The sequence below is a fragment of the Triticum dicoccoides genome, chromosome 3A (genome assembly GCF_002162155.2).
Source record: "Triticum dicoccoides isolate Atlit2015 ecotype Zavitan chromosome 3A, WEW_v2.0, whole genome shotgun sequence".
NCBI lineage: Eukaryota > Viridiplantae > Streptophyta > Magnoliopsida > Poales > Poaceae > Triticum > Triticum dicoccoides.
The window spans coordinates 2,070,640-2,137,631 of record NC_041384.1 but is presented as its reverse complement, the minus strand read 5'-3'; the positions used below and the strand labels follow the sequence as shown (position 1 = coordinate 2,137,631).

At 43.4% G+C, this 66,992-nt stretch overlaps 1 protein-coding gene, 1 long non-coding RNA gene and 2 pseudogenes across 2 annotated transcripts; 2 read left to right on the top strand and 2 right to left on the bottom strand.

The window, feature by feature from the left end:
• Positions 1–11,231: 11,231 nt before the first annotated feature.
• On the bottom strand, positions 11,232–12,540 carry LOC119270846. The gene is made up of 2 exons (XR_005134329.1): positions 12,116–12,540; positions 11,232–11,515 (listed from the first exon to the last, which is right to left on the bottom strand). It is a non-coding gene; the product is annotated as an uncharacterized LOC119270846 (long non-coding RNA).
• A 767-nt stretch (positions 12,541–13,307) lies between these two features.
• On the top strand, positions 13,308–27,252 carry LOC119270845. Its single transcript, XM_037552896.1, has 12 exons — positions 13,308–13,560; positions 13,767–13,995; positions 14,101–14,251; positions 14,343–14,549; positions 14,800–15,228; positions 15,361–15,425; positions 25,153–25,204; positions 25,331–25,699; positions 25,793–25,927; positions 26,039–26,196; positions 26,565–26,633; positions 27,171–27,252. Exons 1-12 carry the CDS (start codon positions 13,350–13,352, stop codon positions 27,250–27,252), a joined length of 2,157 nt encoding a protein of 718 aa, XP_037408793.1. The 5' UTR covers positions 13,308–13,349.
• Positions 27,253–34,408: 7,156 nt separating this feature from the next.
• Positions 34,409–39,872, top strand: LOC119270828 (annotated as a pseudogene).
• Positions 39,873–58,349: 18,477 nt separating this feature from the next.
• The window catches only part of LOC119270827, a 57,754-nt pseudogene continuing 49,111 nt past the window's right edge, over positions 58,350–66,992 (bottom strand).

Here is a 66,992-nt window from a genome sequence, read left to right as displayed (position 1 = left end):
CCAACATCACTTCCTCGGCACCGGCAGTTCACCGCCCACCTCCGCCCGTCCTCCCCGCCAGCAAGCAGGAGGACAAGCTTAACGACAAGCTGAAGCGGCAGACGAAGAAGGCCAAGGTGTGTTCCTTCTGCCCTCTGAACTCTGAGTTTTGTTCTAACTTTCAACGAGTTTTGTTCTAACTTCTTTGAATTCTGAACGCGTGCGGTAAAATCTGAACTTTGAGCCCCGCGTAGATGGCCTGGATTGCCACAGCCACCACGCAGTGGCAGAGCTTAGTGCATGGCTGAGGGGGCCGTTGCCTCCCAGCATTAGGCAAAATAGTGAAGAAAAATTACTGTGCAGAGATTAGATAAGGAAAAGATCAATCTTTACCCTCTTAATTTTTCATGTTTTGGCTTTTGGCCCCTCCTGAGATTCCTGCCTAGCTCCGCCACTGCCACCACGTACGGCTTCTTGCTCCAGTCGGCCATGCTGCCTGCCAACGTCGCCGGCGATGTCAATGTAGTAATGCCGGCCGGTACTTTAATGGGTTGCAATGTGTGTATGAGTAGGGTGTGTGTGTTTCACTTGCGGAAGATCTTTCTCTTCTGTGTTTGGAGTCCAGTGTCCTTATATATATGGATTCACTTGGTCACAGTGTACTACTACTAATCACACTACTAACCCAGCTCATTAGTAAAGACCAAAGGCCCAAGTTGGTGGCTGCCCGTGAAAAGAGTCGACAGAACCAGAGAGGTTGCACACGTACCTAGGGCAGCTCTCTCTTCCTCCTTTCTCGACCGACACCCGATGCGGCGTGACGCTTCATTTTCCTCCTCACTTCTTTTCCATACTTGGAACACCTCACATGCAATTTGTGGGCGCTTGTTGCAATTAAAGGACGATGACGCCTTATTCGGTGGATTTCTAAAGAATCCCTTGCTCTATTTGCAACCGTTAGTAGACTGGTACAGAGGAAATTGTCAATGATTATGCATCTTAATATGCTAGATGAATTTTTTTATGTGATTTACTGTTCATTTTGTGTATGTGTGTGTGTGCTGTTCGTGTTGGGGGTATTATTGTGAGAGCGTGTCATAATCCGTAATCAACAAAGTATTCTCAGCTACATTGACTTTGCAACAAAAAGTGACATGTTTATGTACATATTTTAAATGAATATAAGGCCCCTCTCTCTGGTCTTGCACAAGGGCCCTGACATGGCAAGGCCGGCCCTGGGCGGAATCATGGCAGGCCGATCTTAATGCTAGAAGGCATAAATCCCTAGGGCATGGCTTTGATAAGACAGTGCATAGCACATACGAAAATGCCTTACGGTGGACGAGCACTCTGAGGACCATATCCTGCCCGTCCGTTATCCTAAGGCCAACTCCACCGCGCGACCCCAAACGGACATCCGTTTTGTCCGGATTCTGTCCGTTTGGGTAGGGGGATGAGGTCGTGTCCGGGCCTGTCCTGGGATGCGGTGGCCGTGCGCCCAGCGCGTGGCCGCATCCTTTTGCCCCATCTCGTCCGCCAGGGCCTAAAAAATGCCCATATTTTCATATAAAAACAAGTTTGCACGTCCAAATATTAATTGTTTGAAAATTAAAATAATTTTACAACCCAATTGAATTTGTCTCTAATAAAGATAGTTTTACAACCAAATCGAAATTGTTTTGAATGAACATAAAACGAACCAATACATCTATCGGTTGCCAATATGCTCCCAGACGTGCTCAACCAAGTCATTTTAAAGAGCCTTATGAGTGTGCCAATCATGCATCTCACGATGGAACTGGCAGAACTGATCAAACGTGGCCGGTTCTTGATGCAAGGGCTCAACATTGTCACCTTGATAGTCAAATACTTGGTCGAAGATACTGTCACCACGCTCGTCCTCGACGATCATGTTGTGCATGATCACACAAGCAGTCATCACCTCCCAAAGTTTCCTTTCATCCCATGACAGTGCAGGGTATCGAACGATGCCCCATCGGGATTGAAGCACACCAAAAGCACGTTCCACATCCTTTCTAGCACTCTCTTGCATTTGAGCAAATCTCTTTCTCTTCTCACCTTGGGGCTTCGAGATTGTCTTCACAAAATTTGACCACTGAGGATATATACCATCAGCTAGACAGTATCCTTTGTTGTACTGGTGGCCGCTGACCTCAAAGTTGACAGGTGGGGTGCAGCCTTCTGCAAGCCTCGTGAAGACTGGAGAACGTTGCAGCACGTTGATATCATTGTGAGAACCTGCCATACCGAAGAAAGAATGCCATATCCAGAGATCCTGCGATGCCACAGCTTCTAATATGACAGTGCACTCGCTGACATGCCCCTTGTACTGGCCCTGCCAAGCAAATGGACAGTTCTTCCACTCCCAGTGCATACAATCTATGCTGCCAAGCATGCCTGGAAAGCCTCTAGCTGCGTTGATCGCCAACAATCTCTCTGTATTAGCGGCAGTTGGCTGCCTCAAGTACTCTGGGCCAAACACCTCGATCACAGCTTGGCAGAACTTGTACATTGACATCATACATGTTGTCTCGCTCATACGCACGTACTCATCCACCAGATCGCTAGGAATTCCATAGGCAAGCATGCGGATGGCCGCGGTGCATTTCTGGTAAGAGGAGAACCCAAGCTTGCCAAGGGTATCCGTCTTGCACTCAAAGTATGGGTCATGAGCAACCACTCCCTCTCGAATACGATTGAACACATGCCTTGCCATTCGAAAACAGTGACGGAATTTATCCGGCTTGAAGAGCGATTTGTTGGAAAAGTAATCGGCATAGAGCAGGGCATGGCCTCTCTCCCTATTGCGGTTCAGGTTGGGAGCATGGTCAGGGACTGACCCCCTGTACTGAGGAAGCTGCCGTTGAATGTGGTCGTGAACGACCAGTGCAGCCACCACAAGATCTTCATCATCCGACGACGAATCATCCGATGAACAAAGGAAGTAGTGGAAGAAGAATTCGTCTCCACTGTCCATACCTTTGTGGGCAAAATGTCGAACACCTTGCGGTCGTGGTGGCGAAGAGGCCACGAAGATCACCTGAACCCAGCAGGGGTGGTTGCCAGCCAGCTACTGGCCGCTCTGGAGCCGTCGGAAGCTGCTGCGGCCACCGTGCTACGTCGCCGGCGGCCGTGTCTCCTCTGCCACCAGCAAAGACGGCGACGGCCAAACCTCCTTCGATCGACGGCCAAAACTACGGTGAAAGCGCGGGCGTGGTGGCGGCCATGTCTACACGTGGTTTGGTATGGACGGCCGGGGGCTGCACGGTGCGGAGGCGGCCGGAGAATAGCGGCGGCGCCCTGCGGATCTGCTGGCTGCTGTTAGTCGGTTTCCCTGCGGATCTGCGCTGTATGAATGAGCTCAATAATGCAGTGTCTAGTTTTGGGAAATTGCTGTCTTGGGATAGAGTTAAAACCACAGATGCGGCAGTGGCAGTTAAAGTCAGAATCGATGCTCTATCAGATGTTCCGGTCAGTTTGGCGGTCACCGGGGACAGACATTTCCAAGGTGAATCTTGGACTTGCCCTGTAGTTATATTTCAGGACGAACTGCTGGGCGGTGGTCCCCCAGATGAGGAGCCCATTCCAGATGATGGCAACCCCCACCCAAGGCCTCCCGAGCAGCACCACCATCCCAATCAGCACAACCTATTCTTTGGTCCTGTACCGCAACATGACAACAATGAACAGCCTGAGAATGATCACAATGTTCAGGATGGAGGTGCTCAGAATGCAGACGATCTTGGTTGGGGCCACTGGGCGATGCCTCCACTCCCTGATAACGCTCCAGTTCAGAATCAAGCTGTTGTACAAGCTCATGAGATGGATCACAGTGGTCTCACCCTCTCTTTGGGAATTGACTCCAACAGTGTTCAAACTGCCAATTCAGTTCAAGGTGCTGATAATCTTATGTTGTTTGGAAATCTCCTAGTTCCACATGAGCTGCCCGCATTGATGCCAGAAATTCAACTTCCAGATCTCAATGTGCCACTTGAGGTGGAATTGCAGCAACCTGAGGTCCCTGTTGCATTGTTGCAGGCTGACCTACAGGAGGTGATGGAGCAGATGCCAGAAGCCCATGTTGATGTTGCAATGTTTGGGCCACCGGATGTGCAGGCTAATGATGACATGGCCTTATAGATGTCGCAGGACCAGCCACCTCCAGTTGAGACACTGCTGCACAACCAGGCAGATCCTCTCCCTGATAATGCTCTGCTTCCTCACCATTTGTTGCCAGCCCCTTTTGCTGCTCAAGAGGACAACCTACAGCAACACATTCTTGGTTCTGCTGCGGAGCCGGTGGAAGCTGCACCGGACAAATTTCAGGAGCCTGTGTTGGACACGGTCAACCAAGCTGTTAACACTGCAACCTCAGAGCTACCAAGTCCAGATTCAGGTAGTTCTAATCCTCCTCCAGGCTTCCCTTTGCCCATTTTTAAGGATCAAATTCATGTGGGTGCTTGTCAACTTTTACCTGATGCAGCAGACCCTGTCATGCAAAAAATGTTTCTGTCCCAAGCTCAGAAAGAGTTGCACAAGGCCTGCTCTGGTCAAGAAGAGGCGGAGCTTTGGAATAAGTACTTTGCTCCTGAAGGGCAACCCAAGGATGTGGTTCAGGTACCTAATGAGTGGGCTAATTTTATTGCCCTTGCACTGCTTACTCCAGATAAGTTTGAGTGGGTTAAGAAGTTGCTTTCTTCTCAATTATGGAAAATTATTTCTGAAGATTCAAATAGCTCCAACTTGAAACCTTTTGTCCTGCCTGAGAAATGTGAATCTGTTTTGCAGAACATTTGCCAAAATCAGATTGATGAAGAGGTGCTCCCCAATGCTGTGGTTTCCACCCCACTATCAAAGCCCTCATCAGTTGGAATGTCCTCCAGCACCTCTGCCATTCAGGTTTACAAAAAGAGGAAGGAAAAAGCTCCACTAGTTAAAACTCAGGTGAGAAGAAGTTGTAGAATTCAGTAGTTGAATCATGGTTACAGAAAGAAAACATGCATGGATAGAAACTGCTTGCCTTGCAATGTTAACCCTCCTTCACTACCCAGCAAAGTGGTTAAAAATCTTTCTATTACTTTTTGCAAGATTCCTAAGAAAGATTGCTCAGATGAGGCCCTGCACCAAGCCAAGAAGAAGAAAGGGAGCAAGGACAAAGAGGTGAAAGAGAAGAACAAGAAAAGCCCTCAGAAGGGAGGACTGCCCAGCCCGGCATAAGGACTTCTTAGAAGATCTGTCTAGTTTCATTTTGAGCTTTGGATGTAATGGTTATGTCATATCAGATGATTATGTGTAAACCTATGTTTTGGGGTGTGGTCGATATGGCACTGTTAGTTCTGTTGCAGACAGAGATTGTTAAGTTATGCAAAGTTACGCAGACTTGTCATATTCAGTTATTCCTCCTTATCTTCCATGAATAAGCAGTGGAAAATCTTGAACTGGAATATTAGAGGCATTAATGATAAAGAAAAGTGGTTAGCTATTCGAAACAAAATTGATGAGTCAGATTGCGACGTGATTTGCATCCAAGAAATGAAGAGGGAAACATTTGACAGCAGGTATCTTAAGTAGTTCTGCCCGAAACGTCTGAACAAGTTTGATTATCAACCATCTGTAGGTGCATCAGGAGGATTACTAGTGGTCTGGAATGATTCTCTTTTCACAGGAGAAACTATCTCTAAAAACTCCTTCTCCATCTCCATTCGATTCACCTCTAAGATCTCTTCAGATACCTGGACTTTATCAAATATTTATGGCCCTTGTCATTCTCCTGATAGAGCTATTTTTATGGACTGGTTTTCCAATATTCACATTCCAGATGATTGTAATTGGTTGATGTTGGGGGATTTCAATTATATTAGATATCCTTCAAATAGAAACAGAGAAGGGGGTAACCTCAATGATATGCTCTTATTCAATGAAGCAATTAGCAATTAGGGACTTCTAGAAATTCCATTGAAAGGGAGAGAATTTACCTGGAGCAACATGTAGACAGCCCCTTTGCTTGAGAAGCTTGACTGGGTTTTTTCATCTGAAGCCTGGACTTCAAATTTCCCTAACACCATGGTGTTGCCTCTCTCAAAGCCTATTTCTGACCATGTTCCATGCATCATCAATATTGGCATCAGGATTCCAAAGTCTAGAATTTTCAGGTTTGAAAATTACTGGATGCAGATTGATAGTTTCAAGGACACTGTGAAAAATATTTGGCAACAAGATGTCAATGAAACTGATAGTGCAAAGAGAATCACTGCTAAGTTTAAGAGATTAAGAAAAGGCCTGAAGATTTGGGCCAAAGAGCTCTCACAGCTATCTAAACTCATTCAAGCTTGTAATGATCTCATTATGCTCTATGACACTCTTGAAGATTTTAGATCTTTGTCCAATGTTGAATGGAATGGCAGAGAAATTGTTAAATATCATCTTCTTAACTTGTTGGAAATGCAAAGGGCATACTGGAAGCAAAGAGCAACAATTAGATGGATCTTACAAGGGGAGGCTAATACTAAATATCTGAAAGTTAAAGCAACCATTAATTACAGAAGAAACTACATTGCTAGCTTGCAGGATGAAGCTGGTAACATGCAAGATGATCATCAGACTAAAGCTGCAATTCTGTGGAAAGCCTTCAAGAAAAGGCTAAATGTTTCTGTGCCCACTTTTGATCTTCTCAACCTTGAATCCCTTGTCCCAAAGATGCCTGAACTAATTGAGCTGGACAAGCCTTTCACTAAGGAGGAAATTGATGCAGTGGTTAAAGATCTCCCATCTGATAAGGCACCAGGGCCAGATGGCTTCAATACAGACTTTATCAAGCATTGTTGGGACATCATTGCTCCAGATTTCTATGAGCTGATTGAAGACTTTTACAATGGCAAATTAAACTTGCAAAGTATCAACTCTTCCTTCATTACTCTGTTGCCAAAAAAAGATGCCCCTGTCAATGCTAATGATTTCAGACCAATATCTTTGCTCAACTGTTCCATCAAAATCATCACAAAACTTCTTGCCAACAGACTACAGGCTGTCATACTAAAGCTAGTTCATCAAAATCAATATGGGTTCCTTCAGAAAAGATCAATACAAGACTGTCTGGCCTGGTCATATGAATTCATTCATCAATGTCATCAATCTGGGCAAGAATTAATTATCTTAAAGCTAGACTTTGAGAAAGCTTTTTATATGATTGAGCATGAAGCTATCAGGAAAATCCTCATTGCTAGAGGCTTTGGACCTAAATGGATTATGTGGATGGATATGATTTTCTCTTCTGGATTGTCTTCTGTGCTGCTAAATGGGGTGCCTGGAAAGCAATTTCTCTGTAAAAGAGGAGTTAGACAGGGGGATCCTCTTTCACCTCTGCTGTTTGTCATAGCTGCTGATCTGCTTCAAACAATCTTAAATGAAGCTATGAGGAATGGACTGATCTCTGCTCCTATTAACAATAATTCTGGCCAAGATTTTCCTGTAATCCAGTATGCAGATGATACAGTCCTTGTCATGCAAGCCAATGCTGCACAGCTTCAACAGCTAAAAAATTTGCTCATGTATTTCAGTACCTTCACTGGCTTGAGAGTCAATTATGAAAAATCAGTGATTGTTCCCATTAACACTGCTAATGATAAAATGCTGGAATTGGCTAATATTATGGGTTGCAAAGTTGGCACTCTTCCTTTCACATATTTGGGTTTGCCTCTCTGTCTGTCCAAGCCAAAGATTGAGGATTTCATGCCTGTCATGCAAAGAATTGAAAGAAGACTGGCTGGTTGTTCATCACTATTATCTTATGGAGATAAATTGGTTCTGGTAAAGTCTGTGTTCTACAACCTGCCCATTTTCTTCATGTGTACACTTGCACTGCCAGCTGGTGTCATGGAGCAAATTAAGAAATATCTCAAACATTTCTTTTGGAGAAAATATGGAATGGAAGACAGGGGCACTGCATTGATTGCTTGGGACAAAGTTTGCAAACCTAAAGAGAAAGGAGGACTTGGGGTGTTGGATATTGCAACTCACAACAAATGTTTACTCATGAAGCATGTCCACAAGTTCTTAAATCAACAGAATATTCCTTGGGTCAAATTGATTTGGGAGACTTATTATCCTGACAGAATGCTTCACACTAATCCACAAGGATCCTTTTGGTGGAAAAGCATTCTCAAATTAGTGCCTGAGTTCAGACAAGCTGCTGTCCCCAAGATAGGCTCTGGCAACACTATCAGATTTTGGCTTGACAACTGGAATCAGGGCATCTTGAAAGACAGATATCCTCAGCTGTTCTCTTTCAGTAGGCAGGAGCAGATTTCTGTCCAGAAAATCAAAGACTTGGAGGATGTATCTGAACACTTCTTTACCCCACTATCAACTCAGGCCCATCAACAATTTCAAGAGCTATCTGCTCTCATGCAGGATACCCAATTAAATCATTCTCTGGACACCTGGAGTCTGCCATGGAACAAGCATAACAATGAATTTTCGGCCATCAAAATGTACTGCCACATGCAAGGAAAAGAAGTACATTCTCCACTCTTTAAAAGGATTTGGAAAAGTGCTGCCATGTTAAGATATAAAATTTTCCTATGGCTGCTGCTGCATGACAGAGTGAATGTCAGAAATCTTCTTGCCAGAAAGCACTTTCATTTGCCAAATTACAGCTGTGAGCTTTGTAACTGTTCCTGTGAAGAAACCAACCTCCATCTCATTTGGGATTGCCCTTTTGCTCTGCAATGCCGGGACTCAATTGTTCCTTCCAAAGTCAGAGGTATAAATGTTTTCGATGAAATCAACTTGCTGTCAACCCATCTGCCCAAACAGTTTGCCATGAGCATCATCACCATGGGTTGTTGGCACATTTGGATGCAGAGAAACTCCAAAATTTTCCAAGCACAAAACCCTTCGGTTCAAGTATGGAGAAAGCTACTCAAAGATGACCTAAAGTTGCTGATTTTGAGAACCAAAGAAAAATACAGGGAAGATTTTAGTGCATGGATTACAGATAATCTCTATTAATTGATCATGGATATTCCTAGAGCTGGTATTGGTTAGATGTACGAGGTTGTTTTTTTACTATACTTGTATGTAATTAACTTTGAATTGCTTTGAATGAAAATTACCGTAGAATGATTGTTCTACGGTTTTCGGTTAAAAAAAACGTTAATAACAATTTATTGGCCAGGCATGGCCGCGATGAAAACAGAGATCCTTAGCTAAAGGGAGGACACCTCGACGATGAACTTATAAGCTTGAAGAGGACAGAGACAACATCGGTGCCAGCGGCATATGAGGTGCAGCTGCGCACGACGGAGGAGAGCACAAGGGGGTTAAGAGACACCTAAGGAACATAGGGTAGAGATAGATGAACGAACAATGCGAACGATCGATAACACACAAAAGATTATAATTTCTAATTAGGTGACAAATCATTAGTAGCAAAATCCTGAAAGGTCGTGGATGCTCGGAAGGAGCTTCCTATTAGTAATTAAATTATTTGCATAGAAAAAATAGAAGCAGAAAACTTATTTGCCGCCGCGTGCCGCCCAACTGGCGACAAACGGCCAATGCAGCCGAAGACCATGCGGGCAGACATGCCGCCACCACCCTCCAAGACCACCAACCGACCCCCGATGCCATCAACCACTACCACCGAAAGGGATCGGGGCATTAAACCCCGAATCCGCAGCCAAGATGCCAACCTGTGCCCGGGCGGACAGCAGCGTGCCGCCATATGTGAAGTGTGGGTTCTATCTCGTCCCACCATACAATTTGGACAAGTATGCAACATGTTAGTAGCCATCTTCCCCTCCACTTGACCTTGGACCACAAACATTGAGAGTTTAGAAATTCGGACATTGTTAAACAACAGTGAGGTCGTTTAGCTTACCTAGGGTCTGTCTTTAGGTGCACTGCATTTTATTAACCATTGTTGTTTTTCGTTCGGCCTAGACTCTCACCTTGGATTCTTTGTTAGTCTTGGCCTTGATGCGAGAGCACTTGGTTTTTCTTAAGTTGTCCAAAAAGAAGCCTTGCAGCCACCCATTTTTTATGCTCAACCGGGGGGTGGGGAGGGGAATCTCCATATTCAGATCTTGTAGCTTTGGGTACCGATCGACTCACCAACCCAATTTGAAATACGTATGCAGTTGGCATATACAGGGGCTCGTTTCCCTTCCTTCCACTTGCATTGGTGAGCGCCGTATTTCCCCGCTGCAGGTTAGTTCTCTCCGTTGACTCTACGACTTATCATCGCAGATCTCGCCCTGTTCTCTGCTGCAAGTCCTCCCTGCAGGTTAGTGCTCTCTGTTTATTACTGCCAGATCTCGCCCTGTTCCTACTGTACATCTCCATATTCGTATCGCAGTGAAACTGTTCCTCTTTATATTGTTCCTTCGATCTGCTTTGTGCGCAGCTCAATTAGTTTACTGCCGGAGAACCAAGAAACAGCCGAGCAATTATACTGCCCACAAATCTGTACTAGCGCTTGTTATCTTATCTGTATAACATGCAGGTGGTTCTTTTACTTTTACATCCGGGGAGACAATAACATGGCGGATGGGCCAAGCCGTGTACCACTCCATTCACTGGAAAGTATGACAAACAATTTCTCTGAAGACCGGTACTTGGCAGCGGTGCATATGGAAAAGTTTATCTGGTATGACTGATCATTCTCAATTTCATATATGATTAGAAACGGTGAAAAAAATCATCATTCATTGCAAGGATTTGGATCCCAAGTGCACATTTTTTCTCGCGGGCCACCGAAATTCTCGGTTACCGCGGTAACCGTGAAATCCCGGAAAAAATTCGGACGAAATTTGAATTTGAATTTTGAATTCAATTTTTTTAATATTGTATAGATTAGTTCTGGACTCAATTTTGTCACCAGCAGCATCCTGGTGCAGTGGTTAGGTCATGTATGTATAACTATTTCCTCGAGGTTGCAAGATCGAATCGCCACAGCAACAATTATTTTCACAGTTTCTTTCTTTTTATCATAAAAATTGTTTAAAAAAACGAGCAGCAATGGGACTCGAGCTCAAGACCTCAAAAAAGCTAGGAAGGACACACTGACCACTAGCCCTGGGCGTTCGGTCTTTTCGGTTTGTTCGGTTCGGTCTTTTCGGTCTTCCAAAAATTCGGTCTTCTGGAATTGAAGACCAAATTAATTTCAGTCTTTTCGGTTCTTCACTATTTGGTCTTCGGTCTTTACTATTCGGTCTTCGGTCCCGACCAAACAGACCAAATTAATTGCTACAACGAGTTACTCCCAGTAGCAATACATGTTTATATTTGACAGCAAGTAAACAAAATACCAATACATGTTTATACTTGACAGCAAGTGACAAGATTCATAAGTAAGAAGATTCGTAATTCATGGTCCAACAATAAGATTTCATGACGCCATTTGCTTCTGTTCTTTTGGCTTGTCATCTTGAGCAGCTTCTAGATTGGCACCTTTTGCTTCGGCATCTTTCTCATTCAACTCCTCATCATATTTAGAATCCGGTACAGGAAACATCTACAAAAAAGAGGACAATGGTCTGTCAAACAACATTGACATGAGCAAATCAGAACATAAAGTGCATATAACCCATCTTTGTGTATCTCGTATCAGCTACCAAAATGATATATACCATGTATATATCTAGTTTTAGGAAACAAGCACAAATGCTTTACTATGTACATAAGAATTCTGTACTCAGGATTTAACTTGCAATAACAAAGAGGATTATAGATATTTATTCTCTACTCCTACTAGTAGTACTAAAGTATTGAAGCTGCTAAAGTGTGTGATTCTTCTCAGTTATCTTGCCCAAATCCGCACTCTGAATGTTCCATTTTAAAGTGTTGCTTTACAAGGCTGCATGGATAGAAGTTGAAGTGCAGAAATAAGTAGAAACAAATTACTATGTTTGCAAAACAACCCAAATGACCACACAAATAACCTTGTGGTAACATTTGACACTCCTCTAGTTAAGTGTAGTACAGAGTTCTATTTGTTGTCTGCAAGTGCTAACATTTGACACAAAGCAAGGCATGTATTGCCTACAAAATACCAGCTGGAGTGCTGATTTCATGGGAATCACATATATGTACATAGAGAGATGAAGTAAGTCACCATCAGCTGCGATGTGGAGAACCGAAAGATGGCAGCAGGCGGCGAGCCAGCGAATAGTGTGGAAGAGGACGGGTGGTGGTGATGGACTGCATCTGTTGAACCGGCCGTCAGGAGGTGCAGCACCGGTGGCGGACGGCCGCGTCGCGGGAAGTGGAGCGACCGACGGGGGGTCGGGGTTGTTGACGCGGGGCGCCGGTCTTCCCTGGTCAGGACTGCCGCTCGGGGCACCGCTCTTCACCGGTCAGGGTCGCCGCTGTGGGCGCCAGTCTTCATCGGTCAGGGCGCGCGGCGCGCGGCGCGCCTCGTTGCCGCAGTCGTCAATCGTCACGGGCTCACGTCTCACGGGGCATCGGGCCACAGCGGCGGGCGTCGGGCGGCGGCTAGGGTTAGTAGTGGGAGAGAAAAAGAGGAACGGAAGTGAATCAGGTGCCGGCTGGTTCCTGTGAATCGTGAAGTGAGGACGTGAGGTCGTGTAGTTGTGTGTGACCGTTGGGCTGGCTAGATGGGCCTTAGGAATTAGGATGGGCTTTTAGTAATTCGGTCTATACGGGCTATTCGGTCCTCAGAACAACATGACCGAACAGACTATACATAGTTCGGTCTTCTATTTTTGCAGACCGTTTTTTATTCGGTCTTTTCTAGTTCGGTCTTTTCGGGTTCGGTCTCGGTCTTTTCGGTTTCGGTCTTCGGTCTTCGGTTTTTATGCCCGGGGTGACTGACCACTACGCCACAGCTCGCTGTCTGTTTGGAACGAGTTCCTAAAGTATCTAACCTAAGTACCAGAGTTTAAATTCAAAAAATTCGAAAAAATTCAAAAGAATTCGCTCGGTATGTAGGTTTCTCGTGGGGTGGCGAGAAACGCGGTAACCGGGCGGTATCCGAATATTCCGCCCGGTACCCAAAACCATGATTCATTGCACTCTTTATTTCATATACTATGGTGGGATTTAGGCTCACGCCCAATATCGATGGCACCGTTTTCTCATATTTGATTTACTATATACACTTCTCAAGTTAATTCACAAGCTACAATACTTCTTCTTCCAATCTTGTTAAGGAGCAACATGCATATGATTTTACAGAAATCTATGCATATTCAAGGATGAGTATTTGGGTAATATTTTCTTCTTTATAGGTGCCACATATATCCCTATAAACAGAAAACTAAACCATATATTTGCAACAGGGGAAGCGGGAAGATGGGCAAAAAATTGCTGTGAAGATTCTTCACGGCATGCCAGAACATGGCAATGGGCATTTTGAAAAGGAGTTTTACAATCTTGCAAATCTGCAACACCAGAACATTGTGCGGTTAGTTGGTTATTGCCATGAAAGCCGACTAGAATTCTTGCCGCACAATGAAACAAGGGTTCTTGCTGAGGTGACGAAGAGTGCGCTTTGCTTTGAGTTTATGGAAAATGGAAGCCTTAACAGCTATCTTTTTGGTAAATCTATGATGATGCTTCACTTGTATAGGTAGCATGTCAACTGTTCATTATACATATATATATATATATATATATATATATATATATATATATGTGTGTGTGTGTGTGTGTGTGTGTGTGTGTGTGTGTGTGTGTGTGTGTGTGTGTGTGTGTGTGTGTGTGTGTGTGTTTCAAGAATTCTAATATTGTGTTTGTTTTTATAGATGAATTTAATGGACATGATTGGCATATGCGCTACACTATAATCAAGGGTATATGCAATGGTTTGAAGTACCTTCATGAGGAACTGAAGCCTCCTATTTTTCATTTGGATCTAAAACCAGCAAACATATTGCTGGATAAGAATATGATCCCGAAAATTGCAGATTTCGGATTGTCCAGATTCTTCAACGAAGAAAAATCCCACATCACCAATAGTCCTATAGGAACATTGTAAGCTTGTTGTTCATGTGAACTGTTTTATTTTTCTAAGCAGAGGACTCCTATTTGCAATGGGCACATGGTGTCAGTAACATATGCGTTGTGTCGTGCTTGTAGTGGGTACTTACCACCGGAGTTTATAAATCAGAACATAATCTCAAATAAGCTGGATATATTCAGCTTAGGTGTTGTAATCATAAAGATAATGGCAGGACCCGAAGGCTACTCCAAAACTGCTGAAATGCTGTCCGAGCAATTTATTGATATCGTAAGAAGTGCCTTTTATTCATATCAGTTGAACATTCTCAGTATTAGTGCTCTGTTTTTACACTACCGTTCATTATGTTCTCAATATCCAGGTACATGGGAATTGGAGGAATAGGCTACAATCAGCGGCATCCGAGGATTTGTTGGAGTCGTATTCTGAACAAGTTAAGAGATGCATCGTGGTTGCTTTGAGTTGTGTGGAGGATGATCGACAGAAAAGGCCAACTATAGGGGATATTGTTAATATGCTAACTGAGACAGAGACACTAGAAAACTATCATGGGGCATTAATTGACCAGGTATGATCAACAATACCACAATCTATTTTTTTCGTATGATTGTAATCGTTTTTCTTGTTTTCCATCCTACAAAAACAAATGCCAACCTTTGTTGAACTGATACTTCGGACCTGAAAAAATATTATTCCAATGGATATTAATTTTGTTATGTTTCATCGTGGCATAGACAGGTGGGATGATGCACCCGGTCTGCCCTTGCGTCAAAGCCATGTTATTGTAGCTAACCTCGTGGCTTTCTTCTTGCATGCAGATGAGCACTTGCATGGTCAAGGACACAGAACTGATAGATGTCTATCCCCTCCAGCTCCACTTCTCTTTCCGTCCGAACAAGTTTATCTCCTGCCCATTTCATGTAACTAACAACATGGATGATCAGCATGTGTCCGTTAGGTGTGTCCCAAAACTCCCGGAGGCAGGCCATTATCTGAGCGACATCTTCGGTATTGTGCCACCAAGGTCCACACATACATTCGTTGTAAGGATGAAAGAAGTACAGGAGCCACCGGCCAACATGGACCTGCTTGACATAGTTGTAGAGACTATCCTAGGGAAAGTACTGTCCTCGGATGATCGGTTTGAGACGTATTTTAAGGACGCTAGAGAAGAAAACAGCCGTGGATTTCGTGAGGTGGCCCTAAAGGCCGTCTGTGCAACAATGCGTGAGAAGACAAAATCTGAGGTTAGTTGTTGGTCTTGATGGTTTTGAACGTGGTCAAATAGACGCTAGCTAGGATACTTTTTTTTTCATATGTTTCACCTTCTGTTTTGGGCCTGATACGGCGCATGTTTTGATCAACCATGCTTACTTCAGGTCATACTTCATGATGGTGATTACAATAGACTAAGGTCAATGGATGTGCACCCTACACAGCCTTGGTGAGTTCAAGCCTCTAGCGGTATTTTTTGTTTGGTGTGGGTACAAAGTGACGTGCGCTTAATCACTTCAGAAACCAGGCCTTACCCTTGCATCTATTTATATATAAAAAGTGCTTTATGGGGTAACCAGAAAAAAGAGAATTAGCCTAGAAAATCTCATAATAATTAGAAACATCTAGCCATCAATTTAAACCCATTAGGCAAGCACAACCAATGGATTAAAAGATCAAAAATATTGCCCACCAATGCCCTTGATAAGTTATCTTGGCCACATCAAAGGAAAAAACAGCTCCACCTAAGGGCACGTCTTATCCCACGTACCTTACCTGGGAGGAGAAAACCTAACTTAGTCTCTCCATGACCGCGAGGTCTAAACGTCCTAGGCCGGCGGCCGCCTTGGCTCATATGGCAAGGGCAGTGGCCGGTGGTTTGTTCTGTGAGTATTTCAAAAGCAGCGATCAGGATCGTTAGCAACTCATCGTGCTGTACCTATAGCGACCTGGCGGTAATTTAGAGCGACGGGAAGATGTGCCATCGTAAAATACATACGCCACACAGCTCACGTCGGAGCAGTACACGTTGGGCAGGGAAGACAATGTTCAGGAGTTTGGCGTGGTAGACAAAGAGCTGCGGAACAGGACAGTCCCTGCTGCTCGGTGATGCAACGTTCAGGAGCTTCAGCATGGTTAGCAACGAGCTTCAGATCTCGGCAAAAAAAGGCAACCTACCGAACAGGATGGAGCCACCGTAAGACGTATTGTCGCTGAAGGAATACATCGTCCTGCTCATGTCCTTGCAGTCCCCACACTACCGGAATCGCACCCTATGCCGTCGGCATAGCCCTGAATGGCCGTCGGCAACATATCCGTCGGCGTAGCCAGGAATGCCGTCGGCATAGAAAGGCCGTCGGCATATGCGCTATCCCGATGGTGTCCGTACATCTATGCCGACGGCCACGGCCGTCGGCAACGTTATCGCCTAACAGCGGCCGTCGTCAAGTGCTGACCAACGCTTGCTCGCCACGTGGCAGGTCTATGCCGACGGTCTTTCAAACTAAGCGGACGGCTAGGCCGTCGGCATAGACGTGCCACGTGGCGAGCAGGCGTCACCCCTGGGGCGGGTCTATGCCGACGGCCTAGCTGTCGGCTTAGGTGGAAACGATGCCGACGGCCAGACCGTCGGCATAGGCCTGCCACGTGGCAGCCACTGGGAGCTCCTGGAGCAGGCCTATGCCGACGGCTCAGCCGTCGGCTTAGTTTGAAACTATGCCGACGGCTCAGCCGTCGGCTTAGTTTGAAACTAAGCCGACGGCCAAGCCGTCGGCATAGACCTGCCACGTGGCAGCCACTGGGAACTCACGGCAGCTCTATGCCGACGGCCTTGCCGTCGGCATAGTTTCTGTCTGTTTTTTTCCTTTTTTTCTGTTTTGTTTCAGCTCAATTCATTTGAATATATACAGCACACAACAAATATATGCATCACATAACAGCTAACCCAGCAGCATCACACAATAAATTCATCATCACACATCATAAGAAGCATCGCAAAGCATAAACATATAAGTATCATCACCACCAAGCATAAGAATCTCACAAACAACAATAAGAAACATCACAAGCATATAAGTATCATCACCACCAAGACCGCCACAATGTGACCCAAAAAGGCTTAAGCGCCAGGACGTCGAGCACCACGGAGGTCGTCACCGCCAAGACCGCCGAAGCTCAGGTCGTCACTGCTAGCGGCAGCGCTACTGCCAAGACCGCCTCCTCCTCCGCCTCCGTGGATCGGAGTGGTCGGGCTCCGTGTCTCCGGAGTGCTGCGAAGACCACCGCCAACGGTAGATCCACCTGTTCCCTGCATGTTGAAAAGACATATGCACGGGATCTATGACTGTGTTGAAAGGTATGACATGCTTTGGGTGAATAGATTGGGGATGAACTAACCGGCGAGGGGCCAGCGTTCTGTGCCACAAACTCCTTAAAGCTCATCAACACTGGTTGTGCTGGAGGGCATTGTGCTGTAGGGAACTAAGGACACCTGCCGGCCGCCATATCCTGAAAAGCCTGCTGCATCTGGCTATCCCTCTGCACTTGGTGTTCATAAAGCCTCTGATGCCACGCCATGGTCTCCTGGCGTGTGTACTCCATGTAGGCCTATGGTATGACATGATGGAACTCATAAAACTACTAAATGCGGAAAATGAAGTGAGAAATGTAGATAAGAGGGAAAATACTTACAGATTGTTGCTCCTGAAAGAGGGACTGTGTACTAGTCACTGGCTGGCTCGTGCGCTGGCTCAGGCTCGGGTCGATCCGACGAAGCTGTGTGTAGGAGATACTAGGAGTGATCATAGCATCGAGAACCGCGTCCCGACCATGCTCCTTGGGCCCCATCCTCACCACCGCCATGTCGTCCAGAGGCGCCGCAATGGGGTCAGGTGTGTCAGGATGTAACTCCAGATACGCTTCGGAGTAGGCCTTCTTCCTCCATGCGGTCTTCTTGCTGTAGTACTTGGGCTTGCCAGGCTTGGGGTCCTTCCGCGTATGGGCGATCTCCCACGCCTGCATGTGTGAGAGCGGCCGCTTCAGTTTCTCCTCCTGCACCACCAAACAGAGGTTAGTCATACATAAGAAAGTGATGGTAAATAGAAAAGGAAGAATGTTTAATGGGGTTAGTCATACATTAACTGCCTTGTGGAGATAACAGCTTGATAACCCAACTGGGGCAAGGCCCACCCACTAGGGAGCGGTAAATAGACCTAGAGGTGAACACTCCCGATGGCGAGACCCGACGAGACACCAAGTTCGGGGAGCTCGGGGAAAGCCAGCCCATACCCATCACGACTAGAGCCTACCACTCAGCCGCCTCCTTAGCCCCGAATGGCCGACGGAGCGAGAGATTCATGTGGCATTACGACAGACCGCAACAATGGTAGCGTCAAGCTCATTACAAATGGCGAAGAGGGACTAGAAAGCTCCTAAATGAGGTGCTTAATACTTTGCATCGACCGCTAGAACATGGAGCCTCCTTTCGAGAGCATGCGAGAAGAGGGTGGTCATGAAGGTATTTTGCTTTGATCAGATCAAGCCAAAGGCCCCCTCACCCGAAGGATCCTCCAGACCCATTTTAGGAGTAGGGCCACACTGATGGTCTGGGATGCAATAATGCCTACACCACCTTGTTCTATGGGGTGGCAAACCTGCACCCATTTGACCACCTGGTACTTCTGCTTCTCATCGCCCCCTGCTAGCAGAAGCAATAAACCTCCTTGGTCATCTCCATGTGAATCCCTTTGTGGAGAAGGTACAAACCCATAGGAATATGGGTAGGCTAGAGGGTCGATTAGGATCTTCTTAGCGCCTTTGGACATGAACTTTCCTCGCCAGGGCTCCATACGGGACCTAAACCAGACATGGGGAAGGCGGGGAGCTCACAGTTCGGGTTGTTTGCAATGCACTGCTGCTCATCTGGCGAGTACCCTAGAACCACCACCTGGCTCTTGGGAAATTTAATCTTCAAACCATACATCTGTGATGCCCACAAAATTAATCATGCATGCAACATGCATGATCAAGATCAGTGACTCACGGTCTAATATCAGAACACAACTCTAGACACGAATTTAAGTTCAAAAACTTATATTACAAAAGGGGTCACAAGGACCCAGGAATACAACAATACAAATACAAATACCTATGGGTAGAGACAAGTTCACAAAATTTTTTCTTTAAGAAGGCTGAAACATAACATTGTCTCTAGATCAAAAAGGCAAGACCTCCTGTCTGGGACCTTCGAACTACCCGTCATCGTCGATCTGCATGAAGTATCTAGCAGCGGAATCATCAGCATCCTGGGCACCGTTAACTGCCGCAGCAACCGGGTTGTAGAAAAGAACAACAAAGCAACGGTGAGTACTCATTCAAAGTACTCGCAAGACTTACATCAGAACTATGCTAGTATGCATCGGTGTCAAGAAGAATGGGGCTATGTCTTTGTACTATACTGCAGAAATGCCAGAGTAAATGGGGAGAAGCCTATCTTAACAAAGACTAGCATCTTGCAGGTACCTTTGGGGACGACCCGACTTTAGTAGAACGTGTATAGTATAACGCAATAAGGTATATTCGTGATCGTCGCCCAGAGGGATCACGACCCGATAGTATAGCATGGAGAATGGACAAGGGTGAAGGGCCACTGAGGTGACACTAGCATAACTATACTAAGCATAGTAGGGTAGCGGGTAATGTATCAATAGCAGTTACAAAGTAGGCTATGCATCAGAATAGGAGCTACCGGGATAGTAAAAATAGGAAAATCTAATGCAAGAATAAGAGAGAAAAGAGAAGGTCGATATCGAAATGATAAAGGGGTTTGCTTGCCTGGAAGCTCTGTAGTGACAAGCTAGTAGTCAGTGGGGTGATCGTACTCATGGTGTACCGGAGTCTCAGGGTCTACTGGAAAAGAATGCTGGGGAGGGAATAAAGAATAATGGGCAAACATATGCAACACTATGCATGACATGGCAAGAATGTGATGCAGGGGTGTTCTAATGCATCATTTATTTGAGAATAATTTCCCAAGGTCATACACTATTCATTTATTGAAATGTGGTCAAAAGTTCAATGTTCATCACTTTAGAGTGATCTAACATGAATGCAAATGATATATTCAGATTCGTTATATTTTTCTGATGTTTTTTCATATATAAATCTTTTTCATCTGAGTTACAGTATATTTTATATGAATTTCCAAAGTTTTAAATCATTTCTTGAATTTTTTTAATTTATTTTTTGTTTGAAAAATGTTAAGTGCACCCAAAACTGTACCCAAAAATGGGCACAAAGGGGCTGACAGGTGGGGCGAGAGGGGCTGACTCAGCTGGTCAAAGTTGACCACTTGACCAGTTAACTAGGTCGTGGGTCTCAGCAGTCAGCGACCCAGGGTGGCCCAGTGGCAGTGCCACGTCGGTCCGCTGGCATTAAAACTTAGGCGACTTCAAATCGCGGTGGAGGGCCATGGGCCGGCGTCGGAAATCGTCCATAGGCGCCGTTGGACGCGCGGCTGGGCGCGTTCAAACGCCCGTACAATGGCACGTCCAATGGTGGTGGTGGCATGGCCGGAGGTGACCAGTGGCGGCCAGGAGGGGGGCTCGGGTGGTGCTCGAGTCTGGCGATGGAGCACACGCGCAAGCAAACAAAGCGGCTAGCGGCGGAGCTGATGGGCGCACGCACTTGACCATTTGGTCACCGGTGCACGGCCGGCGACGAGCAGCGCGGAGGTGAGATTCGGTTGTGATGAAATCGATGGCTAGGTGCACGGATTCGAATGGGGAGGAGAGGGGAATGATGCATTTTCTCATGGTGATCCTGTAGGTGTGCAAAGCGGGCTCAGGGGAGGCTTGGAGCAGACGGAATGGCGGCAACAATCTTCTGTGCCCGAGGAAGAAGACGACGAGCAAGCGGCCGATGCAGGGGCTCCGAACTCCAACGGGTGGCACCAGGCGATGCGGCAGAGCTTCTTGACACGGCGGCGAGTCGTGAGGAGTATGGTGGCTACGCGGACGAGCTTGCATAGGCGGCAACAGTGGCGGCCATGGCGGAGAGGAGAGCAACAACGCGTGGAGGAAGAGAAGAAGGAGTTGGGCACGTCTAGGTGGGGTGGCGCTGACATACTTATCTGCCCTAGCATTCTGTAGCGGCGCGGAGGGCGAGGCGGCTCGGCGGCGACGGTGCACTGGCGCTCGGGTGCGCGCTCTTTGTCGCAAGCTGGAGGTTAGGGACGAGCGGGGGAGCTGGGTCGGGCCGGCTCCTGTGGACTAGAGCCCAGCGGAACATAGGGTATTTAAATGCCCAAAGCAAGTGTTGTTGGACCACTGTTTTATTTTCCAATGGCACTTAGGGAATTTTAGTGATGTTATTTTCCTTAACATAGTTGAACATGGAATATTTACAACAGCATGAACATTTTTAATGCCCTGTTTGAACAAGTTTTATCTTGACTTGCAAATTGAATTGAATTTAAAATGAATTTGAAATGAGATATGAAACTAAGGATGATTAAGCTCTACAAATGATGGTGACTTGGCATTGATCAAGGTGGGATCACTGTAGCTTAATACATGGAGTGTTACAACATTGCCTCAAACAGAGCAAGAGAAACTCTAGGTTGATGATATCAAGGTCAGATCCCTCCACCATGAACATCGTGTCGTCCGCATACTAGAGGATGGTTAGAGCTCCTCCAGCGATCAAGTGGACCACCACCCTATGGAAGTGGCCAGCCACTCTGGCCTTATCTAGGATATATGCAACGACATCGACGACGAGGTTAAATAGGAGTGAAGAGAGCAGGTCCCCCTGGCACACACCATGAGAGGACTTAAAGTAAGGGCATGGCACACCATTGATATTGATGGCCATACTACACAAGTTGAATCAACCAGGTGATCCAGCTGTCATCAAAGCCCCTCTGCTCTAGGACCCGACGAAGGAACGAGCACTCTAGGTGGTCATATGCTTTCTAGAAGTCAAGTTTAAGGAAGGCCCCCCTTTTGGCGCTTCAACTTAACTTTGTGGAGAACCATATGAAGCATGAGCACCCCATCAATGATATCCCAAACTCAAAGGAATGCTCACTAGCTAGGGGTGGATCAACCTATCAGCAATTGGATCCAGGTGCATTGCGCACTCCATCGAAAATATGCACTGAAGGACATTGATCACAGTAATAGGACCAAACTGCCTAATGTCGGTGGCCCCAACAACTTTGGGGATAAGGGATATGACCCCAAAATTAATTTTGGACATGTTAAGGGTCCCGACAAAGAAGTCCCGGAACATCCGAACCACCACTTCCTTGATGGTGCTCCAGAACTTGATGAAAATGTCAGCGGTAGTCCATCAGGGACCAGGGCTGAGCTCGTTCGCATGTCCCCCATGGCCGCCCTAATTTCCTCTAAAAGGAAAGGAAGGGTGAGGGCCTCATTCTTCGGGGATCAAGACCGTTGACTCCATGGGCAAGAAATTAGGGGAAAGGGCACCCCCTACTAGGAGCCGCCTCAAACAATGCCTTATAGAAGGCATATGTGTGCTTCTGGATGGCGCGGGCCTCTTGAATGGGGGACTCATGCTACTACAAGGCCATCAACACTAACCGGCCAAACAACATCATCACCGGCCGGTCGGCGACCCATCAGTGATGACTACCTCATCACTAACCGATCAGCTCACCTATGAGTGATGACTAGTCATCACTGGCCTGCTAACCGGTCATTGGTGACTATTGATGGGGCGGCATGGGACAGGCCAGTACGGATCGACCATTCACTTTGGGGGATCGATGATGACTTGTGGTTGCTTTGGTAGTTGGGGTTGCACTACTAGCACATTATTCTAGAAGTGCAGCCCCCGACTACACAGCCTCATATAGAGATAGATTGCATCATCAACATTACATTTCATAGCATCACATACAAAACAGTATCAACATTGCATATCATCACATACACACATACATTGCATTTCATGGCCTCACATACAAACAATACCATCATTGCAAATCATCAATATTTCATTTCAACATTTTTAATTTACATACATGTATACATCATTACCGTCATAAACCCTAAACCCTAACGCAGGACGTGTCGCGCACTGGACGCTTCTCCTATAGGAATGTTTTTTTTCTTTCCTTTTTTTCCATTTTCAGGTTTTTTTTTATTTTTTATTTGGAGCACAAGTGTGCTTCATGTAGGAGAACACCTGTGCTCCACACAGGAGCACAAGTGTGCTTCACGCAACAGCATAGTTTGTGCTTCACATTCAAAGCACGGGTTTGTATTAGGTGGAAGCATGGGTTAGTAATAGGTGGGAGCACGGGTTAGTTCATGTTGGGAGCATAGTTGTACTTCACGTTATTAAGAGCACGGGATAGTACAAGGTGGGAGGGTTAGTACTAGCTGACAATACATATTAGTTCACGTTGGGAGCATAGATTAGTGTGGTTGGGAGCACACATGTTAATACTATAGTTGGGAGCACATGTTTGGATGCACAAGTTAGTGCCAGTTGGGAGCACAGGTTAGTTCACACTGGGAGCACAGGTTCGTATTAGCTGGGAGCATAAATTCCACCCGAAAAAAAGTTCGTCAAGACCTATCAACATGGGATCTAAATTTGAAGATCTCTACATGATGATGAAAACGGTTTATAATTTGGACTCACGGTTCACGAGATATTTCATTTTTTTGAAACGGGTCTAGAAAAAAAAACAGCCAACCTCACATTCCTCATGCATGGGTGTGGAAAATCCACCAAAACTCTCTAGTGAGGCCAAATGGTCCACATGCGTTGCGTCACTTGTCACCACCAGAGGAGTTTGGGATTACCTTTGCAAAGGTTACCTCTAAATTAGTGATTTCACTTAATGGAGCATCCGGGCATAATGGTTGGGGCTCGTGGGCCAGGAGAGAGCAGGGCCAACCTAGGCCTTGGTACTGGACCATCCTGAGGGGGAGTGAGGGCGGTTCTCAATTGGGACCGTTGCCCCATCCGCGAGAGGGTCGACGGTGGAGGCTCTGCGCTCATCAGGGAAGTGCTGATGACGGTCGACTCGAGAGCAGTGCAGCGGACGGACCGCGTGCCTCGTGCCGCCCAACTTCCACTGGCTAGGGAGCTCCCACCGCGACGCCGTGTTGCGCCTCCCCGGTGAACAACCCCGATGAGGAACGCCCGGTCCACCCAGGACGGAGGCAACTCCATGGCAAGGAGACGAGGCCCCGCACTACCACCATCGAGCCCGCGCACCCGGCTACTGCGAGGATGCCTGACTTTGGGTGTCATGGCCGCAGCGGCGATGAAGTCAATGAAAGTGCTGATGCAGCCCTCCTCCTCCATGAGATCTGCCCAAAGTGGGCCGGGAGGCCTCCAAAGGCGCCGGCACCGAGGCCGGGCTACAGGCGAGGGCGATTCTGGCCGCCGCGCCTAGCGAGCGCCGCGTATTATGTAGATTTTCAGGAAACTTGTGGAAGCACAAGTTTTTCCTAACTATATAGCTAAATGGAGCAGCCCAAAATCTCTACACTCAACCTTGATCTTGGTCACGACTCAAGAGAACTGTCCAGGGATTATAACTTTTTTAACTCCTCCGGTGCACTGTATGTGGTTCTTTCTCCTTGTGACAACTAGGACTCCAAAAAAAGCTCAAGTCCCGTGAGCCGTTTGACATCAACTTGTTTTTTGCCTAGACGTGAGATCGACTCTCAAAGAAATGAGCTGTGTATGAGCATTTTATGTAGTTTGATTAAAAATATGTGTTGATCTTGAGCTAATACTAGCTCATTATATTTTAGCTTGACAGCTTAAAATTGTATAATTTAGTATATAATTAATAGATATACAGGTAGATTCAAAACCATACAATCCGTTATAGCGCAGTTGAAAAAGGAGCATGTACATTTTGCCTGTAAACTATCTAATCCGGCCTACAATAATCTTTTGCTTCAAGATTGATGTATAGTTTCACTAATGATATTTTCATAATGAAGACTAACTATATGTTGTCATATATTTTATAAATAAAAAAAATTGAAGTGCATCACATGTCATCCAGGTATTTTATCACCTTGTTCCCTAATACTATTATGCTATGTCGTGCATGTGCACAGGTTCATGACTAGTTTTAATAATTATTTTTTGTGCCTACTATGTTTCTTCGTGTCACGCAGGATTTTGGCAGCCTATGCCAGACGACTTGTCATTTGGAACTACAAGACCCAGGTAGGATGCAGCCGTATTCTTCTTAGGATGCATTGATGGGCTGGGCCGTCACATAGTATATTACACACTAGAATAGTATGACGTTCATGGATTTCCAATTGTATCCATATCTTTCGTGAGATGCAGACAAGAATGATGGAGCGTGAATTCTCTGGTGTAGAAGATTGGACCGTTAAGTTCCTCGCACAGTCGATGGAGCAATTGGTCATGGTGGGTGATAGCAACGGGTACATCCTTGTGTATGAATGTATGTCTATGAAGAGAGTCAAGAAATTTAGAGCTCACGGCGGTATGGTCACATCATTTGCCGTTCACCCGACTCAACCATTTGTGCTGTCGGCATCTCACGACAAACGGATCAAGCTTTGGAACTGGGAGAAGGGGTGGGAGTGCATTCGGACATTCACTGGGCACTCGAACTGGGTGAACCAAGTCAAGTTTAATCCGCATGACAACAACACTTTTGCCAGTGCTTCCAGTGACGGCACAGTGAAGGTTAATTATTATTCCTTCTTTTTACTCGTCCTCGTGCCTACAAATAAATATCGTTTGTCCATCTGATATAATTTATTTCTTTCTCATTCACAGATTTGGAGAATTTTTTCTCCCACTCATTTCATCAGCCTCAACTGCGAAGAGAGACAGTGCTGTGTTGAGTACTATCCCACGGGTGATGATCAGCAGCACTACATGGTTACAGGATCAAAACATGGGACGGCACGCGTATGAATTCTAGATCATCTTCTTAATTAATTAAACAAAAAAAGATATCAGATGTACTGCATGGTTGTATGCATCACAAATTAACATCTCTCCATCATTTTCTAATATCAGATCTGGGATTTGGAAACACAGACATGTATCCGTGAAATCAAGGGGCTCAGCCGATACAACGAAGTTGGTGTGATCGATTGCCACCCAGATCGTCCAGCAGTGTTGGTTACCGTGTCAGAGCACTATGGTGTTTCTCTCCACGACTCCACAACCTACAGGTATAACGCTCCGGCAGCCGCTACTATACATTGTGGATTCCTACTACTCTCCTCGGGCATTTTTTTAGGGTAAATAAATGTCCATGTTGGATCTCCTTTGAACAACAATCACATAGTAACACGTGAAAGTTTGAATTTGGGTCAGAATCCATCCGGGAGAAAGCAGACAATCCCAAAGTAACACTCTAGCTACAAGCTTGCTTTTCAATTCAAGTCCTTCTATACGTGGTTACAAACCGGAGGACCAGAGCATGGCTACACCATTCCCCTTCTCTTCCTCTGCTTTTCTTTGTTTTACCATGTAGAGTATACGTGGTTAAATTCTGTGACAAGTTTGGAAATTAATAGTAGGATTCATAATTTCGCAGGTGTGAGAGAACGATTCATTTTGGTCTCGGCGAGGTTGTATGTTTTGCATACATCAAGGACATAAGAAGGTAACAGAGAAATTCCCTATAACTCTCGTACTTTACCCACACATCTTCTTTTCAACCTTTTATTAGTGGGAGAATATCATTGCCACAAGAGTAGACAAAGTGCTAACAAACTAAAGCCATCTCCTCCACGTGGAGAATCCTAGTACTCATAGCCAAATGTGCCAACATCCAAGCTCGGTCAGACCTTTGAGGGGAATGAAAATTACTAACATAGTCAACAACTGTTGGTTGCTTGCACACATTTAAGAAGGACAAAATGGGGTACGGAAGTACTGATCTTTCATTGGAATTAACACCTTGGGAAATGAGATCGAGTAACTAAGGTGAATGTTTCCAAAAATTGTGAAGGGTTTGTAAATTGTGGATTTACAACTTACAACTGGTTTTCTAAAACCCTCTTTAATCTGATTTTGCTCAAACTTGTTCCATATTGCAGTTATCCAAACAATCACTAAAGTGTTATTCCAGCATGGGAATTTTTCTTCACAATGTTATTCCACGGTTCAAACTTCTGACCAGAGTATCTTATGTATGTAGTCTCACAATTGGACATATGTCCGGAGTTGCAATCGTGCAAATCGATGAATTTTCCAATAACGTCCTGCCTCCTGCAAGGTAATTGAGAAATGGAGGCAAATGAAGCTTGAACGATGGAGCATGAATTGCGTGTCTGAGTTATGCCAATGCAAAATTGGTGCAGAGATTGTTCTCAGTGGGGTTATTCGGTTATTTGATTAGCGTTGTTTATTTGTACTATAGAACTACAAATTCCTGTTGTGTGCATTGGACTATGTTCCGATCTGTGAGACATGGGTTACCTCAAAATTTACATTTCATCGTGAGTTTCTGATTTTTTTTATGAACTATGCGCATTTCTTCATGAGTTTCTAATATTAAATTTGGTAGGAACTTTGCGTTTTCCTGTGGATCCTATTCCCCACATAACGCATCGAACAACTACCAAACATGGACCCCTTGTTGCCTTTCTATAGTTGCTTTGAGTTGGCCCATTTATGAGTGAATGGGGGTGAAAGAAGAGCATCCCATTATTAGATTGTGGCATGGGATGAAGCCTTTTGAGGGCACTTGTGGCATGGAATGAAGCCTTCTTAGGGCACTTGTACTCTGGACCGTCCGATTGCCTCTCCAAACAACTTTCGACTGTCGTTTGTTTTATGGGATGATCCTGGCCGCCAGATCAAGTCTTGTGTGACTAGCAAGGAATAGTGCCCTTTTTTGCTTCCCTGTCATACCGTCTTGTCTGTCTATGGAAGGTGGGGTTTCGACGGGCTTGACCGATGCTGATCGTTGTGTGTGCACGATGTGTGCCACCGCCTACAATTATCAGTGGCCGCTGAGGGCATTTCCGATATTTCACCTAACCCTATGCCAAGTGGCTTGTCCTGGTCCGTTGCCCCATGCCCAATCGGGTGACACGGCTAGGGTTTCTCTCACCATCCCTCACTTCTTTCTCTCCCTCGTGCCGACGCCACCGCCTCCTTCCCTTTTCACAGTCCACCAAAATAGTCGAAACTACACTATAAATATCCCTACCAATCCACCAAAATACTCGAAAAATTTCAGTACTAATAATTCACTAAATTAAGACTACTTATTGATTGATGCGCGGGAGGATATGCTCAATTCTCTTCTGATGTTAGCATGGATCCACCCCCATCTGCTCAGTATATATTCAAGACGTGGATAAAAACATAGAGGAGCAAGTTTAGGGTTGGTGTGGGCAGAGGGTGCAGACCTGGAGCTGAGACTGGTGTTTTCCAGCGGTGAGAGGTTAGCGCTCTGGTGCGGCGACCCCGCTCTTCCGCCGCGGCATCAGCGGCTGCTTCCGGCAATGTCAACGAACCAGCGCCCGTGTACCAGTCGCTCGTTTGGTCTTCCTCAAAACGACCGACGCGACTAGGCCGGCCCATTTGAGTAAATCACGCTGGCACTACCCCATCCGGTTTTGGGAACCTTCACTGAATCAGTTTTTTGTTTCTTTTCTATGGTTTTTTCTGTTTTCTATTTCTTTGTGGTCAGGTTTTTCTTTTTCTTTTATTTTCATTTTGTCGTTTTCTTTTTTATTCAATTTTATTTTTTATTTTTCCAGAGATATTCATGATTTTAAAAAAGTTCAAATTTTGTAAAATGTTCCTGTTTTCAAATTTGTTCCTACATTCAAAAAATATTCGCATTTTCTAAATTGTTCGGGAATTTTTACAAATGTCTCTGTTTTCAAATTTTGTTCAGAAATTTCAAAAATTGTTTTTATCTTTTCTAAATATTTGTAAAAACAATGTTCATGAATTTCTGAACATTTTTATTTTTTTATTTTTCTTTTGTCCTTTTCAAGTTTAATTTTCTTTTCGACCTTTTTTGAAAATTTCAAATATTGTTCAGAATTACAAAAAATGTTCTCATTTTGAAATTTGTTCACAAATTCCAAAATCATAGAATTTCAAGAAATGTTTGTGGTTTCAATTTCTTTTCACAATTTCAAAAAATGTTCTCGTTCTTAAAATTTGTTCACAAATTCAAAAATTGTCCGGGGAGTTCCAAATAATGTTCAGGCTTTCAAAATTTGTTCAGAATTTTAAAAATGTTCTCGTTTTCAGAAAATTTGTTCAAAAATTCAAAATACTGTTGTGGTTTCTAATTTTTTTGTGCTTTTCGAAAAATGTTTGAAATTCCGAATTTTATTTGTGTATCAAAAAATGTTCACGATTTAAAAAGAAAGATTTGGGGTTTCTAAAAAAAACTCTACACTGCCTTCTTCGTGTGTACATGTTTCATATGCCCCTCCCAATAGTGATTTTGCTATTTCGCGGTGTATAGCAATCACGAACGCGCCATCAGCTCGAGTGGCTAGCGACGTCGATCCTCCGTGGGGGCGCCATCAGCATTTTTTTCCTTATGACAATATGACGCAAAATGCGACACATAGGACCTCCCATAAGGAAGTGTCGTATCTCGCCAGTACTGATTCCTTAGGCCTACAGCCCAGCTAGTCGAGCCGGCTCTTTACGCATCGCTGTTGTCTTTTTATGGGTTTTCTTTTCTTCTTTTTTGTTTTTCACTCTTTTTGGGTTTTATTTTTTCTTTGTTGTAATTTGGTTTTCTCTGTTATTGCACCCGTTTCCTTCGGTTTTCTTTCCTTTCTTCATTGTAATTTGGTTTCTCTTGTTTCTTCCTGGTCTTCTTCGGTTTTTCTAGTGCTTCATTTTTGTCTCTTTGTTGTGAGACTTGTTTTTTTTTCTTCCTGGGTTTTTTCGTATTTTTTAACACATGTCTATTAGGAATAAGTTTGCTTGTCATTTTTTTTTCCTTTTGGGGTTTCCCTTTTCCTGGTTTCCTTTTTTTTCTTCGATTTGTTAGCTGTCATATTTTGTTTCTTTGTAGTGTTATCAGTTTTCTTTGTTCAACCCATGTCTACTTTTTGTCGGTATGCTATGTACATTTTAAAGCACACATGAAACGTTTTTCTTTATCATGTTTGGAAATTTTTAAATACATGAGGTACATTTAAAACATACTTATTTCGGACACTTTTTGGAATACACGGAACATTTTTCCAAATATAGTTGTACACTTTTTTAATATGATTAACAATTTTCTTATTTAAAGAAAAATATTACAATGTATAAGTTTTTTTGACACATGATTAATATTTTTCATACAAATTATTAACATGCTCTACTTTGTTTTTTCTCACTTTTGTACATTTTTTGTGTGTATGATTAACATTTTTTGTACAAATGACTAACATGTTCTACTTTCCTTTGTTTAACTTTTGAACATTTCATGCATATGATAAAAAAATTGTACACATGATCAACATTTTTCACAAACATGAATCATTTTTCTGAATTACACAACATTTTAAAAAATGTGTAAACATATTTCTTACATATGTTTAACATTTTTAGACATATTTAACATGTTCAAATTTTTTTGTTTCAAATTTATACATTTTCGTGTGCATAAAAATTATTGTCCTATACACATTTAACATTTTCAAATGCAAGATTAACATTTAAAAATGAAAAATTGATTTTGTAATATAAATATTTCGAATATATCAAAAAAGGTAAAAATAAAGCAAAACATAGAAAACAGAAATGTCAACATCGGTGAACATCTTCATGTTGATCGTATCTACCATACGACTCATGCTCGACCTTTCGGTCTCTTGTGTTCCTAGGCCATGTCTGTACATGCTAGGCTCGTCAAGTCAACCTAAGTGTTTCGCGTGTGTAAATCTGTCTTACACCCATTGTATGTGAACGTTAGAATCTATCACACCCGATCATCACGTGGTGCTTCGAAACAACGAACTGTCGCAAGGGTGCACAGTTAGGGGGAACACTTTCTTGAAATTTTAAAGAGGGATCATCTTATTTACTACCGTTGTTCTAAGCAAATAAGATGCATAAACATGATAAACATCACATGCAATCAAATAGTGACATGATATGGCCAATATCACTTTGCTCCTTTTGATCTCCATCTTCGGGGCTCCATGATCATCATCGTCACCGGCATGACACCATGATCTCCATCATCATGATCTCCATCATCGTGTCTTCATGAAGTTGTCTCGCCAACTATTACTTCTACTACTACAGCTAATGGTTAGCAATAAAGTAAAGTAATTACATGACATTTATGTTGACACGCAGGTCATAAATAAGTAAAGACAACTCCTATGGCTCCTGCTGGTTGTCATATTCATCGACATGCAAGTCGTGATTCCTATTACAAGAACATGATCAATCTCATACATCACATATCATTCATCACATTCTTCTTGGCCATATCACATCACATAGCATACCCTGCAAAAACAAGTTAGACGTCCTCTAATTGTTGTTTGCATGTTTTACGTGGCTGCTATGGGTTTCTAGCAAGAACGTTTCTTACCTACGCAAAACCACAACGTGATATGCCAATTGCTATTTACCCTTCATAAGGACCCTTTTCATCGAATCCGATCCGACTAAAGTGGGAGAGACAGACACCCGCTAGCCACCTTATGCAACTAGTGCATGTCAGTCAGTGGAACCAGTCTCACGTAAGAGTACGTGTAAGGTCGGTCCGGGCCGCTTCATCCCACGATGCCGCCGAATCAAGATAAGACTAGTAACGGCAAGTAAATTGACAAAATCAACGCCCACAACTACTTTGTGTTCTACTCGTGCATAGAATCTACGCAATAGACCTAGCTCATGATGCCACTGTTGGGGAACGTAGCAGAAATTCAAAATTTTCCTACGTGTCACCAAGATCTATCTATGGAGAGACCAGCAACGAGGGGAAGGAGAGTGCATCTACATACCCTTGCAGATCGCTAAGCGGAAGCGTTCAAGAGAACGGGGTTGATGGAGTCGTACTCGTCGTGATCCAAATCACCGGAGATCCTAGTACCGAACGAACGGCACCTCCGTGTTCAACACACGTATAGCCCGGTGACGTCTCCCATGCCTTGATCCAGCAAGGAGAGAGGGAGATGTTGAGGAAGACTCCATCCAGCAGCAGCACAACGGCGTGGTGGTGGTGGAGGAGCGTGGCAATCCTGCAGGGCTTCGCCAAGCACCACGGGAGACGAGGAGAAAGAGAGGTAGGGCTGCACCAACGGGGAGAGGAACTCATCTCGTGTCTTGGGCAGCCCCAAAACCTCCACTATATATAGGGGCAAGGGGGAGGGGGAGGCGCCCTAGGGTTTCCCCTAGGGGGGGGGCGGCCAGGGCAGATGGGATCTCCCCTTTGGGTGACTTGGCCCCCAAGCCAGGAGGTGGGAACCCTAGATGGGGCGCCCCAAACCCCCTGGTCACGTGGGAATAGGTGAGGGGGGCGCACAGCCCCTTAGTGGGCTGGTTTGCCCCCTTCCCTTGGCCCATGAAGCCCCCCAACACTTGCCGGGGCTCCCGAAACACCTTTCGGTCATGCTGGTCATCACCCGGTACCTCCGGAACACTCCCGGACTCCAAAACCCTTCGTCCAATATATCAATCTTTACCTCCGGACCATTCCGGAACTCCTCGTGACGTTCGGATCTCATCCGGGACTCCAAACAACATTCGGTAACCACATACAAGCTTCCTTTATAACCCTAGCGTCATCGAACCTTAAGTGTGTAGACCCTACGGGTTCGGGAGACATGCAGACATGACCGAGACGTTCTCCGGTCAATAACCGACAGCGGGATCTGGATACCCATGTTGGCTCCTACATGTTCCACGATGATCTCATCGGATGAACCACGATGTCAAGGACTTAATCAATCCCGTATACAATTCCCTTTGTCTATCGGTACGATACTTGCCCGAGATTCGATCGTTGGTATCCCGATACCTTGTTCAATCTCGTTACCGGCAAGTCTCTTTACTCGTTCCGTAACACATCATCCCGTGATCAACTCCTTGATCACATTGTGCACATTATGATGATGTCCTACCGAGTGGGCCCAGAGATACCTCTCCGTCACACGGAGTGACAAATCCCAGTCTCGATTCGCGCCAACGCAACAAACACTTTCGGAGATACCCGTAGTGTACCTTTATAGCCACCCAGTTACGTTGTGACGTTTGGCACACCCAAAGTATTCCTACGGTATCCGGGAGTTGCACAATCTCATGGTCTAAGGAAATGATACTTGACATTATTAAAGCTTTAGCATACGAACTACACGATCTTGTGCTATGCTTAGGATTGGGTCTTGTCCATCACATCATTCTTCTAATGATGTGATTCCGTTATCAATGACATCCAATGTCCATGGTCAGGAAACCGTAACCATCTATTGATCAACGAGCTAGTCAACTAGAGGCTTACTAGGGACATGGTGTTGTCTATGTATCCAGACATGTATCTGAGTTTCCTATCAATACAATTCTAGCATGGATAATAAACGATTATCATGAACAAGGAAATATAATAATAACTTATTTATTATTGCCTCTAGGGCATATTTCCAACAGTTTCGACGAAAATTTTTTTTGCCCAAAAGTTGCCATGATGTTTACACTGTAGTTGCAATAGTGTTTAAACTAAAGTTGCCATGTGGTAATTTTAGTTTGTAGATCATGGCAATTTTAGTTTTTTGATGATGGCAATTCCAGTATTTTGACCATGAAAAATATTTTTTTGTATGAACCATGGCAATTTTAAGTGCATGTATCATGGCAATTTTAATTTATGGTGCATGGCAAGTCTAGTTTCTTAATTCCTCATTTTATAATATGTCAAAATTTACTTTTAAATGTAGAAGAAAATAGCTGAGATATATCATGGCAACTTCAGTATAAACATCATGGCAATTCATGTGCAATAGACACAGCAACTTTTAACCAAAAAAAAATCGTCGAAATATATTGATATAAGATCTAGTTTCGAAGATCTCGTCGTGAGGGATTAAATGGTGAAAACGGATCTTCAATCGGATTTTTCATTTAAGAGATAAAACATTTTAAAAACAGAAAATCCAAAAAGATTTCCACGTGCATGCATGTGGTGACATGACGTAGTCTATGTGCTATAGGGCGTGTGGGTGGGTTTGGCTCCCACCACACGTGTGGGCGTTAGCGTTGTCCTTTTTTAAACGGGTCTAGAAAGAAACACACAACCAAGCTCACATTCCTCATGCAGGGGTGTAAAAAAAATAGACCAATACTCTCTAGTGGTGACAACTGGTCCACCTGTGCTGCATCATTTTTCACCACCAAAAGAGTCTGGGATAACCTTTGCAAGGGGTACCTCTTAATTGGTGATTTCGCTGAATGGAGTACCCCAGACATCTTGGGTGGGGCAGTGGGCAAGGAGAGAGCTGGGCCAACCTAGGCCTTGGTACCGGTCCATCTCAAGGGGAGTGGGGACGGTTTCGCGGTGGAACCCTTGCCCCATCCGCAAGAGGGCCGGCGGTGACGGCCCTGCGCACACCAGGGAAGCGCCAAACGACGGTCGCACTCGAGAGCAACGCAGCAGATGGACCGCGTGCCTCACGCCGCCATACTTCAACTGGCTGCGACACCATGTTCTACCTTCGCAGCGAACAACCCCGGCGGGGAACGCCCATGCACCCAAGACAAAGACAACTCGATGGTGGGGAGACAAGCCCCGCGCTGCTAACTTTGAACCAGCGCACCTGGCCACTGCGACAATGCGCGACCTTGGGCGTCACCGCCGCAGTGGCGATGAAGTCACCAAGGTTGCTAATGCAGCCCTCCTCCTCCTCCACAAAGTTTTCCCAATGGGCCACGAGGCCTCCAAGGCGCCGACACCGAGGTCGGGCTACCGGCGAGGGCGATTTCAACTGTTGTGCATAGAGAGCGCCGCATATCATGTAAATTTTCTGGAAAACGATGGAATCACAAGTTTGGCCTAACAATATACAGCTAAATGCATCATCCCATTACCTGTACGCTCGACCTTGATCTTGGTCACGACTCACGTGAACATTTTTTGATAAAGGCGCTTTTGTTAACTCAAAATATAGCATCGAGCAGATACAAATCACAAAGATCAACACGCGCCTCTGCATAGCTGAGATGAACACAACCATCAAACGAATAGTCTAACGAAGAATATAAAACAACAAAGTGGCAAAAAGCCATATGAGACCGAAAATATGCCTATGTCAACGAAGAAGGTGGTCCGATTCAGAGATTATGCTGTCACCCATGTTGGGTAAAAACCTCCTCGGGTACCATCTCCAACCGCATACACACCGCCTTGAACAGTGATTGGTACTCAGTTCAGTGCAGAGTAGACCACGTATGAAGTCAGTACGTACAATGGTAAATAACCTCCATAGGAGAATTTATTTTTCCATTAAAAACACAATCATTTCTACATAGCCAAAGCTACCATAGTCGCTCCCACCCATATTACTGTGCTAAACATATTTGGTATTCCATCAATCCAGTGGCCATATATATTGGCAAAACATGTTGATGGATACAAATTTGACGCTATTTGAATGCCTAATCATGTAAAACGCGCAAACTTGCATTGAAAGAAGAGTTGTTCGATTGTCTCGTTATGAGTACAAAAATTACATTTCTTGTTTTCTTTCTAATTGCGTCAAGCGAGGTTGTCTTTAGTTAGCCACATGAAAATCTGAACTTTTAGTGGCATATTCGATTTCCAGATTTGTTTATTATTGTCCATTGGAATCTCTGTTTGAGGGAGTGCACGGAACATAGAGAACTGCAATGGACTCAGATGTAGTAAGATTCCAGCGAAACACATCCCGCCCTTGTGTCAAGTTAATCGAATCCAAACCGGATATAAAATGTTGTCATGACACAACGCGGAGGCTAATCAAATCCTTCCTAAATTATATATCTGGTGGGGAAGAGCTCATCATGTGTGGAAGAGTATCATTCTTATCGTGTACAATCAGTTGTGTGTGAGCATATATGTAGTTTGATAAAAACAACGTGTTGGTCTGGAGCTAACACTAGCTCATTAGATTTTAGGTTGACGGCTTAAAATAGTACTCCCTCCATCCCGCAATATAAGAGTGTTTTAGTGTTAAAAACACTCTTATATTATGGGATGGAGGAAGTATAATTTAGTATATAATTAATAGATATGTAGATAGATTCAAAACCATACAATCGATTATAGTGCAGCTCAAAAAATATGTATATATACATTTTGCATGTAAACTATGTAATCCGGCCCAAACGGATACAATTTTCTTTTGCTTCAAGATTGACGGATTTTTCCCATAAAAAATATATTTGTAAATAAAAAATAGTATTAAGCTATCTCGTGCATGTGCACAGGTTGATGACTAGTTTTAATAATTATTTTCTATGCCTGCTATGTTTTTTCGTGTCACACGTAGGATTTTGGCAGGCTATATGAGTCGACTTGTCATTTGGAACTACAAGACCCAGGTACGTATGTACGTAGGATGCAGCCGTATTTTTGTTGGGATGCAATGATGGGCTGGGCCCTCACATTGTATGTTACACGCTGATTTCCAATTGTATCCATATCTTTTGTGCCATGCAGACAAAAATGATGGAGCGTGAATTCTACCCTGGGTTTGCTCATGCCATAAGAACCTTTGTCTTCACTTTTGTGGTTGTTTCCACTGTTAGGTTTATCGTGAAGTCAACGGAGCAATTGTTCGTGGTGGGTGATGACACCGGGTACATCCACGTGTATGAATTTATGACAATGAAGAGAGTCAAGGAATTCAAAGCTCACGGCGATGACGTCACATCATTCGCCGTTCACCCGACCCAACCATTTGTGCTGTCGGCATCTAAGGACAAACTGATCAAGCTGTGGGACTATGAGAAGGGCTGGGTGTGCATTCGGACATTCACAGGCCACTCAAGCTGGGTGAACCAAGTCAAGTTTAATCCGCATGATGCCAACACTTTTGCCAGCGTCTCCTTCGACCGCACAATGAAGGTTAATTAATATTCCTTCTTTTAATACTCGTATAAACTTGTGCTACAAATAAATATTGTTTGTCCATCTGGTATGATTTATTTATTTCTCGTCCACAGATCTGGACAATCTTTTCTCCCATCCATGTCACCAGCCTCGACTGCGAAGATATGCAGTGGTCTGTTGATTACTATCCCACGGGTGGCGATCAGCAGCACTACATGGTTACAGGATCATACAATGGGACGGCACAGGTATGGCTTCTAGAAAGATCATCTTCTTAATTCAGCAAACAAACAAATGATATCAGATCTTGTACTGCGTGGTTGCATGCATGCATGCCGAACATCTCAAATTAACGTCTCACATGCCGCAGATCTGGGATTTGCGGACACAGACGTGTATCCGTGAAATCAATGGGCCACGTACATTCGGATTAACGTATCTCAGATCAACACCCTGTCAAGTTGGTGTGGTCGATTGCCACCCAGATCGTCCGGCAGTGTTGGTTACTGCATCAGAGACCTACGGTGTTTCTCTCCACGACTCCACGACCTACAGGTATAACGCTCCGGCAGCCGCTACTATACATTGTGGCCTCGTACTACTCCCCAGGGCCATAGTTCTTTTCTAATTTTCAGGGTCCCTCCTGTACTAAAGGAACACATGTGATGGTCATTATAATAAAAAAATGTCCATGTTGGATCTTCTTTGAACAACAATCACATAGTAACACGAGAATGTTTTTGGGTCAGAATCCATCCGGGATAAAGCAGACGACCCAAAAATAACGCTCCAACTACAAGCTTGCTAACTTCAAAATTAAAATAAAAATTTACAGGCTTGCTTTCCAGTTCAAGTCATTGTATTACAAACCAGAGGGCTAAGAGCATGGCTACACCATTTTCCTCCTCTAAGAATTTTGGAAATTAACAGTAGGATTCATAATTTTGCAGGTGTGAGAGAACGGTTCATTTCGATCTTCGCGATGTTTTATGTCTTGCATACATCAAGGCCACAAAAAGGTAACAGAAGAATTTCATACAATTCTTGTATTTTACCCCCGCACATCATCTTTTCATCAGTAGATAACGTGCTAACAAACTGAAGCCATCTCGTCCGCACGGAGAATCCTAGCATTCCTAGCCAAATCTGCCAACATCCAAGCTCAACCAGCCCTTTGAGCAAAGAAAAGCATAGTCAACGACTGATTGTTGCTTCCACACATTTAAGAATGACGGAATGGGGTACGGAAGCACTGCTCTTTCATTGGTATTAGCATCTTGGGAAATGAGATCAAGTAACTAAGGTGCATGCTTCCAAAAATTGTTAACGGTTTGTAAATTAGGCCTCCTCCAATGCAAATGTGTTTAGGTAAGGTGCTAAGTGCATGAAATGGCATAATAGCAACTAAAGTCCCCAATGCGTAGGTGCTCAGATTCTTATTATAATTAGTTGTAGGTTTAAATTGTGTTTTCACTTATAGGTCTCCCTAAAATGGAAAACTTCATTGAACCTACATGCATGTGTGTTGTTTAGATACTGTGATTTCAGTTAAACCTGTTTATGAAAAGTTGATCTCGCATCGATTTAACGTAAACTCTGTTTGGATACCATAACCAATCCCTGGATTACCAAACATGGTATCGCCTACACCTGTAATTTGTGTTTTGAGAAATGATTAATTGTCATTTTATGAAAACTCACTCGGTGAGCCAACTGCATCGTCGTTTCCCCAAAGCCAATCTGGGATATGCGAGGCTCTTGCTATGGTGGTGGTGGTGCCACCACCGCGGCATGTAGTGTCAGCCTTGAAAGACTTTGCCAGTGTTGGCGCTTGTTTGTCGTCATCGCCACCGCCGTTCCACCATCGAAGCAGTCTGCCACTGCCAGCCCTTGCCCATGGTCGCTGCCACATGCCCAAGAGGATGACGAAACAGGAGGAAGATGTTAACATAGCCGGCGGCTTCTGCCCTTTGGCGATCACATCGGCACTGACGCTCATGGAAGAGGAGGACGGCTACATTTACATATGCAACAAAGCCTCACCGGTGAAGAATCTTGATGAAGATGCAATCATCATCAACAGCCCTATCTCAAGCAGAAGTGATTCCAATTCAAACTCCGCATGTGATTGCAGCAGCGGCGGTTCTCATTCAAATCCCAGCAGTGAATGTAGCAGCTCGTATTCAAATGAGAGCATCAACAATACAGCTCGAGCAAAGTGCACACGAACTGATCTCCCATGGTAAGGAATCTTTGGAAAGAAGGCAGAAGGAGACGAGCTCCGGGGTGAAGTCCCGTCGGGACGTGCTGGAGACAAAGAGGACGGTGATGCCTAGCGAGAAGATACACTGGGTGGCTCTTAAAGGCAGCTTGGGCTCTTCCTCGAGTGTGACGATCACCCCAATTAGTGGCAGCATCAGAGCTCGGTTGTGTTCTTGCGCCCGATATGAAACTTCATCTAATACACATGTCTCCTATTTGAAGTTATTAAGCCAAATAAAGTATTCCATAAACCAGTTTTAACAAAGCCACAACTTAAAACTTGTTTCCTAAAAATCCTCTTTAGCAGATTTTGCTAAAAAATATTCCATATATCAGTAATCCAAACAACCACTAAAGTGCGGGATCACAAAGTAGGATGGTTTTGTAATTCAGCTTGGGAGTTTTCTTCAGAATATTATTCCACAGTTGAAACTTCTGACCAGAGTATCATATGTATGTAGCCTCGCCATTGCACATACCTACGGCATTGTAATCGTGGGAATCAATGAACTTTCCATGGACGCCCTACCTCCTGCAAGGCAATTGAGGAATGGAGCAAAATAAAGCTTGAACAACGGAGCATGAATTGCGTGTTTGAGTTATCCAATGCAAAGTTGCTGCAGAGATTGTTCTTAGTGGGGTTATTCAGTTATGTGATTAGCAACATTTATGTGTTCTATAGAAGTGCATAATTTCGTTGTGTACATTGGAGTATCTTCCGATCTGTGAAACATGGGTTCCCACAAAATTTTCATTTCTTATGAGTTTCTGATTTTAAATTTGCTATGAACTTTTCACATTCTTCATGTGTTTCTGATTTTTAATTTATTATGAACTTTGCGCTTATCTACGGATCCTACACCCTGCATAACGCATGGAATCCTCTATAACACTAAACTTCCTAGTTTTAAAAAGCCCACATTCAATTGAGGTCTCCAATAAGAATTGGTAACCCGATTTTGACCGGGTCAACAATTTCTCAAGGATATCTCATTCAATTCTTTTATACTATACACCATGCTTTCTAATTTTTAAGGGCTCACAATTAATTGAGGTATTCAGTTTAGCCTTGGGTCAACCGATTTTAATCGGTTCAACACTTTCTAAGCTCTCCCATTTAATTCTTTTATTCATTATGTTCCCTAATTTTGAAGCTCTTCCATTCAATTGAGGTATTTAATTTTGGATTTGGTTTACGATTTTGACGGGGCCAACAAATTTTCAAATCAATCAGTAGCAATCGGCCTATAAAAACATATCAATCTCACGCACCCTCCCATCACCTGCAAAAAAAAAAAAAATCAGCGTCATCACATGATATTATAGCACCAATATAGTAGTACATGCGGCTATCGACACGGAAATTTTCTCTCATAAGTAAAGGTTGGCTAGCGGATAACACGGAATCACAGCATGAGATGCCCACAAAATCACTGCATTATAAATAACAATAAAACACACTCTATCATCTCCCCCACCCACCAAACTAATTATTACATATGTTCCAAAATATATGGGGTATAGTTTTGTTGAAAGTCAAATTTCTTTAACTTTGACCAAGTTCAGAGAAAAAATATCGACATCCACAATATTAAAAAGATGTATGGAAAATCATTTCATGATGAATTTAAAAATACCGATTTGATATTATGGATTTTGGTATACTTCTCTACAAATTTGATTAAACATAAAAGGTTCCAGCTTTCAAAAACAGTAACATCAACGGCGCAGCAAAGCGCGCCCAACCCTTCTAGTATGTACCCTTGTTGCCTCGTTGTAGCTGCTTTGGGAGGCCCATTTAGGAGTGAATGGGGTGAAAGCACAGCATTATTTAAGGTCAACGGAAGGGGGCGGTACTCCTCCAAGAGTGAACGGGCTTGGTGCAACAATATTTTAGGAGAAACATTGTTTCCATTCAGTTTTGCATTCTGACTGATCCCCTCGGCTGATGTTGCTTGATGGATGCCAAACAATTGCCTCGGTTTCAAGCCTAAGTTGCTCGGGTTGGCATCACTAAGCTAGCACCGCTATCGTTCTGTGGCAACGACAGGCATTTTCATCTATGTTGGTATTAATTTGCTTGATGAAAACTCGGTTGCAAAAGTGCATCATAATATAACTGACAGAATTTGTTACAACTTACAAACTTGGCATGATGATAGCCATTGACCTATGGCTCTTATTCCTTTGTATCCTACATGAGTTTTGTACTACATAATGTGTACTTTCACGCGATACCTATGCTTGCCATGTTAATCATCTTGAACATGTTCATTTCTTGCATCTAAGTGACTAACACGGTATAAATGATCTTCTATTACAAATAATAATTAATCCTGGCATCATATGAATACGATCTAACTATGGAAGTCAGAAAAAAATTATTCAACATATATATTCTCGGCCTATGCAAGCTAGCTTCTAGGATTTTAGTGTTATGTTAGGATTTTGGCGTTCTCCACCACCATTCTCGCCGTGTCCGCAGACGTAATGAGGGCCGCGTCAGAGGTGAAGAGCACCGTGTGCGACATCACGTTCTTGTAAGAGCGTTTAGATCACTAAAATAGTGTTCTAAACGCTCTTATATTAGTTTACGGAGGGAGTACAAAGCAAATACAACCTTTAGTCCATGGTTGTAACTAGGGCCCTGTTTGGTTCATAAGTCCTAAGATTTTTTTTAGTCCTAACTTATAAGTCCTAAGTCCCTAAAAAGTCCCTACCTGTTTGGTTCTCGGGACTTATAAGTCTCTATAAGACCATATTACAACTATAAGTCCCTATAAGTCCCTCCTTAAAAGTCTTATTTCATAAGTCTCAAATGCCCACTTTAAGTCCCTATAAGTCCCTCATGTTTGGTTTAGATAAGACTTATAGGGACTCATTTAAGTCCCTAGACCAATAAGTTCCTGGAAACAAACACCCTCTAAGACATGCACTGAAGCATATTATAAAGAAAGAAATCCTAAAGCAGAGGGATTTGTGGGAATTCAAGCGGATTTGGGGGGATTGGGTGGGAAAAAAGATTCACGAAATCCTCTAAGATCCCCACCCCGGGCTAAATCCCCCCTCTACCAAGCAAGGCCTTAGGAAGGGGGCAAAATCAGTACACAGATCACAGATCTGGCAGACTATCGCACAACCAGGGAAAAAGCATACCCGCGCGGAGAGACGGAAGCATGCATCGGCGGCTCCGGCAGTCTCCATGCTGTGGTCGGCCTCTGGCAATCTCGCGAGATCGGAGGCGACGGCGGAGCAAACAAGGCGGCCAAGCGACGGAGGCGACAGTCTGAGGCTTTGGATTGGACAGAGAAAGAGGCGCCTTTTTTTTATCGTAAGAAAGAGGCGCCTTGTTTGTATCGCCTTGCTGCTGGACACACGTTTCTTTTATGTTTTTCCTTAATGGCTTTTACTGTTTTCCAGCAGGTTTTTTTGGGCTTCGTTGCGCTTTTTTCTTTCTTACATTCTCATTGGTTTTCTTATTTTTAAACATATATGTCTAAGTTTTTCATACGAATTTTACATTTGTTATATACATTAGCCGCAATTTTTATACATGCTTAGCATTTTCAAATACATGATTAATGATTTTTACAAATAGTATGCTGATGTTTGAATTTTTCATATACACCTTACATTTACTGTATACATGTAACATATTTTATATATACGTCTAACATTCTGAAATCAATGATTACATTATTTCAAATACTTTTCTAAATTTATTGAATATGAGTTAAAGATTTTTTGAGTACACGTTGAAACTTATTTTGTATGATACAAAAAAAATCTTTAACTATTTGAAAAAAAATTACATTGGATAAATATTTTTTAATGTCAGAAAACATTTGTTTGAAAATTGTGACATTTAAAAAAACCATTTAACAGAAATATTTTTGAATAGTATGAATCTTTCTTAAGAATTAAGTGATCATTTTTTGCTCTGCATAGGATTTCCATAAATGTTACCACATATTTTTACACGTGTGAACATTTTTAAATTTCACATGCTTTTTTTAATGGTACAAAATTCTTCTTAAAGCTAAGTGACACTTGATGTACAATGCCTAAAGTTTTTTTTATTGTGTGTTGAATACTTCAAAACATTAAAAAAAATTGCATTTTCACGGTGAAAACTTCGAAACAGGCTTTAGAAAACGTTGGCTTAGAAAATGGAAAGAAAATGATATGGCTTTTCTAATGCTATTGTCATCCAACGTTTTTTAGAACTTGGTTTTCAGCTACAGAAAGAAGGGTGGGTCGCTGGGAGAGCTCATTTCGGCCGACACATGTTCGGCAGCGGGACAACCCATGTACGGGGGCAGTACAGCCCCCTGTTTTGTTGGTTCATCTTTTTCTTATTATTCTTTCTTTACTGTTTAATTTTTAAAAATAATTAAGGATATAAAAAGAGTCCCAAAATTCAAAAAAATAACTAATTTTGAAAAACAAATGTCTGAAAGTCATAAATTTTTTTTGAAGTCACAAAATATTCATAATTTGGAAAATAATGGTTGGGAAATCATAAATGTTCATGAAGTAAAAAAAACATTTGCATATTCAGAATATGTTCATGATTTTGAAAAAAATTATTTGGGAAATAGAAATATTCATGATTATGAAAAATGTTTGTGAACTTTAACAAATGTTCAACCCAGAATAAGTCTCTAATATTTGTGCAGAATAGGTCTCTAATATTTGCTCATTTTCCAGCTCAGCATTCCAGCTGCCGGCATTCTCCCTCTTCATGTAAACCTTGTAAAATATGAGAGAAAAGACATAAGTATTGTGAGATCAAAACAGCCCATAATGCAATAAATATGTGTAATAACAGCCCATAATTGCAATAGATATCGATATAAAAACATGATGCAAAATGGACGTATCAGCCCACCAGACCATTTGGCTGATGCTATCACATAATTTTTTTGTAAGATCAAAATAGGCCATCGCGTACGTGGGAATCGCTTTTTTATTAGGATTACCTTTGCCGCCTTTGAGAGGAGCTTGATCTTCCATCCTTGCAGGATCTCCCAAATTCTTTCCATAAGATACTGGAAGCATTTTTTCCTGGACTGCCCCACATAGCTTGGAAGCCCCAAATCCAATGTTTTCTAAAACCTGATTTTTTTTTGTCAGCTACAGAAAGAAGGGTGGACCGCAGGGAGAGCTCAAAAAAATTTGGCACATAACATGCTGGAAAAGGCACCACGAGGGCAACCACCTCCCCCCGCGAGCCCATTTGGGCCGACACATGTGCGGTGGCGGGACAACCCATGTACGGGGGCAGTACAGCCCCGTGGTTTGTTGGTTCATCTTTGTCTTATTATTCCTTCTTTACTGTTTAATTTTTTAAAACAATTCAAGATATCAAAAAAGTCCAAAATTCAAAAAATAACTAATCTAGAAAAACAAATGTCTGAAAGTCATTAAAAACGAAGTCACAAAAAATTCATAATGTCGTAAATAATGTTTGGGAAATCATAAACGTTCATGAAGTAAAAAAACATTTTCATATTAAGAATATGTTCGTGATTTTGAAGAAAAAAACTATTTGGGAAATAAAAATATTCATGATTATGAAAAATGTTTGTGAATTTTAACAAATGTTCGCACACTCCAAAAAAGTGTTCACAAACTTCAAATATTGTTGCGACTTTACAATTTTGTTCCCAAAAATTTAGAAAATGTCCATCGATTCAAATAAATGTGTCACTCACTCAAAAATGTTAATTTATTCAAAATAAATTTATGCAATCAAATTAAAAAATTGTCATAAATCTCAATACATATTCCGAAATTTCAAAAAATGTTCGCCCATTGAAAATAATTGTTCGCTAGTTTAGAAAAATGTTCAAAATTTCAGAAAATGTTCACGAATTAGAAATAAATATTGTCAAATTAGGAAAGTGTTCGCAAATTCGAAAATGATCATTCATTCAGAAATGAATTACGTTTCAAAAAATGTTAAAATTTTGAAAATATTTTTGCAAAATAAATAAAATAAAGAAAAGTTAAATGAAAAAGAAATGAAAAATATAAATATAAATTAAATATAAAGAAAAAATAAATAAAGGAAACATAGAAAAGAAAAACACAAAAAAGAGAAAACAGGTCTGGGAACGTTGCCAAATCCGGAGAAGAGCTAGTTTGGCCGGCCCAAAGTGTACCCGGCATGGGAGCCATGGGGTGTCTACCTTCTTGTATTGCTTCTAATTTTAGTATGCAATTGAAATGAATTTGACTAGAAGTGGGCAAACGTTTAGGGGATGCGGTTGGATGACCGGCTCCTACATTCGAGTTTGCATAGTGGTCCTGATCAGTTTGCTGACAAATAAATGTGTATGTGTTTTAGGGAACAACGTCGGAGATGCCCTTAATTGAGAACAACTCATGGAATGGTAGATAGTATACCTTAAGCAATCGACATAACAAAGACTTATGTGTCATGCTACCAGCTCAACTAAGTTTCTTGGCAGATCGCCCATTAACAACGTATATTTTTTATGGTACATGCTCAAAAGCTGTAGCCATGGAATTTCCTAGAGTTGTACGGAGCTGCAAACAAATACTTCTGCCGGAGCAGAGGCATAGCCTACTTCATCACTTCATCACTTGCAGAAGAAAATTGCATATTTGTTTTTGCTTACAAATTGACCCAAAACTTCTGTATAACTGTCGAGGAACACTTTCAGTTACAGCATGGCCAATGTTGGTCAAAACTTGGTGCTAAGAATTTTTCCACTTGAACCTAATCTCACCAAGTCTAGAGGCGTCTTTGAACCTTACTTGGGGCCACCTCATAGCCAAAATACAAGAGAAACACTAGCTACAGGATGTGCACGTTACACTTGGGAACAGTTTTTTGTGCCCTCGTATGTTTATCTGAGTAGCAGAGGAGTACACTATCAACTGAACAACCGGAACTCCATGTCGAAGAAGGAAATATAAGCATAAATGTTAAGGCAATTTACAGGGGGATACAACTAAGCGTCGCATGCTCTGTCAATGTTCCACAAATTTACCGTACTCCGACAACCAGGAAAAACCGACAAGACAATACAACAACAGCAGCAAAATCAACTACGTTCCTGGGGCTTTAGTTCCCAACGACGCCTTCTGCTGCTCCTGCTGCTGCCGCAACGGCCGCTCCTTTGCTCTGCCAGTACTGATAGGCATAGTATACGGAGGACACAGCTAGGGCGCCGAGGACGATGTAGGTGATGATCCTCACCAGGCCGATCTGAGTAGGGCCCTTCTTCTGTTTGCTCTGTGCCAGCAATGCCTTTGGCTTGATCTTCGCCATTGTTCAGCTCTGGTAATGCCAAGAGAAGAATCAGCATAGAGAAGTTTTAAAAGGCATTGCAATTATCTTTTTGCTGAACATCACGTTTTTGCTTGGCGTGTAATAAACTGCACAGTATGCTTATGAACATCACATTTTTTTTCTTCTTAAAACTGGTGGGTTTCTGATATCAGTCAGAAATAACTACAAGCATTAGGTTGCGCAAAAATGCTCTCACAGTTATATTGCATCATCCATGTGTCAGATGAACATAGCAAATGCTAGTAATGTACGAATCCAAAGGTTTGGCTTGAAAGATATACTAATAATGTATGAATCCAAAGATTATTGAGATGTACAACACGTAGATCGCAGATAGCCCTGGGCATTAGCAGAGGCACACCCAGTGTCATGACATAAATATAATGACAGACTAGAGAAGGTGATATGATCAGAATTCAGATTGCAGGTGGTGCTTGTGGCTTCAAATCATAAAAATGAGGTCTCATACATTTGATACTGAATTCCATGCTGATTCACTTAACTAGTTAATGTTCATGACATAGGAGGATGGCATTCACAAATCATGGTCTCTAAGATACAAACCGCAAACCAGTAGTAAGATATAGAGCTGTACAGCACATAGGTAGCAGAGGCATACCCATTGCCATGGCATAAATAAAATGACAGGCTAGAGAAGATGGAACATTCAGAATTCAGATGGCAGATGGTGTCTGTGCCTTCAAATCATAATGTTAATTTGATTGAATTAACTAGTTAACTCACATGACGTAGGAGGATGGCTTTGACAAATTATTACGGTTTTAAGATAGAAAACAGTAAAACAGTCATCGGGGTTAAAACTGGTCATTACTTGTGGTGCTGGAAGTCATGTCCTGTGCACAGCCAAGCGATGTGGCTCGCAGTTCTATTTTATACTTTATGTCCTTTAACACTCTCCAAAATGAAGAGCTAACAGAACTGGTGCTTTCACAATAGAAATCAGCATGCTGAATCTGACAGCATAAAGGAAAATTCAGCTGACATCATTCGCTTATAGCACTTGGCACAGGGACAGCTCTCATATTGGACTCACATAAGTGAGGGGGTTCATTATCCTCTGACTCCGCTACCTAAGGCCTTGTACAATGCAAGGTGCTTAGAGAAATAAACCAGGCTTTTCTTAAGCACCGGTGCTTATTTGTAAAGGGTAGACGCTTAATTAGGCGTATCTCCTATAGAAATAGGCACCGGTGCTTTTGAAAAACCCGGTTTATTTTTGTAAGCACCTAGCATTGTGCTAGGCCTAACAAGATAGTAAACACCAGAAATGACAGTCGCCGATAAGCAGCCGGACCCTTAGGTCTGAGCTTGAGATAGGAAGTCTATGCCTTACTGGCTTACTTTCGTAGTGGACAGGATCCAACAATTCAGGAAGAAAAATTGTGGAAGTGGGTGGTTACAGTACTAAGATACTCTCACAGACTTGAGATAGAAATTTGACCAGCTTAGGATAAGATGATGCAATCGGAAAGTGTAGATGATGTATCAGCATATAACAAATAAAAGATGAGACATAAGACACGGAGTTAAGAACATGCGGTCGTCAGGCTCGGGCCACTCTAGCTCGAATGGGCATACATACAGAGAACGAACTCGATTCGTTATGTCACAGACAATCTGTGGTCCTAGCTAGCGTAAATCGATCTGATCTACTCACGCTCAGTTGCCCCTTCCATACGTCGTCATCATGGCTCGCGGATAACCGCACCTCATAGAAAAATTTACCAGTGCCATTCTGCACATCCCTGCATCTTCAGTCTAAGCTATACAAGGAGCGCACACCAATTATTCAGACGTACAGTACTAGTGAATTGTGAGCGGGCACCGGCATACGACAGTAGTGACTTGGCCGACTGACCACCACGGAAGCAACAAAAAAGCGGCTTGAGGCCGCACGCCCAGATGCGCACCGTGACCCGCGATTTGCCCGTGCGATCTGGGCTCTCGGCGGGATCAGATCGGGGGCCGCACGGCACGGAGCCAGGCGGGAGATAGGCTAAGCTACGCCAGGGAGGCGACGGGATCGGTCGGGGGCGGAGGAGGAGGAGGCCTTGACCCGGGATTGGAACTTAACCAGCCCCGACGAAAATCGAACCACACGAATTCACCCCGATTCCGCGGGGGATTTCGGGCGCGGCGAGCCGGATCCAGCGACGACGGGGACGAATCGAACCTAGATCGCGCGATTAGGGCCACGTACCTTAGGCTCGCGGCGGAGATGGGCCGGAGGAGGAGGACGGGGTTGGTCGCCGGGGGAATGGGGGAGGAGCGCGCGGGGAAGAAGAGGAAGACCAAGACCAAGTATATGCACACACGGGTGTAGTTGGCTACAGTGCCACGCGTGCGCTGAGGTGGCCGCATGGGTCAGGACGGCTAAGCTGGCTTCCACGTTGGCCAGCGAACGTCTTTTTTATTTTATTTTTTAGTAATAGCACTGCAAGTCCTACGATTTGTTCCGGATGGGCAACTATTTTGTTTTGAGTGAAAAATAAAGAATGAAAGAGTTTGAATGAAAGATGATCCACCAGTCTTTATTGATGATAGAAGTGGGCTATTTATACCCAGGCGAAAGTACACATGGTGCTTGGCGGTCAAGTAAACACATAGTTACTTGAGAGTCAAGAAATTACATAGTTGCCTTGAGAGTCAAGGAAGTACATGGTTGCTTGAGAACTAAGCAACCTATCTAACAATTAATTTAATCCTAATTAGCTTAATTGTAAGCAACTATTCTATTTTTGACATATTTGATCCTAAAACTTGTCCTCTATATGCAAATTTGCAGCCAACTGGACCGAGCGGGTTGACGCTGTGCATTTTACAATAAACCCCCTGCCTTTTATTTATTTCAACCCGCAATTCACGGGTTGAGCACAATCGGGCGGCGCTGTCACCGGGCACCGAGGCGGGCGACGTGGCCTCCAGCCCATCGCCTCGCTAGTCCTGGACAGCCACAACGACCTTGCCTCCGCGTTCGGCTGTGAGCCGCGCCAACATTGCCATAGCCATTATTGTACGTTTGCGTGTCCATTTGCGCGTCATTGAACGGGTGTACCTACACGGCACCGGCGGGTCGGCGGCCCTGGGCAGCGGGCTTGGGGTGGTTGTGCGTGTCCTTGTAGATGATCTCCATGATGTGGCCCTCGTGCGACCGCTCCACCTTCTTCACCTGGCAGCTAGGGTGCGTACACTTGTAGTAGCTCTGCGGGTACTCGCTGTGCTCCACCTGCTTTTGCTTGTACTTCCTCCAACTGTATCTGTCCTCGGTTGGCGCTGGTGGGCCGTGGTCGGGAGGCGACGCGTTGTTCTTGCCGCCTGCAGTGGCACTGTCAGCTACGAGACGGTTGCGCTTGTTGTTGCGATCATGGTAGCTGCGCTTCCAATCACTGCCACCAAGCTACAAGAGCTTCGTGATGAACTATAATATGCAAGGGATGGACAAGACAATTTCTGAGCTCTTCGCAATGCTAAAGGTTGCGGAGGTAGAAATCAAGAAGGAGCATCAAGTGTTGATGGTCAACAAGACCACTAGTTTCAAGAAAAAGGGCAAAGGGAAGAAGAAGAGGAACTTCAAGAAGAACAGTAAGCAAGTTGCTGCTCAGGAGAAGAAACCTAAATCTGGACCTAAGCCTGAAACTGAATGTTTCTACTGCAAGCAGACTGGTCACTGGAAGCGGAACTGCCCCAAGTATTTGACGGATAAGAAGGATGTCAATGTGAACAAAGTTATATGTGATATACATGTTATTGATGTGTACCTTACTAAAGCTCGCAGTAGCACCTGGGTATTTGATACTGGTTCTGTTGCTAATATTTGCAACTCGAAACAGGGACTACAGATTAAGCGAACACTGGCGAAGGACGAGGTAACGGTGCGCGTGGGAAATGGTTCCAAAGTCGATGTGATCGCGGTCGGCATGCTACCTCTACATCTACCTTCGGGATTAGTATTAGACCTAAATAATTGTTATTTGGTGCCAGCGTTGAGCATGAACATTATATCTGGATCTTGTTTGATGCGAGACGGTTATTCATTTAAATCAGAGAATAATGGTTGTTCTATTTATATGAGTAATATCTTTTATGGTCATGCACCCTTGAAGAGTGGTTTATTTTTGATGAATCTCGATAGTAGTGATACACATATTCATAATGTTGAAACCAAAAGATGCAGAGTTGATAATGATAGTGTAACTTATTTGTGGCACTGCCGTTTAGGTCATATCGGTGTAAGTGTATGAAGAAACTCCATACTGATGGACTTTTGAAACCACTTGATTATGAATCACTTGGTACTTGCGAACCGTACCTCATGGGCAACATGACTAAAACGCCGTTCTCCGATACTATGGAGAGAGCAACAGATTTGTTAGAAATCATACATACAGATGTATGTGGTCCGATGAATGTTGAGGCTCGTGACGGATATCGTTATTTTCTCACCTTCACAGATGATTTAAGCAGATATGAGTATATCTACTTAATGAAGCATAAGTCTGAAACATTTGAAAAGTTCAAAGAATTTCAGAGTGAAGTTGAAAATCATCGTAACAAAAAAATAAAGTTTTTATGATCTGATCGTGGAGGAGAATATTTGAGTTACAAATTTGGTCTACAATTGAAACAATGCGGAATAGTTTCACAACTCACGCCACCCGGAACACCACAGCGTAATGGTGTGTCCGAACGTCGTAATCGTACTTTACTAGATATGGTGCGATCTATGATGTCTCTTACAGATTTACCGCTATCGTTTTGGGGTTATGCTTTAGAGACGACCGCATTCACGTTAAATAGGGCACCATCAAAATCCGTTGAGACGACACCTTATAAACTATGGTTTGGCAAGAAACCAAGGTTGTCATTTCTTAAAGTTTGGGGCTGCGATGCTTATGTGAAAAAGTTTCAACCTGATAAGCTTGAACCCAAATTGGAGAAATGTGTTTTCATAGGATACCCAAAGGAAACTATTGGGTACACCTTCTATCACAGATCCGAAGGCAAAACATTCGTTGCTAAGAATGGATTCTTTCTAGAGAAGGAGTTTCTCTCGAAAGAAGTGAGTGGGAGGAAAGTAGAACTTGATGAGGTAAGTGTACCTGCTCCCTTATTGGAAAGTAGTTCATCACAGAAACCGGTTCCTGTGACATCTACACCAATTAGTGAGGAAGCTAATGATGACGACCATGAAACTTCAGATCAAGTTACTACCGAACCTCGTAGATCAACCAGAGTAAGGTCCGCACCAGAGTGGTACGGTAATCCAGTTCTGGAGGTCATGTTACTTGACCATGATGAACCTACGAACTATGAAGAAGCAATGATGAGCCCAGATTCCGCAAAATGGCTTGAGGCCATGAAGTCTGAGATGGGATCCATGTATGAGACCAAAGTGTGGACTTTGGTTGACTTGCCCGATGATCGGCAAGCAATTGAGAATAAATGGATCTTCAAGCAGAAGAAGACTGACGCTGACGGTAATGTTACTGTCTACAAAGCTCGACTTGTTGCAAAAGGTTTTTGACAAGTTCAAGGAGTTGACTACGATGAGACCTCCTCACCCGTAGCGATGCTTAAGTCCGTCCAAATCATGTTAGCAATTGCCGCATTTTATGATTATGAAATTTGGCAGATGGATGTCAAAACTGCATTCCTGAATGGATTTCTGGAAGAAGAGTTGTATATGATGCAACCGGAAGGTTTTGTCGATCCAAAGGGAGCTAACAAAGTGTGCAAACTCCAGTGATCCATTTATGGACTGGTGCAAGCCTCTTGGAGTTGGAATAAATGCTTTGATAGTGTGATCAAAGCATTTGGTTTTATACAGACTTTTGGAGAAGCATGTATTTACAAGAAAGTGAGTGGGAGCTCTGTAGCATTTCTGATATTATATGTGGATGACATATTACTAATTGGAAATGATATAGAATTTTTGGATAGCATAAAGGGATACTTGAATAAGAGTTTTTCAATGAAAGACCTCGGTGAAGCTGCTTACATATTGGGCATTAAGATCTATAGAGATAGATCAAGATGCTTAACTGGACTTTCACAAAGCACATACCTTGACAAAGTTTTGAAAAAGTTCAAAATGGATCAAGCAAAGAAAGGGTTCTTGCCTGTGTTACAAGGTGTGAAGTTGTGTAAGACTCAATGTCCGACCACCGCAGAAGATAGAGAGAAAATGAAAGATGTTCCCTATGCTTCAGCCATAGGCTCTATCATGTATGCAATGTTGTGTACCAGACCTGATGTGTGCCTTGCTATAAGTCTAGCAGGGAGGTACCAAAGTAATCCAGGAGTGGATCACTGGACAGCGGTCAAGAACATCCTGAAGTACCTGAAAAGGACTAAGGATATGTTTCTCGTATATGGCGGTGACAAAGAGCTCGCCGTAAATGGTTACGTTGATGCAAGCTTTGACACTGATCCGGACGATTCTAAATCGCAAACCGGATACGTGTTTACATTGAACGATGGAGCTGTCAGTTGGTGCAGTTCTAAACAAAGCGTCGTGGCGGGATCTACATGTGAAGCGGAGTACATAGCTGCTTCGGAAGCAGCAAATGAAGGAGTCTGGATGAAGGAGTTTATATCCGATCTAGGTGTCCTACCTAGTGCATCGGGTCCAATGAATTTTTTTTGTGACAATACTGGTGCAATTGCCTTGGCGAAGGAATCCAGATTTCACAAGAGAACCAAGCACATCAAGAGACGCTTCAATTCCATTCGGGATTTAGTCCAAGTGGGAGACATGAAAATTTGCAAGATACATACGGATCTGAATGTTGCAGACCCGCTGACTAAGCCTCTTCCACGAGCAAAACATGATCAGCACCAAGGCTCCATGGGTGTTAGAATCATTACTTTGTAATCTAGATTACTGACTCTAGTGCAAGTGGGAGACTGAAGGAAATATGCCCTAGAGGCAATAATAAAGTTATTATTTATTTCCTTATATCATGATAAATGTTTATTATTCATGCTAGAATTGTATTAACCGGAAACATAATACTTGTGTGAATACATAGACAAACAGAGTGTCACTAGTATGCCTCTACTTGACTAGCTCGTTGATCAGAGATGGTTATGTTTCCTAGCCATAGACATGAGTTGTCATTTGATTAACGGGATCAAATCATTAGGAGAATGATGTGATTGACATGACCCATTCCGTTAGCTTAGCACTTGATCGTTTAGTATGTTGCTATTGCTTTCTTCATAACTTAGACATGTTCCTATGACTATGAGATCATGCAACTCCCGTTTACCGGAGGAACACTTTGTGTGCTACCAAACTTCACAACGTAATTGGGTGATTATAGAGGTGCTATACAGGTGTCTCCAAAGGTACATGTTGGGTTGGCGTATTTCGAGATTAGGATTTGTCACTCCGATTGTCGGAGAGGTATCTCTGGGCCCTCTCGGTAATACACATCACTTAAGCCTTGCAAGCATTGCAACTAATGAGTTAGTTGCGGGATGATGTATTACGGAGCGAGTAAAGAGACTTGCCGGTAACTATATTGAACTAGGTATTAAGATACCGACGATCGAATCTCGGGCAAGTAACATACCGATGACAAAGGGAACAACGTATGTTGTTATGCAGTCTGACCGATAAAGATCTTCGTCGAATATGTAGGAGCCAATATGAGCATCCAGGTTGCGCTATTGGTTATTGACCGGATACGTGTCTCAGTCATGTCTACATTGTTCTCGAACCCGTAGGGTCCGCACGCTTAACGTTACGATGACAGTTTCATTATGAGTTTATATGTTTTGATGTACCGAAGGTTGTTCGGAGTCCCGGATGTGATCACGGACATGACGAGGAGTCTCGAAATGGTCAAGACATGAAGATTGATATATTGGAAGCCTATGTTTGGACATCGGAAGTGTTCCGGATGAAATCGGCATTTTACCGAAGTACCGAGAGGTTACCAGAACCCCCCGGTAACCTAATGGGCCTTAATGGGCCTAGGGGAGCAAGAAGAGAGGAGGCCAAGGGGCAGCCGCGCGCCCCTCCCCCCCCCCAAGTCCGAATTGGACAAGGAGGGGGGGGGGCGGCGCCCCCTTTCCTTTCCCCTCTCTCTCTCTTTCCCCCCCAAGTCCTAGTCCAACATAGAAAAGGGGAGGAGTCCTACTCCCGGTAGGAGTAGGACTCCTCCTGGCGCGCCCCTTGCCTTGGCCGCACCTCCTCCCTCTTGCTCCTTTATATACGGGGGCAGAGGGGGCACCCTAGAGACACAACAATTGATCATTGATCTTTTAGCCGTGTGCGGTGCCCCCCTCCACCATAATCCTCGATAATATTGTAGCGGTGCTTAGGAGAAGTCCTGCGACGGTAGAACATCAAGATCGTCACCACACCGCCGTGCTGACGGAACTCTTCCCCGACATTCTGCTGGATCGGAGTCCGGGGATCGTCATCGAGCTGAACGTGTGCTAGAACTCGGAGGTGCCGTAGTTTCGGTGCTTGATCGGTCGGGCTGTGAAGACGTACGACTACATCAACCGCGTTGTTATAACACTTCCACTTTCGGTCTACGAGGGTACATGGACAACACTCTCCCCTCTCATTGCTATGCATCAACTACTTCCCAATACCCACATGTTATCAATCCTACTCATGCAATGTTTGAGGGTGAAACTAATGCATAAAAATTGGGTAATGAATGGGATATGATCAAAGTGTGAACTTGCCTGCAATGTTGATAAAGATGATTCACACTCATAACTCTTGATAGCTCTACTCGTCACACTCCGGTCAGTCTACCGTAAGCAAGCAATAGTAACCACACATAAGCAATCATTCAAAAGATCGAAAAGAACGAAGAAGACGATTTAGAAAGCTTCAAAACCAAGCAAATAACTCTTGCAACATAAAACAAATTTCTAACAGTACCAAAATTATATGAATTTGGTCTTATCAGAAAGTGTAGCTCAAGAGCTTCAATTTGCAAAAAGAATCAACTAAATCGGAGCTACGAAACTCAAGTTACGATCAAACGAAGTTTGAATCTAAATCTGATCTAATTCAAATTTTAAACTTTCAAAAACATGTTTGAGTTGGATTACTGGATAGAGGTGATCATAACGAAGAAGTGGGCATTGGTTTCGTTGAATTTGGATAAACGGGTAAAAAGTAGTGATCGTTTGAAGATTAGGGACTAATCTGTAAACAAAATCATCACCGATAGGTCCCTGGCCGGAATTAAAATAGAAAAAGAAAAAGGCTAAATAACGAACGTTCGTTACCAGACGCTAACGAATGAAATCATTCGCTGCGAAAAGCTAACGAGGGAACGCTCGCTAAATAGGACTAACTAAACAGAAAACCGATCTAAAAGGAAAAAACCGGATCGGGTTTTTATTGCGGTTTTTTTATCGGTTCGTGCGGTTTTCTTAGAAAAACCGGCGGCGGCGGTTTCCGGCGGCAGCGGCGGATCGGCGATGGCGGCGCGCGGGCAGGGCGAGGCGCGGGCAGCGGCGGCGCGAGCTAGGCGGCGCGGTAGGGTACGGACGAGGCGGCGGCGGCGCGAGATGTGCGGTGGCGACAGCGTGATGCGAAAAGGAGGGGCGGGGCGGCGGATCTCGCCTTTTAAGGGCGAGGGGAGGAGGTGGCGTGGAGGAGGGGGCGCGGGGTTGACGCGGAGTCCGGCCGGACTCCGGCTGGCGGCGGCGATGCTCGGGACTCTGTCCCGAGCTTGGGAGCGGTGCGGCGCGGCTGGGCTGCGGCCTGGCCCGGTTGGCTGGGCCGGCCCAGTTCTGGGAGAAGTTCTTTTTTTTTTAATAAAGATTTTTCCAGACAAACAAAACAGATAAAACAAATAGAAATAAAAATATTATATAGGCATATAATATACCAAAATTTGCAGAAAAAGATTTTTTACAACATGGACATTTTTATAATGCCAAATAAAATCCACACAAATTCAGATAATCCAAAGAGTGCTACTGCCCTAATAATATCCATTAAAAACCATTTAAAAATACGAAAATTAATTCAAATTTATTTCTCTCCAAATTTCTGATGTAGGGAATCATATTACCCTATTTTTCATATATTTTATTTTTGGAGAAAAATAATTTGAATAAAACTCAAATAACTCCAAATTGAAAATAAATTCAAAAGAACTTTGAATTTAATTCTTTGAAACTTTCAACTCATATTTCATATGTTTTGAAGAAGTCATTTTATCTTCGCTCGTGAAAATCATTGAGTTGCATAAAGTTCCTGGGTTGGAAATATTTTCCAAATGAAATTCAAATATTTTCAACACCCCTTGTCATTTAAATAAATGGAAGAAGTCATGTCATCTTCTCTCCAGGGTTTTGTGGTGAAAAGAATTTGAATTCACGGAGATCATAAAATGCAAAAATGAAAGTTTGGGAAAGTCCTTTTATTCCCTCTCATCTAACTTTCAAAAGGTTCGAATTTCACTCACTTTCAATCAATCAATCAAATCTATCTATTTATTATAACATTCGATAATTTAGAATTTTGGGATGTTACACTAGCAGGAGGACAGAGCAGTAGCTGCAACATTCTGAACCTTCTTTTAGAACTGATGAAAGGAAGCATCTCCACATTTGGATTTTCCATTCCATATGAATCCCTGCAGATTTCTTGTTTTGAAATAGGGATAAATGAACTTTGAAGGCTGTGTGTTTTAATATACTCTATACTTGAGGCCCCTCGATCACTGCCCGTTTTCTCTGCACATTACCTTTGAGGAGATTTTTTTTACACAGAGAATATGATTTTTGCTTCTTTATGGAGCAATTTTGAATTATTTGTAATATCCTGCAAAGATGTCACGATCTGAACCCACCAAAAAGTTATGCATCATCTGAAAATAGCACTGCCATCTGCGCAGTTTGCAATTGGCGAGTTGTATTTTCCATGACATGAACTTGCACGGTTCGCTGGAGTTCGATCATTTCGGTCTCTAAGCTGATATGTCTACGTAGGAAACTTAACCAAATATCTGGTGTTTACAACCTGCAACATATGAGTTTTATTCCCATGCTAAAACTTGCATTCTGATGCGCTGCAACTTGTGGTTTGTTCCCCTGTTTTGTTTCGAAACGTGGTTGCAAATTTATTTGTGGACACATCTTTTAGTTCTGCAGGTGAAACAAGAACAATTTTTGATTCACGAGTGGCGATGCTGATACATTCTACAGCACTGAAGCTCCAACTAGTCTTGAACAAGGAGAAACAAAATTGCCAGCAAAAAAAATTTAGGCCCAAGGAAATTTTTGTTTGGGCAGGTTGGAATCTGCCAATCTCGCCACACCAATATCCGATTTTCCGCAACAAAAAAAAAATCACGATCTCAGCAATTCATAGCAACAGAGAACATGAGAACCAAACCAACAAGAATGGCACACATAAATTCACCATACAGGTAAGCAAAAGATGAGAAAGGAACTTGGTAAATAATTATGTCTATTCCCCCTGTTCCGTTTTGAGAAGAGATTCTGGATTTATTTGCAAAAGCAGGACAGAACTCCGATTCAGTTGTGGAGGTGAAACAAAAACAAATTTTGATTCGCAAATGGGGATGATGATACATTCTACAGCACCAAGAGAAAATTCATTGTTTTGTCAGGATCAGTAGGGCGGAATATGCGAATCTTGCCACCCCAAGAACCAATTTCCCACAAAAAAATTCTAGACAATCTCAGCAAAATCATAGCAACAGTGAACATGATAACCAAACCAAGGAGAAGACAAGCAAGGAGACATGTAAATAGCATCCAACTAGATGTATCTATAGAATCCAAATAGACGTAAGAAATGTTATCATTACTACATAACTCCATGGTGTACGATATGGTAAAAGAATCCCCTGTATCTTATGTCTCTCCAGTATCAATGTCCCATGTTTATGGGTCGACGAACCCAGGCCTGACTCATGTATGCCTTCCCTTTCCACTGGGGTATGTAGTTGTCCTCCTACCATGACATGCTGTTAAACAGCCTCATCTCGTAATCTTCAGTCAAAATTGGGCTGTCAACAGGCTATCTTCTACGCTGCTTCGATCCTCTTCTCGCCTCCGCTATGTGCCTCTCCATGTTGGCCTTCTCCCAGAGGCGCTTCATGACGAGATCCTCCTTTGTAAATTCATCTGAAACAAACAAATATATGATCATCTGTCAGCGCTAATGGATTGAACTTGAAGTTAATGGTGCACTCGCCCAATGACAACAGGAAAGAACGTGCGACTACAAAAATAGCATTGGAAATATTTCCATGCATGCAAGTTATTCTCAGCGGTACTTTACTGGTACAACTACAACTACACTGCCAGACTACAATGAACAGATGGACAGTCCTTCAAGCATCTGCGTCCCTGTTGAACATCGAACTGGGCATGTACTGCAGCTCTTATACATGTCTGACAGGCACATTACACGTACATACTCATGCCCAATCTCCATGTTCATACAGGTGTCACCTTGTCCTCTTGTGCCATTGGGCATCATGGTTGTAACCAGCCTACTCATGGTTCTAAATAAGCTTGTCTTTCTATCAATGCATCGAGGTTCAAAGCTTTTTTGTGTTTTCTCTAGAAAAAAAAAATAGGTGTACTTCTTTTGACAATTCAATTTTTTTTGACCACTTGGTATGGTATAAAATCGTAATGATGACTGGAAAGGAAAAGGCACAATATTTCACAATCCCATGAGAGAGCTGACCAAGAGGTAATATGGTATGGCAAAATACTATGGTCAAACACATCAACAAATGAGAGTGGTAATTACCGATATTTTGCCATGTGTTAGCAGGCATCCTAAGGGATGTCCGAGTCAAATAGCAAGCATCCTCCCATGAATATGGTGATTTCTTTACCCGGTATCTCCAAAACCAACAAATTTGCCAAATAAGCAGCTGCCAAGAAAACAGTATACAATTAACTTCAATATGCTTCCAGTAAATTTTCAAACCTCATGCAGCTATTTACAAAGAGTTGAAACCTTAGGTCATTTGCAATTTACTCTGTTCAAGACAGTCTACAAGAGATGTACTGACCTTGCCAATTAAGTAAGGCAGAAGTATCAATTGGACACCACAGAGATTCCACACAGAAGGTTTCTGAACTCCCTGAATTTGCAAGTCGACTTCATTTCTAAGCTCATCTTCAACCTTTCTACATGAGAAACAACACTATTATGTCCAGTCATAGTAAGCCAACACAAGCGATATGCGGCAAAATGGTTAATAAGGAAATTACATCATTAATAGTAGTATCAAAAAAAGGAAAGCCTACTTGTAACAGAATGTATCTTTCTAAACAATTTAGTTTCTGAAAGGATAAACAACCTAAACAGGCAACAGAACCTATGAAGGTTGCTCAAATATTTCCAACCGCATGTACACAATACACTGGTCCCTAAACTTTTAAGATCTCATTTGAATGTAAACTACAGATGGAACTGGGCAGTGCAAACCAAAGCAGCCTTCAAATTCTCAGATATAAAATTTCAGCCCAAAATTTAAACTTATCAGATGTCATTCTTACTTATCCATCTGCTTGTTGCCCTTCTTCTTGCTTGAAATTCCTCCTGTTCGCTCAAACTCCAATGCTTTCAACCTATTTCTGTAGGCAGGAGTTTGCTTCACACTTTCGATGGCCTGCAACAAATGGAGAAATAATACATAATCTTATGTTTATGCTGACATCCAACGGCATAACAAAATGTTTATGTAGATCATTTGGCTCATAAACAGCCAGTCTGAACAGCAGACTGAAATCCCACAACCTTACTTTTGCCTTTCTGTTCCATATCCATACCTGACTATACGATGTCAACTGGTTTATGTATTGGAATGCTGACACAATTAAAAGAAGGCCAATCAACACAGAACGAGTGTCCTATCACAAACAGGAGGAGAGTTAGCTGCTGTGGTACATGAATGATGCAGAACATTGCTATTAGACATATCATTGAGAGAGAAAACTAACCGTTTTATATCCGTAGTAAGCCCTATAGTATTGAGCAGTGTTGTAGAAGAACTGAAATGAGGTCAACAAATAGCACCCGCAGATGGAATCAGTACTTAACAGTGCTCAGTTGAAAGGAAGAGCATTAACTTATCAATACTATCTAATATGGGAAACTTGTCTGGTTCTATCAAACAAGCTACTATGAATAGCCATGGTGTGGGTATCTGACGGAAGATATTTGTATAAATGCATTATTTTCAATGCTAGCCTATATTAGCATCATGCTCACATGTGCAACTTTTGTTTCATGTGCGTTGTCTTTTTTCCATCTCAACTCTGCATAACCAAACAAGTGGACTTTCTCACAGTAGACAAGAGGGCAGAAGGTAAATTTTGCAGCCACACAATGCACCAATAAGAATGTAAGAATATATGTTTCATGCTGTGGAACGCCTACTGATTAGTATCTATCTGTCATGTGATACAGTCTACTCTTCACAAGTTCACAGATGTTCCTCATGTGGAAGTACCAACATTCATTCGTTTTGCACATTCCAAGACTGAATGTGGAATGTCAACCATGTATTTAGTTTTCATCTATAATGTTAGTTCTTGCCTCCTTGGATTTCAGGAGACTCCCCATTTGATGAATTGAAAGTAAAAATTCATGGGATTTAAGGTCAGAAATAACTTCCAAGTCCCATTTAGGGGAATAAAAAAACCTGTGCTGGTCCACAAATCAAATTGAAAAGTATTCACTAGATACTTTCTCTTCTAATATTTTTTCCTTAGCATCGTAAGTGTACAGATAGACTATACATACTGAATGACTAATGGCCATGAAGCCAAATCTAACAAAAAGTAACCAGACATTTTTCTTTAAAAGGTAGATAAACAGAAACAACTTGGCATGCTGAAGCCAGACAAGGGAATGAAGGTTTACCTCCTCTGGATGTGCAACAGCATAGTCATACTTCTCCCTAGTTTCTTCATCTTTTAGTATCTGATACATAAAAATGTAGACACACTCAAGAACCAAACAGAAACTGGAAGTGCCATATTAGGAAAATAGCTGTCATGTTGAACAGGGCAGACGTAAACAGCAGTCAACACAACATCAATGTGCTCGGTAAATGGAACTCTTCATAAGTTTCATAGCCCAAATGATGAAATAGCTCAACCTCAGCATGCAACACCAACAATAATTCAGTGCACTGCACACTGCAAATTCCATATGGGAACTGCAAACTTCAGAGTGGAACTACCCATCAGAGGGCACAGTTGAATAAGAAAAATGTTCACAGCAAAATTTCAGTGGGCTCCAAGACTCCAACTACATGCTTGATAGCCTAAACTAGTGCACACGAGCGCATCGTCGCATGCCAGGTAGCCCTTAGAGCAGCTGGCTTCACAGCGGTAACTGTGTCAAACTTTCTCCTTTAGATTAGAAGAGGTGGCAACAAGGGGGAAAAGTGCTAGGCATTAATAGTGTGTTTTGCCACTGCCTAGTGACTATCTCGCCTAAGCGCACGCCAAGCACGATTAAGCGCTAGGCGTGTTATGTTGTCGCCTGGCGCCTTGGCACGCTTAAGCGCACACATAGGTGCTGTATTTTGGTTTCACTCTGGTAGCCGCTGCACTGAATTGTGCAACAATAATTAGTGAATTCTGTAAATATACCGGCGACGGCGCTAAAAGGTCGTGCGCAATACGCGGCAACTAATACATGGAATTGGGCCAGCAGATCTTGGGCAACATAAACAGTTCGGTCATTAGAAGCAGGAGATGCAGAGCTGTAAAGAAAGACAAGAAGGTGCAGGAGATGCCAGATACCTCGTAGGCATTGGCGACCTTGACGAAGAGCGCGCGCGACTCCGGGTCGGGGTTCTTGTCCGGGTGGCTGCACAGCACAACGAATCCCCAACAAATGGGTCAGGGATCTTGCCCGGGCGCAAGAACGGAGGCGGGCAGGAAGGGACGGGGGGACAAAAAGCTCACTGTTTGAGGGAGAGCTTGTAGTAGGCCTTCTTGATCTCCGACGCGTTGGCATCCTGCTTCACCCTGCGCACGCGAGCACCCATCAGACGGCGGGCAAGCCGAGGAAGGGGATGGGTAAGAGGCGACGGGGGGTTACCCGAGGAGGTCGTAGCAGTCGTCCTCGTCGCAGTAGATGGCGTCGGCGGCCGGGACGAGGAGGGAGACGGCGACGAGGAGGAGGAGGACGGGGAGGGGGGCGGCGGCGGCCATGGACGGCGGCGGATCTGCCTCGCCGTCGGAGGGGGAGTGGCGAGATCTATCGGCTGGGTCAGACCTGTCCTCGGGACGGGAGAGGGGCCGGCCGGGTGAAGGAAGCTCATGGGAAAAACATTCCTCTTCCAGTTTTTTTCTCTTTATTTTTTGCTTTAGCTAATTCTATCTTGAAATTGTTCCAAACAAATATGTTTTGAAAACACATATTTGCCGAATTCTAGGCGCTGGTACAAAATTGGCTCCGTTACGAATTTCAGACACCGGTCAAAATTCGGCTTCTTTTACAAAAATGTTTGGCATTGGCATTATTTAGTCAGTGTCATGTCGGCATGGTGTGCCAAAGTTTTTGAAATGGGGAATCGTAATGCGAACTGAGCGTAAATCGGATGGTTAGGTTCCTTGCGGAACCATCGGAGTTCAGGTTCTGTACTTGGCATTGGCGCTCGTATTTTTCTGAATTTATTTCAGGTTTTTCTAGTGATGTTCGTTGAGTGAATTGCAAAAAGCATCGACATTGAAGGCTAGGGTTGCAGAAATCACAAGTCTATAGTTTTGTGCCCCAAAACACTAATTCCCAGGCTAATTTTTTACAGAAATCACAAGTCGCTCGGTTCGATCATTTTAAGTTGGATTATGACAGGTGGGACCCGCTTTTGTCGACGTGGCATAACTGTTCATCCGTTCGGCTCGATAGACGCCGTCAGACGCCGTGCGCGGGCCGACTCGAGCCGGAACCCCTTTTGACCGGTCCATCTCCGCTAGCTCTTCTCCATCTCTTTCCCTTCCCCGCACCCTCTCTCCTCAGACATGACGACGGCGAGTGGCGGCGGCGACTGCGGTGGGCCTGCCGGTGGCGGAGACGACAGACCACCGGAGGCGGATCTCTGCAGCAGCTCAAACCCCGGCGCCCCTTCGGACAGCAGCCCCAACCCCAGCCCCAGGCACTCGCTCGAGTTCGCGTCGGCTAGATCTTGGGCCAGGGCCGTGAAGGCGGATCCGACGGAAAGCCACCGGTGGGGCTCGTCATTCGGTGGCGTCTAGTAAGTTAACCTCATTTGTACAGATTCTAGGGTTAGGGTTAGAATTAGGGTTAGGATTCGGCGGCTGGATCTTGGGTTGTATGTATGTGTGGTTATTTTGATTTGCAGTATTAAACCCTAGCTTGTGTCATATTAGAGCAGTGCCATTGTTATTTTGATTTTGGCTGCTGAAACACTCAATTTGATTTTGGGGGAGGGGCAGGGGAGTAGCCCACTGGCATAGACTCATATATGTGTCATATTAATTTTATTTAGTTGATATGTAGCAATGTGAACTGTTAATTAAAGCAGTGCCAATAGAGAACACATTAGAGTAGCTTATTTTGTTAATATGTAGTGTTAATTAGAGTACATTAGAGTATCTACATCTGTAGTTATGCATTGTTAATTAGAGCAGTGCCAATAAAGGGCAAATTAGAGTAGCTTCTTTTGTAGTTATGCATTGTTAATTAGAGCAGTGCCAATAGAAAATTAGAGTAGCTTCTTTTGTAGTTATGTATTGTTAATTAGAGCAGTGCCAATAAGAGCAAAGTATAGTAGCTTCTTTTGTAGTTATGCATTGTTAATTAGAGCAGTGCCAATAAGAGCAAAGTATAGTATTTTTTGTTAATATGCAGTGTTAATTAAGGTTTATTACTGTGAACTTTTTTATAGTAATTATGCAATGTTAATTAGAATTGTTGTTTTATCTTGTTGTCTAGTTTGGATGATGTTGTTTGGGAAGTTAGAATGCACTTCCATGAAAGAGACAACTTGGAGAGATCCCTCTGCATTTCAGACATCACATATCACAATTTGGTAGCATTAATAGAGACAGAGGGATATGGGCTGAATGATTACATTTACTTTGTGAGGGAGCCTGGTGTGGGTATTGAAGGATTGGTAGAAATTTCTGATGATGACAAGGTGGATGAAATGCTTGACCATATTGCTAATAAGGATCAGACTGTAGTGAATTTGACAGTGATTAGGGCCATTGATCCAAGACCTGCAGATTTGAATTCAGGCTATTTGTATGAGGAGCAGGTTCCTTTGAGTGAATTAGGAGGAAAACCTGTCTATGAAGTCAATCCTTCTGGAGTTCTATTCAGATCACCTGAGAAATCAAACAAACAGAGGCAGTCAGAGCCACTTCAGTTCTTTTCCACACAACAGAGCACAAACTTAGATATTGCTATGGAGCAAGATGAGCAGGAGACAATAATGGAGCTAAAGAGGAGAACCAAGATTGAGAACTTTAGGAAACATAAGGAGGCATCTGAGCATGTTTAAATGGTTAAGAAAAAACTACCAGTTCTTCTAACTGAAGATGACTCTGATCTGGATGCAGATGAGGACTTTGTTAACAGGCTTAATGATTTGAGGAGGCAGAGAGAGGACCCACTCCTTCATTTTGAAGGAGACACTGATGTGGATGAAGTGTATGGGGAAGATGAGGAAGAGGAGCAAGTGGAGCCAGTGGAGGAGGATGGGCAGATGGAGCATGAGGAGGAGCAGGTGGAGCAACAACATGAGCAACCAAAGAGGAAGGAAAAAAGAAAAGGGCCAACCAAGAGGTCGCATTCAAGCTTGGAGCAAAGATTTGAGGATGTGTGGGTACCATCATCAGATGAGGAGATAGATGTAGGTGATTTGAAGCAGGAATATGATGATGGAGCTGAGAATGCACCTTTTATTCTGCCCAGTGGAAGGAAGAGCAGAGCATATATAAAGCACAACCAAGGAAGTGGTACAGTGAAGAAAGAGAGAACCCAGAGGAGCAGTTTTGTAGAAAGCTTTGTTTCCTTAATGTGTACCAATTTAGGAGAGCACTTCAGACGTTTCACATAAGTCAGAATAGGAACTATATATGACTTCCACAGAAACTGCAATGACAACATCATAGTTGTGTGCACTAATGTAAAATGTCATTTCTACATTGCAGCTTCTGTTGTTGCAAATGAAAGTTCTGTTTGCATAAGAAAGGTTAATTTTCTGCACACATGCCCAGCAGTAGCAGAGAATACCAAGGTCACAGGAAAATGGGTGGCACACCAGTGTGAGGATATGCTGAGAATTGATATTGGCACACCAATCACCACAATAATGCAGAATTTGAAGAAGAAATATGGAGTAGAGATCTCAACCCATATGGCCTATAGGGCTAGGAAACAAGCATTGAAGGTTGTCCAAGGAGACCAGGGAGGTCAATACACTAGGATTAGAGATTATTTGCAGGCTGTTTTGGACACAAACCCAGGCCAAGGAGAAGAGCTGCACCTACTCCTACTGCACCTACTGCTCCTCCCAGGAGGTCTCCCAGGAAGAATGCTACCCCAGTACCTACTGCTCCTCCAAGGAGGTCTCCCAGGAAGAAAACTACCCCAGTTGGTATATCTTCTACATCTGCTGTAGGCCATAGGGGAACATTTCATGCTCCAAGACAGACTAGAAGGAAGAGGACAGTTTCCTACAAGATGAAAGAGTACCTATATGCTTCTGGTAACTAGATGTTGCCTTTGTTGGCTGTTTGAACTAGATGCCTTTGTTGGCTATTCAATAGATGCCTTTGTTGGCTGTTAAACTAGATGCCTTTGTTGGTAGGTTTGAACCAGATGTTGAACTAGATGCCTTTGTTGGCAGGTTTGAACCAGATGTTGAACTAGATGCCTTTGTTGGCTGCTTTGAACCAGATGTTGAACTAGATGCCTTTGTTGGCTGCTTTGAACCATATGTTGAACTTGTTGCCTTTTGATGGTTGTTGAACTTCATGCTGGATGTTGATTGTAGTTGCACCTAAATGAGTAATAGTTGATGCCTTTTGTTGCCTTTTGATGGTTATTGAACTTGAATGCATGATGTTGGTGCTTGTTGAACTTGTTGCCTTTTGTGTTAGTTTGTTGATGCTTGTTGAACTTGTTGCCTTTTGGGTCCCTTGATGTCGAAAAACCACCTAACTGAGTCTAGGGTGCCTCGACGTCGAAACAACCACCTAAATGAGTCTAGGGTGCCCCGACGTCGAAAAATCCACCTAAATGAGTCTAGGGTCCCTCGACGTCGAAAAATCCACCTAAATGAGTCTAGGGTGCCTCGACGTCAAAACAACCA

Coding starts and splice junctions, on each gene's coding strand:
- LOC119270845 (XM_037552896.1), top strand. CDS start 13,350: ATGCCAGAACATGGCAATGGGCATTTTGAAAAGGAGTTTTACAATCTT. Junction 13,996..14,100: donor AATAGTCCTATAGGAACATT/GTAAGCTTGTTG, acceptor TCGTGCTTGTAG/TGGGTACTTACCACCGGAGT. Junction 25,928..26,038: donor CAAAACATGGGACGGCACGC/GTATGAATTCTA, acceptor TTCTAATATCAG/ATCTGGGATTTGGAAACACA.